The 60948-nt window shown below is 60.6% G+C and overlaps 1 protein-coding gene and 1 long non-coding RNA gene across 5 annotated transcripts; one reads left to right on the top strand and one right to left on the bottom strand.

Moving 5' to 3' along the window:
• Positions 1 to 538: 538 nt before the first annotated feature.
• Positions 539 to 34439, top strand: EXOC3L2 (exocyst complex component 3 like 2). Of its 4 annotated transcripts, XM_084612699.1 has the most exons (13): positions 6211 to 6362; positions 14676 to 15041; positions 16473 to 17161; positions 20145 to 20778; positions 21389 to 21503; positions 21917 to 22027; positions 23483 to 23583; positions 24857 to 24967; positions 25431 to 25566; positions 26706 to 26828; positions 27361 to 27516; positions 28164 to 28285; positions 33331 to 34439. In XM_084612699.1, the coding sequence occupies exons 3-13, from the start codon at positions 16492 to 16494 to the stop codon at positions 33632 to 33634; spliced, it is 2583 nt and encodes an 860-aa protein (XP_084468825.1). In that variant the 5' UTR covers positions 6211 to 6362; positions 14676 to 15041; positions 16473 to 16491; the 3' UTR covers positions 33635 to 34439. The 4 variants fall into 4 exon arrangements, with proteins under 4 accessions (XP_084468824.1, XP_084468823.1, XP_084468825.1 ...); XM_084612698.1 differs by lacking the exons at positions 6211 to 6362; positions 14676 to 15041 and adding an exon at positions 539 to 618; XM_084612697.1 differs by lacking the exon at positions 14676 to 15041 and having other exon boundaries at positions 6207 to 6362.
• Positions 31141 to 32838, bottom strand: LOC311511821. The gene is made up of 2 exons (XR_014709346.1): positions 32065 to 32838; positions 31141 to 31826 (listed from the first exon to the last, which is right to left on the bottom strand). It is a non-coding gene; the product is annotated as an uncharacterized lncRNA (long non-coding RNA).
• Positions 34440 to 60948: the final 26509 nt, after the last annotated feature.

The following is a 60948-nucleotide window of genomic DNA, read 5'->3' as shown; positions in this document are numbered from 1 at the left end:
GACTCGAACTGATCTGAGGATGGAGCTGGAGAGGTGGCTGTGGCGAGGGGAGCCGGAGAACCGGGGGGAGCTGCAGGTCTGTGTCTGGAAGCACCATAAAGAATGCCCTGGGGTTGCTCCAGCCCTCCCCTGGTGCCCAAGGCAGCTCCTTTGGGCCTCGTTCTCTGGCACCCAGGAGTGACGCACCCCAAGCCCGACGGCAGCTCTTTGGGCCCAGCCTGAGCCGGCACCGGTGGCTGCACTTGGGACCAGGCCCCTGGGAGCCCGACTGGCCTCTCCCCAGATCCGCAGTCCCCCGTTGATGCCAGCCCCCCAGCAGCGCCCCCTAGAGCTAACCCTGTGCTGATGCTCCCCTGGGGCATGGGGGGGGCAGCCGCTCTCCAGACAGACACCGGTGCAGTCTCCCGAGCCCAGAAAAACCGGTGATTACCCTGCTGCGGCGTGGGAGGCTTCCAGCCAGGGCCACAGGGAAGGGCTTCCTCTCAGGAAACCAGCCCCCCCGCTCCGACACCCTCCATCTCCTCCAGGCGTCCAGCTCACTGCGGAGCCACTGGCCAGTGCGGCTGTGTCCCGGCAAGCAGGAGATGGAGTGAGCCCCAGAGTCACCTTCAGAGCACGGTAAGGGGGGTGTGCGGGACTCCTGCTCCCATGAGCCGCCATCCCCATTCCCCCGACCCGCTGCCCCTGCCCAGCTCTCACTCCAGCCAGCCAAGGGGCCCAGAGCGCTTCACCAATATCCCCAGATGCCGGGCAGGACCAGTCCCACTGGAGGGAGGAAACTGAGGCACAGGGAGGGGAAGAGAGCTGTCCAGTGTCTCTCAGCAGGTCAGGGACTAAGCCAGGAATCAGAACCCTGGAGTCCTGCAGCTTAACTCCCTGCTTTAACCACTAGACCCCACTTCTCCCCCAGGATTCTGTGTGTCCGTGAGCCTCACATCAGGGTGCCACAGGGCTGGGGCAGGTTGTGTGGTATGTCAGGATCATTAAGCCACTGTCGGGGATGCAGCAGGGTGCAGAGCCGGTGCTGGGTACGTGCCCTGCTGGCTGAGAGAGCCGGAGCCGGTGCTGGGTACGTGTCCAGCTGATCGGAGTTGTTGGTGCCAGGTGAATGGGAATGAGCCAAGTCTCTGCCCAGCTGCTGCCTTCACCATCCTGGCAAGCCCAACGCAGCCTGGTCCTGGTATGGTCCAAGCAGGGCTCCCCTGACGAGGCAGATGGGCACAAGCCCCGGCAGCAGCCAGCCCTGTGGCGGGAGGTCCCTGATCTCAAGCCAGTCCCTGCGGGGTGGGGCTGGCTCCCCAGCCAGGCTGGACCTACTGGCCTCGTCTTGGTGCTGCATCCCTTGGGGGGGCCTAGTGGGACTGGGACCCTGGGAAGGGAAAACAGGTCCTCCCCCGTCCATGTGTCTGCTAGGCCATGTCCCTCTGTGCCTGCCCAGCCCCCCTTGCCCACCCCACATCCCCCGTTCCCCATGGCTGCCCCACCCCCACATCCCTCTTCTCCCTCCTCCCATCTGTCACCCATCCCCCCATCCCTCTGGCTCTTGCCCCCCCACCAACTACCCCTCTCTTTTATCTCTCTGCTCCCCTTCCCCCTTCTCTCTCCCAACTTTGCCCATCCCCATCCAGCACCAAAGTACAGTTTGACCCCGGGGAGCCTGAGGCTCAGGGACTCACCCAGGACCCCACAGCAGGGCAGAGGCAGGAAACCTGGCACCTGCCAATCTCGTGGCCCTAGGAGGCCAGCCAGTGCCAGCGCCCCTTTGTCACAGGGGGAGAAAAGTCTACAGACGCTTTCTCTGCCGCAGAGCCAAGAATAGATCCCAGGAGTCCTTGCTTCCCACTCTAACCACTAGACCCCACTCCCCTCCCAGAGCCAGGGATAGGCTCCTGGACCCCCTGCTCTAACCACTAGAGCCTGCTCCCATCCCAGTGCTGGGTTAGAACCCAGGAGTCCCTGCTCCCAGCCCCCCTGCTCTAACCACTAGACCTCAGTCAATGTTCCTCACCATGCAATGTGGCCAGACTCTGCAGGAGTTTGATCCCTGGACCTTTGGACTTTTGCTCCCATGCTGTGCAGAGGGGAACCGCCGCTCGCCCTGCCTTGGGAGCAGAGCTTCCAGGCACATTGGCTTTGGCTGCTGGTAATTACTGTATTACCCTCCAGATGCACTGTCTGCCCCCCTCTCCCTGGGCACCCTGCAAGGTCTCTGTCCCTGGGCTTGTCCGGGGGCCATCCTGCAGCCCCTGCTTCTGTGCTGGCCTCAGGGGGGCGCCTCCTATCTGTCAGTCCAGAGCAGCCGCTCCTGACAGGGAGGGGTGCAAGGGCGACGGGGGCATGGGTGTGTGTGGGGGGATTGGGGATGGGGTGGGGGGAGCACATTTGTATTACGATCTGTGATGCCATATCACCCAGAAGCCACAAATCAGCCCCCGCCCCCCTGGTGCTAGGTGCTGTACAAACACATGGCAGACAGTTCCTCTCCCGAGGGGCCTCCCCAGTCCTAGCCCACATCTAATCTGCCCCTGTCACTGTCCCCAGAGCCACTCCCATACCCTGTGCCCTGCCCCCGCCCCCGATTGTCGGCTCCGCAGGGCAGGGGTCTCCTTCGTCTCTTGTATGGCTGGAAAGGGGCATCTACTCGCCTGCCAGCCTGATGGCAGGAGCCGGTGCCTCTGCCCCACCGGTGCGGGGTGGCCCAGACTTGCACAGAAAGCTGCCAGCTGGCGTGGCAGTAAGAAGTGAGACAGCTGGGCTCCTTGCAGGCTCTAGGGCGAGGAATACCCCCTCGGCCCCCAGCCAGGGGCTCTCAGCCCCCAGCAGGCCCAACAACCCAAGCCCTGCCAGGCACTTTTCAGCAGAGGCGCCAGGGTGCCCCGAGGGAGCAGGTCTGGAGAATTAACTCCTGTCCCTGATGCAGAGAGGGGCAGGCAGAGGGTCACTGCAGATTGCAAAGCAAGGCAAATGGGGGGTGTGTGTGGGGGGAAGACCCAGGAGTCCTGTCCCTGTCCCCTGCTCTAAGCCACCATGATAGGTCTAAGTGGCAAAGAACAAACGCTGCAGCCGTGAGTCTCAGACCCCACTCTACAGACCCCGGCTCACGGGGCTCAGACTGTGAGGACAAGAACAGCAGTGTAGTCTGAATCCCAGCGAGATGGGTGGGGCTCAGAGTCTACACGACTATTTTTAGCCCCATAGCCCGAGTCAATTGACCTGGGCGCTGGGACTCATTGCTGCGAGGTTATTTTTGCAGCGTAGGCATACGCTAGACCCCACTCCTCTCCCAGAGCTGAGGGTAGAACCCAGGAGTCCTGGCTCCCACGCCCCTGCTCTGACCACTAGACCCCACTCCCCTCCCAGAGCTGAAGATGGAACCCAGGAGTCCTGGCTCCCCAGCTCTTTCTAGAGCTGCGAGACCCCAGTCCTTCCTCCTGCGGACTTGAGCCCTGTGTGCTGCGGTCCGCTGCCCCCTCCCCGGCTCCTGCCCGGGCTGCCAGCTCAGCGCAGAGGGAGCCAGCCCCGTTTCCTGCCGTCTGCAGCCCTCCGGCCTGGGGGTCATTTCCTGGTCTCAGTCGGCGCCTCCGGAGCTTGGGGATGTGACTCACGGGCTCCCTGCCCCCCAGGGTCCCAGTGCCATGCCAGCAGGGCTCCTGTCCTGCTGCTGGGGGACAGCCTCTGGGCAGGGCTCCTAGCCTCAGGACCTGTGTGGCACTGGGCACAACACGTGCTCTGCCCATTGCTGGCCTGGGCACAGCTGGCGTCTGAGCCAGGCAGGAAGCTGCAGAGGGGCGACCTGGTTTCCCCTTTGTCTAGAGGCCTCTATGGGGCACCCCAAGGTGTTGAGCCCCACGGGGCTGTGGTATGTGTGTGTGTGTGTGGGGGGGCTGCAATTGTGCCTGTTAGACACAAACAGGGGGAGACATGGCAGAGTTTTCGCCGTTCGATCCCCGGGTGTGTGCTGGAAAACGGGTTCGCTCCGTGTCGTTCCCCCACCCCCCCCACACACACACTTGGTGTTTCCCCGGAGAGCTTTGCTGGCCTCTGGGCGAGTCCGAACAAGGAGAGTTCCTGCCCCACAGGCTTGGCTGGGAGCTCTGGCAGGCCTTGGGGGGAAGCAGAGCCTGGAGTGCTGCCTGCCCCGATCGCAGGGCGCAGACGTGAGGCCTACGCTGCCTACGTTATGGTATGGCCGCGGCAGCGCTGTGATGTGGGCAGTGTCCTCACGCTCCATTGCTGGGGGCGAGCTCTCCCGGCGATCAAAAATAATCACCCCGAACGAGGGGGGGGGGTCGCTGTATCGCCATAAAGCGCTGTCCATGTCGCATGCTTTTTCACACCCCCGAACGACTAAAGTTTTAGTGCCGAAAGTGGCCGTGTGGACACAGCCTTAGCTCCAGGGACGGGCAAGAAGGGGCTGGGAAGGGCTTGTCCTTCCCTAGGCTCCTCGCTGTTCACCAGCTGGGTTTTCTAAGTGCTCTAAAATCCACCGGCTGACTTGATGGCTGTGATCTATGGGTGCAGGCCGGTCCCTACCCAGCTCTGGCGGGGGAGTGGGGTCTAGTGGTTAGAGTTGGCAGAGACCTGGAGTCAGGACAACCGGGTTCCTTTCTTGGCTTAGGGAAGTGGGGGCAATTGGTTAAAGGAGGAGGGCTCAAAGCCAGGACTCCTGGGTTCTGGCCCCAGCTCTGAGAGCGGCGTGGGGTCTGGTGGTTAGAGTGGGGGGCTGGGAGCTCCAGCTCTGAGAGGGGAGTGGTCCCAATCTGGGGTTCTTGGAGCCAAGCGTTCCCAAGAGATGGCGCCTTGTGGCAAAACAGAAAGGACACCAGGGTTCTGCAGATCTTATCACGCCTGTGTGCACACCCAGGGCTCAGACTCTGGCTCCGACCCTCCCCTGTGAGGAATTCAGGCCTCGTCCAGACTGCCCCTGGGACGCTCTCCGGATATGGGCACCCGAATGTGCGGAGATGACCCTGCAGCGCGGCCCCACTGGAAATCAGCCAAGGTCCCAGTCACCTGCACCCCAAATTGAGGGCCCCTTTGGATCTGGGGGCAGCTGAGGCTGGCTCAGCTGGGGGCTGTGCTGGGGTCAGTGAGGCTTCTCCCCTCCAGGGCATGTAGGGAATTCCCATTTGTGGGGCTCAGGTACCAGTGATGGGCCCTACGCTCCCCGCCCCCCACCAACAAACACCCACACAAGGGGGAGGTGAGAGCAGCTGGAGACAGCTTGGCTGAGGGGTGGGGGATTGGGAGCACCCAGGGACTCGCAGCAACTGTAGCCGACCCCTGACGGGGGGGCGTGTCTGGGCGCAGATGTGCGTACATGAGCGTGTGGCATGTTTGTGCTTGTGCCCTGGGCATGTCCACATGAGCATAAACCACGCATCTCCGCACCTGTCCTGCCCCATAGCCCGGCATGGCTCAGTGCGGGCATCTCCGCACCCGTCCTGCCCCATAGCCCGGCATGGCTCAGTGCGGGAAGCTCCACACCCGTCCTGCCCCATAGCCTGGCATGGCTCAGTGCGGGCATCTCCGCACCCGTCCTGCCCCATAGCCCGGCATGGCTCAGTGCGGGCATCTCCGCACCCGTCCTGCCACATAGCCCGGCATGGCTCAGTGCGGGCATCTCCGCACCCGTCCTGCCCCATAGCCCGGCATGGCTCAGTGCGGGAAGCTCCACACCTGTCCTGCCCCATAGCCCGGCATGGCTCAGTGCGGGCATCTCCGCACCCGTCCTGCCCCATAGCCCGGCATGGCTCAGTGCGGGCATCTCCGCACCCGTCCTGCCCCATAGCCCGGCATGGCTCAGTGCAGGCATCTCCGCACCCGTCCTGCCCCATAGCCCGGCATGGCTCAGTGCGGGCAGCTCCACACCTGTCCTGCCCCATAGCCCGGCATGGCTCAGTGCGGGCATCTCCGCACCCGTCCTGCCCCATAGCCTGGCATGGCTCAGTGCGGGCTGCTACCTGCCCATAGCTCAGGTGGCTCAGTGCTGGCTGCTCTCTGCCCCTGTCCTGCCCCATAACCCAGGTGGCTTAGTGAGGGCTACTTCCCCCCCCCATCCTGCCCCATAGCCCAGACAGCTCAGTGCCCACAGCACCCTGCCCCCTAGCCCCAGGCGGCTCCGTGGGGGTGGCTCCCTGCCCCATAACCCCAGGCGGCTCAGCGCTGGCTGCTCCCCGCCCCTGTCCTGCCCCAAGGGAGGGCGGGGCCGGCTCGCTGCCCAGGAGTTCCCGGAGCTGCTCGCCCAGCCCCAGCGGTCAAAGGGACGGTGGCGACCGGTGGCGCCGGGTGGCCACCTGCCGAGCCGGACGCGGGGGGCCCCGGCCGTAGGGGCCGCTCTCAGAGGCGCGATGCAGACCCAGGTACCGGCTCCACACTGCTCGGGGCGAGGGTTGGGGCAGCGGGGACCGTCGCAGGGCCACACCCGCGATGGGCTCCCGAGGGGCCGGGCCGGGCCGGGCCGGGCCGGGGGGTTGCAGCCGCTCGGGGTGCCCGGGAGCTCCCCACCCCGTGCCGCTGCTGCAGCCTGGGGTCACGGTGTCAGGGGCTGGGGGCTCCCCGGGGGGCGCTGACGGCGGGGGCTCTGTGCCGGCTTGGGGGGGATCAGGGGGGCTCTGTGCAGGCCTGGACCTGTGTGTGTGGGCTCTGTTTTGGTCGGGGTTGAGAGGGGTTCAGGGGGGGCTGTGTTCTGGCTGGAGGGGGTGCGGGAGGGGGATTCGGGGGGGCTGTGTGCTGGCTGGAGGGGGTGCGGGAGGGGGATTCGGGGGGGCTGTGTGCTGGCTGGAGGGGGTGCGGGAGGGGGATTCGGGGGGGCTGTGTGCTGGCTGGGGGTGCGGGAAGGGGGCTCAGGGGGGCTGTGTGCAGGACTAGGGGAGAGGAGGATGGGGCTCTGTGCTGGCCTGAGCTGTGGGGGGGCTCTGTTTTGGTCTGGGTTGAGAAGGGCTGTGTGCTGGCTGGGTGGTGCGGGAGGGAGTTCAGGGGGGCTGTGTGCTGGTCTGAGGGTGAGGGGGCGTTCAGGGGGCTGTGTGCTGGCTGGGGGGCAGGGGAGGGGTTCAGGGGCTCTGGGCTGGCCTGGCAGCCCCAGGGGCATAGGGGGCTGAGCTGTCGGAAGCTCCAGGTGTCTCCTCCTGAGTTCAGAGGTTTGTTGCTGACCCTGATGGGACCAGCTCCCGGGGGGAGGGGTTTGGGGGTGGGAAGTCCGGGATTAGCTGGATGCAGTTTTATCTCCATGCGGGCGCCCTCCACCCCCGGGGCAGGGCTTAGCAGGCCAGTGCCAAGCACAAGGAGTCGGGTCCATTGATGCCTTCCCCTCGCACGGCCACGTACACCAGTGCCCACTCTCCTGCCTGGGATTCTTCCCGGGGCAAGTGGCTTCAGAAGGTGAGGGCCAGGAGCGTGGCTGGGCTGATGCAGAGCCGTGGCCAGTTGGGCTGTGGCTTGGCATGCGGCCAGGCTGTGCCAGTTGGCAACACCATAAATTAGCCTGTGCTGGATCCTGTCGCAGTCAGTGCCCAGAAAAGCCTCCTCCCGCCACTCCTCCCCTGCAGGGCTGGGCTCTGCTCTCGGCCCGGGCAGAGGCAGGTGCCCAAGGCCACTGCGGAGCCTGCGGGCAGAGCAGGGCAAAGTCCTGTGCTCAGGCCTGGCGCTCGGGCATCAATCTGCTGTCTTCAGTATAGATGGGCACCGGCTCACAGAAGCCCTTTGTCCCCTGCGTGGCTGGGGCCCCCAGGGTGTTTGCTCTGCTCCCAGGGAGTGGCAGTTTCGCTTTTGTCTTGGCTGCCTATAGAGTGGGGAAGGGGGGCATTTCTCCCTTGGAAATGGAGGCAGAACTCAGCTCCCCCCAGCGTTCCCCGGCCCAGTCGCCCAGTGCTTGTCAGCCTCCCCCAGCAGGCCGAGCTCGCCAGGCACCGCCCTGGGCATGGCTGGCATCCCATCTGCCTCTCCCCAACAGCCCTGGCAGAACTGGGGGTAAGGGGGAGATCAGCCCCCATGGAATCTGGTTCTCTTTGCCACTGGGCCTTGCTCAGCCCCCCAACCCTGGGCAAGCAACTCCCCCTCTGGGCCTCCATCTGGCCCTGGGCGAAAGAGGGGAGCTCCTGCCCAGGCGAGGAGCTTGGAGATTGAGGGTTGAGAAGCCCCGTACTAGGGTTATTAGAACCGCTGTTGTCTGAAAGTTCACCCAGACCTTGGGGGTGGGGTTGGGGGGCTCAGCCTCCCGGTTGTGCATTTGAGGTGCACGGGGAGGCTGCAGCTGTGCTGGGTCCGGTGGTGATGAGCATCTGTGAAAGGGGTTGGAAGAATCCACGTTCCCGGTAGGGCAGCTCTAGCTCCCAATCTGAGTCCGGCCTGTGTATCTCTGCGGGCTGGAGGTGTGGGGGTGTGCGTGTGCAGAGAGAAGGGTGTGGAAAGGGGGCTGGCGGTGCAGAGAGGTGTGTGGGGCGGGGCAGTGTCAGAGACAGACTTAGTTTGTCTCTCGCACTCCAGTACAAAGAATTCTTGTGACCTGCTCTCCCCCTGCCAGTGTTTGCAGCAGATCTTTGCTGTTCAGCTGAATGGACCCCTTGGGCCTTTGCTTTGTCTCCCAGAAATTCCCTTCCCATGTGGCTGATCCTTGTCTACCTGGGAGAGTCTGACCAGTTCTACAGGTGTAACTAGGCCCTGCCTAGCCAGGGAAATGACCTAGAATGGCCCTTGCGGAGTCCGTCCCCTCCTCCCTGCCCCCCACCCCCGCCCCACACAGGAGCACCTGGGTTTGGTTTATCTCAACCTCCTTCCCCAGGGATATGAGCTCAGGGCTTGTCTACACCAGAAACTCGTCCCAGTGTAGTGAAAGCCGTCCAGCCCTGTGAGGATGAGGGCAGTTATACTGGGATAATGTGCTGGGCCTGGCAGAGTTGTTGCCATGCTGGATGGGGAGGGAGTTCTCCCTTTGTCCCAGTGTCGGGATGTGCCCGACTAAGTTGGTGAAAATCAGCCCTGAACCCATGTGGTTGCACTGGGACAGACACTGCATGTGGAGCAGGGATACACTGAGACGGTGTCCTCAGCGTAGCCTCATCGATAGACTCATTCCTGTTCCTGGCTCTGCCACTGGCCTGCTGTGTTACCCAGGGCAAGTCACTTTGCCCCTCGGTGCCTCAGTTTCCCCACCTGGGGATAATGACACCGACCTACTTTGGGTAGCACGTTGAAACCAACTGTTGACGAGCTGTATGGGTGCGAAGAGCGTCCCCAGGGATGGCACCGTCTGAGTGGGTCACTTTAAATTCACACCTGCAGCAAACACTTCCCACGTAGCCCAGGCTTGAGCTACAGGGTGGGGGCTCCTGAAATGTGGGCAGTTCCCAGGCTGGGCTCACACCACCACCGGACACTGCACTGGGAACCCCTGGGCCCAGGCTTACCCCTCTGCCAGCGTCTCATCTCCCCTGGGAGCACCACACAGGGCAGGAGCCCCCTCCTTGGGGGTGAGGAAGAGAGACAGCTGGGTTGGGTGCCCTGGCCCGCCTGTGTACCCAGCACTTCTCCCCTCAGAGATAACAGCTAGTCCTGACATGCCAGTGCCCGCAGTCTGGGTGATGGTGCTGAGGGGCCAGGGTTCGAACCCAACCACAAGACGGGGGCGGGGGACAGATGCACATACAGGATTTTGTTTTTACCTCTGTCTTTTCAAAGCCAAACCCAGTCCTCGGAAATGGAAGGGAGGGGACCAGGAGGCTGATGCCAGGAGGAGACCCAGAGGCTGGTGGGGGTAGGGAGTGGAACAGGACGATGAGGTTGATGGTGGGGGGCGGAATGGGATCATGAGGCTGAGGGGAGGGGACAAAGAGGTGGAAGCGAGGGGAGGGGAACCATGAGGCGGGTGGGGGGCGGGGACCAGGAGATTGATGCGGGAGGGGACCAGGAGGCTGATGGTGGCTGAAGGGACTAGGAGGCTGATGGGGGGCGGGCGGGGGGAGGAGGAGACCATGAGGCAGCCTGCAATGGCATGTGGCCCAGCCTTGTCTGCTCTTAGGTAATATCCCCAATGGCTGGACATGGGGCGCTAGACGGGGAGGGCTCTGAGCTACTACAGAGAATCCTTTCCCAGCTGTCCAGCTGGTGGGTCTGAGTGCCAGAGGTGGGGTCAGGAAGGAATTCCCCCCCCCTCCCCAGGTCAGATGGGCAGAGGCCCTGGGGGGGGTTTCCTCTTCTCCTGCAGCCTGGGACATGGGTCACTTGCAGGTTTGAACTCGTGCCAATGGTGGATCTGCTGAGACGTGATTCATTTTGGGAGCCAAGGACATCAGTGACTCCACCTGAGGTTCTGGGGTACCGTGGGCGGGGGGGGGGGGGGGGGGAGAGGATCTGTGGCCGGATAGACGAGAAGCTCTGGCTGTGGAGGAGGCAAAGTCAACTTAGGGAAGCCTGACTGACAGTTTCCTGGGCAATCCCCCCGCCATTGTGCATACAGAGAGCGTGGTCTTTTAAGAAAAAGGCCCCAGAGCAGGAACTGAAAAATCGGTTAATTGCCAGTAGGGTGACCAGATAGCGAGTGTGAAAAATCAGGACAGGGTGGGGGGTAATAGGCCTCTATATAAGAAAAAGCCCCAAATATCGGGACGGTGCCTGTAAAATCGAGACATCTGGTCACCCTGATTGCCAATGATAAGGAAGCAGACCCAGCGAAAATGCTTGCAGTGAACTTGAACAAAAGAACTTGAACAAAAGCAAAAAATAGCTGATATGGAAGGAGAAGCTGCTGAAAGAGAACGCCGGTGTTTTGAACGTGAACAAAGAATGGCATATATTCGACTGCAGGAACTAGAAGCTAAGGCAGAAATGGACAGACTTAAGCTCCAAATCAAAAGAATAAAGGACCAACAGGAACCGACTGTATCATCCTGGAAAGCCAGCTCCTCTCAACAACAGAGATGGGGATAGAATCTATCCAGTTGGTACATTGTTTGACTCTAAGCAGTGGTCTGGGTGTAACCCAATTTACCCCAACACTGCCACCTTTTATGTAAATGCTTTTACTGTGAGCTCAGGTGAAGGTAACCCCATAACTTGTGCAGAGAATGTAAAAGTCAATGGTAAAGCTGTTTAGGGCAAATTACAGCTTCTAACGTCACTCTTGTTAAAGCGGATCTTGTCAAAGAGGAGGATTATTTACCAAATCAGAGTGTGAATAGTGTAATCCCCTATGAGTTTGCTGTAAGTGTGCCTTTAGCCAGAATCTATCTTGAATGGAATGGCATTACACATGAAGTTATAGCTGGTGTAAGGAAGTTATTGCCTAAGGATCGGGGATGATATTAAAGCTTTGTTCAGTCAAGTTGACATAAATCAGTCACAGCAAAGAAATAATCCTGAACCTGTCTACACTACGGGCAAGGATTTGCCTACAGAGGGTTTCTCCAAATGTTTTGTCTGAGGAAGATGGCTGTTTGTCTGTGCAAAGAAGCAGTGTATATGTGGAAAACATTTCTGAGTGTCTGTCTGGTATCTCAGAAGTGAATCTGGCATTAGATAAGGCTCAGGGAAATGTTTCTCTAGAGCAAATTAAAGCTGGTGATCAGGTTAAAGCCCAAACTGAGGAAGGAAGGGGGACAGTCTTGGTGAGTGATACACTGTTGGCTAGCAAAGCTTGGGAAAGTAAGCCTGGCCCAGGTAAAAGTGATGTGCTTAAAGTAGCTCCGTGTAGTAAGACAGTAGTTGTGAAAACAGCAGCTCATCTGTTAAAGGAGGGGACGGCAAAGAGAGTTTAGATGAGCCTAGGCAGCCTTCTGAGCTGGTGGCTTTGTCTAGCTAGTCAGGTGAGGTTAGTGGAATATGAGCATCCCTACACCTTACCTGTTACCTGGGTGGAGAATTGTGATAGTGAAGGAAACGTTCCTGTGTCTGTCAGGGGTATTGACTTGCCTATGGAGGGAGCTACCCTGGTCTCCAAGCAGTTGTCTGTGAACAGCCCTGTGTGCTGGGACAAGGGAATCATAGAATATCAGGGTTGGAAGGGACCTCAGGAGGTCATCTAGTCCAACCCCCTGCTCAAAGCAGGACCGATCCCCAATTAAATCATCCCAGCCAGGGCTTTGTCAAGCCTGAAATGAGATCCCAAGCTGTTTGGCTGTTAAAGGGGAATGTTTCTCCAGCTCTTTTCTGTTTGTAGAGCAGACAGAAAAAGCCTGTCAGCCTATGATGGTTGAAAATGTATCCGTTGACCCAGAGTTGATTCTGGATACAACTGAAGCCCAGGAAGGAAGTGGTCCTGAATTTGTGTAGGTACTGTGCACAGCAGGGTATATTGGTGAGGGGGGCTGCCTAGAGTGGGACAGGAGTGTGGCATGGCATGGGGTGGGGGCACATGGGATGGGTGTGCATGGAGGATCATATGGGGTACACAGTGTGATCGGTATGGCGGGCGTGGGATGGGCGTACATGGTGTGTGATGCGGCATATCGTGTGGGTTGAGGGTATGCTGGGTGATTGGGGGTACAGGGCAAGTGCAGTGGGGTACAGGGCATGTGTGGTATAGGGTGTGCAATGGGGTACAAGGCATGTGTGATACAGGGTACAAGGTGTGCGATGGGGTATAGCGTTTGTGGGGTACAGGACGTGTGACGGTACAGGGTATGTGAGATACAGGGTACAGGACGTGCGATGGAGTACAGGGTACAAGGCATGTGCGATACCGGGTACAGAGCGTGCGATGGGGTACAGGGTACGTACAGGCTAATGCGAGGGGGAAAGGAGTCCAGGGGAGCTGGCTGTATTTTAAAGAAGCCTGATTGATGGCACAGGAACAAACCATTCTGAAGTGCAGAAAGAATAGCAAATATGGCAGGCGACCAGCTTGGCTTAACAGAGAAATCTTCGGTGAGCTTAAACACAAAAAGGAAGCTTACAAGAAGTGGAAACTTGGACAGATGACGAGGGAGGAGTATAAAAATATTGCTCAAGCGTGCAGGAGTGAAATCAGGAAGGCCAAAGTACAATTGGAGCTGCAGCTAGCAAGGGATGTGAAGGGTAACAAGAAGGGTTTCTACAGGTATGTTCGCAACAAGAAGGTGGTCAGGGAAAGTGTGGGACCCTTACTGAATGGGGGAGGCAACCTAGTGACACATGATGTGGAAAAAGCTGAAGTACTTAAAAATATATATATGTAATTTGGAATGCCAAAAAAGAATTGGAAGAACAGCTAGCCAAAGACAAAAAAAAATTTTGCTATTACTTTTTGAAACTACATCAGAAGCAGGAAGTCTGCTAAACAACCAGTGAGGCCACTGGACGATCGAGATGCTAAAGGAGCACTCAAGGATGATAAAGCCATTGCAGAGAAACTAAATGAATTCTTTGCATCCGTCTTTATGGCTGAGGATGTGAGGGAGATTCCCAAATCTGAGCCATTCTTTTTAGGTGACAAATCTGAGGAACTGTCCCAGATTGAGGTGTCACTAGAGGAGGTTTTGGAACAAATTGATAAACTAAACAATAATAAGTCACCAGGGCCAGATGGTATCACCCAAGAGTTCTGATGGAACTCAAATGTGAAATTGCAGGACTACTAACTGTCATCTGTAACTTATCATTTAAATCAGCTTCTGTACCTAATGACTGGAGGATAGTTAATGTGACACCAATTTTTAAAAAGGGCTCCAGAGGTAACCCCAGCAATTACAGGCCAGTAAGCCTCATTTCAGTATCGGGCAAACTGGTTGAAACTATAGTAAAGAACAAAATTGTCAGACATATAGATGAACATAATTTGTTGGGGAAGAGTCAGCATGGTTTTTATAAAAGTAAATCATGCCTCACCAATCTCCTAGAATTCTCTGGTCAACAACCATGTGGACAAGGGGGATACAGTGGATATAGTGGATTTAGATGTTCTCTGAAAACATCCACTCAGCGTGCAGCGGCAGTCAAAAAAGCCAACAGAATGTTGGGAATCATTAAGAAAGGGATAGATAATAAGACAGAAAATATCATATTGCCTCTATATAAATCCATGGTACGCCCACATCTTGAATACTGCATACAGATGTGGTTGCCCCATCTCACAAAAGATATATTAGAATTGGAAAAGGTTCAGAAAAGGGCAACAAAAATGATTAGGGGTATGGAACAGCTGTTGTATAAGGAGAGCTTAATAAGACTGGGACTTTTCAGTTTGGAAAAGAGACAACTAAGGCGGGATATGATAGAGGTCTATAAAATCATGACTGGTGTAGAGAAAGTAAATAAGGAAGTTTTGTTTACTCTGTCTCATAACACAAAAGCTAGGGGCCACCAAACGAAATTAATAGGCAGCAGGTTTTAAAACAAACAAAAGGAAATATTTTTTCACATAACGCACAGTCAACTTGTGGAACTCCTTGCCAAAGGATGTTGTGAAGGCCAAGACTATAATAGGGTTAAAAAAAGATCTAGATAAATTCATGGAGGATAGGTCCATCAATGGCTATTAGCCAGGATGGGCAGGGATGGTGTCCCTAGCCTCTGTTTGCCAGAAGCTGGGAATGGGTGATGGGATGTATCACTTGATTATTACCTGTCCTGTTCATTCCCTCAGGGGCACGTGGCATTGACCATTGTTGGAAGACAGGATGCTGGGCGAGATGGACCTTTGGTCTGACCCAGTGTGGCCATTCTTATGTTCTTACTCAATGCTTTTTTTGCCTCCATCTTTACAGACAAGGTCAGCTCCCAGACAGCTGCCCTAGGCAGCACAGTATGGGGAGGAGGTGAGGAGCCCTCAGTGGTGAAAGAACAGGTTAAGGACTATCTAGAAAAGCTGGATATGCACAAGTCCATGGGGCCGGACGCAATGCATCCGAGGGTGCTGAGGGAGTTGGCTGATGTGACTGCAGAGAAACACCTGGCGATCGGGGGAGGTCCTGGACGATTGGAAAAAGGCAAATATAGTGCCCATCTTTAAAAAAGGGAAGAAGGAGAATCAGTCACTGGAAAAATCATGGAGCAGGTTCTCAAGGAATCCATTTTGAACCACTTGGAGGAGAGGAAGGTGTTGACTGTTCCTGATCGTGGATTCACTAAGGGCAAGTCATGCCTGACCAACCTGATTGCCTTCTATGATGAGATAACTGGCTCTGGATATGGGAAAAGTGGTGGTCGTGATATATCTTGACTTTGGCAAAGCTTTTGATACGGTCTCCCAGAGTATTCTTGCCAGCAAGTTAAAGAAGTATGGGCTGGATGAATGGACTAAAGGTGGCTAGAAAGCTGGCTAGATCGTCAGGCTCAACAGGTAGTGATGAATGACTCCATGTCTAGTTGGCAGCCGGTATCAAGCGGAGTGCCCCAGGGATCGGTCCTGGGGCCGGTTTTGTTCAACATCTTCATTAATTATATGGATGATGGGATGGATTGCTTCCTCAGCAAGTTCGCAGATGACACTAAGCTGGGGGGAGAGGTGGATATGCTGGAGGGTAGGGATAAGGTCCAGAGTGACCTAGACAAATTGGAGGATTGGTGCAAAAGAACTCTGCTGAGGTTCAACAAGGACAAGTGCAGAGTCCTGCACTTAGGATGGAAGAATCCCAGGCACTGCTACAGGCTGGGGACCGATTGGCTAAGCGGCAGTTCTGCAGAAAAGGACTTGGGGATTACAGTGGACGAGAAGCTGGATATGAGTCAGTAGTGTGCCCTTGTTGCCAAGAAGGCTAACGGCATATTGGGCTGCATTAGTAGGAGCATTGCCAGCAGATCGAGGGAAGTGATTATTCCCCTCTATTCGGCACTGGTGAGGCCTCATCTGGAGTACTGTGTCCAGTTTTGGGCCCCCCACTACAGAAAAGATGTGGACAAATTGGAGAGAGTCAAGTGGAGGGCAACAAAAATGATCAGGGGGCTGGAGCACATGACTTACGAGGAGAGGCTGAGGGAACTGGGCTTGTTTAGTCTGCAGAAGAGAAGAGTGAGGGGGGATTTGATAGCAGCCTTCAACTACCTGAAGGTGGGTTCCAAAGAGGATGGAGCTTGGCTGTTCTCAGTGGTGGCAGGTGACAGAACAAGGAGCAATGGTCTCAAGTTGCAGTGAGGGAGATGTAGATTGGATATGAGGAAACACTATTTCACTAGGAGGGTGGTGAAGCACTGGAATGGGTTACCTCAGGAGGTTGTGGAATCTCCATCCTTCGAGGTTTTTAAGGTCAGACTTGACAAAGCCCTGGCTGGGATGATTTAGTTGGAGTTGGTCCTGCTTCGAGCAGAGGGTTGGACTAGATGACCTCCTGAGGTCCCTTCCAACCTTATCTTCTCTGTTTCTATGATATGGGATACAGGGTGTGCAATGGAGTACAGGGCATGGGGTACAGGGTATGTGCGATACAGGGGACAGGGCATGCCATGGTGGTATATGTCGCTAGGCAGTGGTTGGGTGTTCCGTGTCCCCAGCTGCTTCTCCTCCCGTGGCACTGGGATCCCCGCGTCCCGCACTCGGGGCCTGACCCTGTCTCCTGTGTTGCCAGGTCCCAGGCAGTGGCGGCCATGCCGGTCCTTAAGAACCCCTACAAATTGAAGATGGCCAAGACCAACAGGGCGCCAGGCGGCACTGGGGAGCTGATCCTGGCCCAGGAGAGCAGCACCAACCCCTTCGAGGAGGACTTGGAGGAGAACTCGGGGGACTCCATCCTGGGGGACCAGAACCCCTTCCTGGAGGAGGCAGAGGAGCAGAGCGGTGGCTTTGAACGCAACCTCTTCAATGGCAGCCTGGACCGGCGCCGGGCAACACTAGAGAGGCTGGTGGGCCTTTCCCCCTTCCGGCTGGGCAAAGGCAAGAAAGGGGCGGGCAAGGAGAAGGCTCCCGCCGGGGACAAGGGGCCTGACCGGCGCTCCTTCCTGGGCCGCCTGCTGGAGGGGGAGCTGGGCCCTGGGGCCCCGGAGAAGCGGAAGGCGCGGCGCAGCTCCGAGGACTTCAGCCTCCTGCAGCGCTTGAACGGGCGACGCAAGGACAGCCCGGGCGGGCCGGAGAGCTGCCCGGCCGAGCGCGAGGGCGCCCCTGATGCCGGGAAGCGCATGACCTTCCTCAAGCTGGGCCTGGGGGGCCGGGCGCACCGGGCCTCGCTGGTGGACAAGACCAGCCCCCCCGAGGCCCCGGAGCCGGCGCGCGCCGCCCAGGAGGTGGAGACCACCGCCAAGGCCCAGGAGCCTCTGTCAGGTGAGCCGGCGCGCGGCCGGGGGAACCGGGCCCTCCGTGCCGGGTGGGGAGCTGCAGCTGGGGGGCCCTGCCGCGAGGGGGGATGTGGGGAAGCGTGTGCCCAGGTACGTCCCGGGGAGGCAGCCTGCCCGACGGAGCTGCTGAAGGGCCGAGTCATGTCCCCAGGGCACCCCCTCCCCTGGACTGTGAGGAGCTGGGGGGGGGAGCCATAGATCTGCCCCCTGTCTGTGCCCCTGCTTCTCGCAGGCACTCCCCTGAGCCCCTGCAGCTACCCCCTCCCAAGAGCCTCAGCCCACGGGGGAGCCCTCCGGAGCTCCTCCCCCCCCCAGCCTTGCTTCTTTCTGTCGTCGTCGTCGTCCCCCCCCCCCACTCCCCCGCAATGCGCCCTGCCCGTGGGTGACAGGTCGGTCCCACTTCCCGGCTGGCCCCGGTGCTGAGAGGAGCTGCCGTGGTGAGGGCCCGTCGCAGGGCATCCTGTGCGCAGAGTGGGACCCTGGTGCCGGCCGTGACATGCTCCCAGCTGAGATGTGTGTGGGTTCTAGTCCTGGCTCTGGGAGGGAGTCTAGTGGTTAGAGCAGGGGGCTAGGAGCCAGGACCCTGGGTTCTGTCCCTGGCTCTTGTGGCCTTGTGTATGTCCATTTGCCTCTCTGCCTCGGTTTCCCTATCTGCACAGTGGGCTCTTCCCAGGGCCCGGCTCGCTGTAGGGCATCGCTCTGCATGGGGTAAGTCTCGTCCCTGGGAGTGGGGTTCCCAGACGGGGCAGCCATGCTGTGACTAATGGTCCTTGGCAAAGCCTCTAAAACCACAGAGGTGCTGTGAGTGACACAGGACACAGCTGCATGGGATGGGCCCGGCAATGCCCTGGCTGGTGCCTGACCTGGGGCTCTGCCCGGGGGGAGCCCAGCCCCACTCCCAGGGTTGTGGGGAATGAGGCCCAGTGGGGAACTGGAAGATAACACGGCACCAGGGCCTGGAACAGCCAGTTCTGAGCAGATCCCTTATCACCCCATGGAGCCACCCTGTCTGCCCCCGGCTCCAGAGAGGCCCCATTGTCCCACCCTAGGGCACCAAACCCAGTGGATAGAGAGCAAACACCTACCAATTAGGGATCCTTTGAGATGCAAATCCCCCCCTCCTCCACCCCCCCCCCCCGCCCGCCCTCTTGCATGTCTCTGCTTTAAAGCCAGCCGGTTCCTGGTTGCGGTCCCTGGGGGGATCCTTTGGCCATGAGACCCCGGTGCGACCCAGCACCCGGGGTGGAGGTGCTGGGACGCTGGTCTGAGGAGGGGGGGGGTAGGGACCGATACAGATGCAGGGGGTTAGATCTCTACCTGTGGGTGGGGGGCTGCGGGAACAATTCTGAGGCTCCCCCTCCAAAAACCCTTGGAAAATTCAGAGTCAGGTGCTATGGATAATCTGAGATGGGCCGAGGAACCCTGCCCTTGGTGGCCATGCTGAAGGCCGCTTTGCCCCCTGGCGTCTGCGTCTCTCGGTCTCCCTGGGCCACGTTCCCAGCTGCCCTCTGCAGGGCTGGGTGTGGGATGTTTCTGTCCGAATGCCAGTGGAGCTTCCCCTGGCACGGTGCCGGGAGGGGTGTGGAATGAAGTCCTGCTGTGCCCCCGGGGCGGGCATCCCACAGAGCTCAGCGTGTGCCGCCCCATGGGAGGATCTGTCCCGCTGGGGGCGAGGTTTGGTGGGTGCAGGAGCTAGACCGGTGGGGAGCCAGTGAATCGGACGTGTTCTCGGAGCAGGCGGGCTCTGGGGGAAGCAGGAGATGACCCTGGTGTTCTGCTTTGCCAGGGCCTCATGGCGCTCGGTGTCCCTTTCCCTGCTGCAGGGCAAGGGCAGGTGGGGGGGTCACTTACAGGTCACAGAAGGGGGTCAGAGGTCACCCGAGAGCACCCCCTACCCCCCCCATGACTCTCCCATCCCTGTTCTCTGCTGCTGGCCGAGCGCCCCTTCCTGGCAGGGGAGGAGAAGCGAGGGTGCTGTCTGCTCCCCCGGCAGGCCCAGCACCCCATGTCACCAGCCCACCTGGGCTGGCTGTGGGTCCCAAGGGCTGGGCAGAGCTGTGCCCCCCAGGTGTTGGGCCGTGTGCTGTGTCCCTCACCCCAGCCAGGGGCCTTGCCTGCCCCCAACACTGTGTGGGTGCTCTGCCCCAGAGCCAGGTGGCTGGACACCATGAGGGCACAGTGGCCAGCCCCTGGCTGGGTTGGGGCTCGGCGTGGGGCGGCTCATGGCCACGTTTGTGGTCGTCCCCTGTCCAGCCCAGCCCAGCCAAGCTGTTGTTTGACTTATTGTTTCTGCTCCTGGCCTTCCCGGACACTGATCCAGCAGCCAGTGGGCCCCGGCAGATGGAGTGTCCTGCCCCACTGGGCCCATGGGACACAGAGGTGGGCAGTTCCCAGCCAGCGTGTGGGGCAGGGACCCATATGGGGGACGGAGTGTCCCTGCCAGCTGGGCACAGGGCCTGCCCTTCCTGCCTGTTCTACCCACCCCACTGGGCTGGGGTTGCTGGCTGCTGGCTCTTCAGCTGACCTCGAGGGCAGAGGGGCAGCCCTAGCAGGGGGAGGGGGGCAGCAAGGGGCACGTCTGGCTCCTACCCAGAGTCCAGGTTCTCCAGAAGGGCTGGGGCCAACGTAGAGCCAAGCTGGGGTTCTGCCTCCCGGCTCCGCTTCCCCCGCCGGGCGGAGTTTGCTCTGGGCAGATGGCCAGAGCTGGAGTGTGTGTGGGATTAGCGCTCCTGACCCACACCTCTTCTGTGTCCCCCCTACCACAGCTCTGCCAGTGCCCCTCACTCCTGACCCACAGCTCCCTGCTGTGCCAGCCCGGGGCCGACGCCCCTCACTCCCAACCCCGCCTGCCCCAGCCCTGGGCTTTCTGCCGGTGCCCCTCTCTCCTGACCTGCAGTCCCCGGCTGTGCCCGCCCGGGGCTCCCCTTCCCCCGGGGTCCGGGCTGACCTCTCTGCTCCGCTGCCCGCAGTGCTGGAGATCCTGAACCTGATCCAGCAGCGGGACCTGCTGGCAGCAGACCAGCACATCATCGAGCTGGAGGCGGAGTGCGGGCGGGAGGGCCCCCCGAGCGGCGAGGCCGGGGAGGGGGCCAAGGCCGGCAGCCGCAAGGCCAAGGACGTGGCGCTGCTCTACGAGGCCCTGCTGCAGCAGCTGTGGGCCGTGCTGGCCGAGGCCCTGGCGGCCCGGGGCACCTACCCGTCCCTGGAGCTGGTGGTGTGCGTGATCGAGCAGGAGGAGGCCGCGGACCGGCGGTGTCCGGAGGCGCAGGGGGGCGGCCCCGGGCCCCGGCCCCGGGCCATGCGCCGCAGGTGGGCCGAGGCGGTGAAGCGGGCGGTGGGCGAGCGGCTGGGCCAGTGCGCCGAGGACAGTGGCGGCCCCCTGGCGGGGCACGTGGAGCGCCTGACCCGCTGCCTGGTGGAGGACCTGAGCGCCTTCAGGAGCCACCTGCTGCCGGCGTATCCCCCCGAGTACCAGGCCCTGGGCGTCTACGCCCGCAGCTACCATGAGGGGCTGGCCCAGCTGCTGGGCAGCATCGCCCAGAGGAGCCTGTCCATCGCCGAGCTCTACTTCCTCTTGGACTGGCACAGCAACACCTACCCCAGGTGAGGGGGCGGGGCTGGCTCCCGGGGCGGGGCGGGGGGACGGGACGGCTCTGGGGTCAGTACCTGGCCTGGGGTGGGCCGGTACCTGGCACTGGGGGGTGGGGGGTAGGGGCGGGGCTGGTACCTGGCACTGGGGGCGGGGGGGCTGTACCTGGCAGGGGGGTGGGGGGTAGGGGCGGGGCTGGTACCTGGCACTGGGGGTGGGGGGTAGGGGCGGGGCTGGTACCTGGCACTGGGGGCGAGGGGGGGTGGGGGGTAGGGGCGGGGCTGGTACCTGGCACTGGGGGCGGGGGGGCTGTACCTGGCACTGGGGGGTGGGGGGTAGGGGCGGGGCTGGTACCTGGCACTGGGGGTGGGGGGGCTGTACCTGGCGGGGGGGTGGGGGGTAGGGGCGGGGCTGGTACCTGGCACTGGGGGGGCCAGTACCTGGCGGGGGGGTGGGGGCGGGGCTGGTACCTGGCATGGAGGGGGGGCTGTACCTGGCACGGGGGGGTGGGGGGAGGAGAGGGGCCGGTACCTGGCCCTGGCGCCCTGTGAGCTGTCACTGGGAAGGGGGCCACGCAGGGAGGCTGCGGGGGGGCCCTGCCCTCATGGCTGTCTCTGCCCCCAGGGCGGTGCTGGGGCGGCTGGACATTGCCCCGCTGCTCAGCGCCCACGAGCAAGAGCCCCTGCTGCCCCCCGAGACCCAGCGCCGCTTGGAGGAGGCCTGCGCCACAGCAGTGAAGGTAACGGTGGGGCCTGGTGCCCACCCCCCAAGGCACACCCCTCTCCCCCCCCCCCCCCCGCCCTGCCTCCCCGCAGCAGCCCCAGGGCCTTCCCCTCCCCTCTGGCGCCTCCCCACATCTGCCCCACCCTCTCCCCATGGCACCTACCCACCCCCTTCCCCTTCCCCTTCCCGTGGTGCCTCTGAGCTGGGAGTGGGTGATTTCCTCCCCCCACAAATAGTCCAGGGGGTTGGGGGTGTCAGTCCTTTAATGAGCCGGTCGTGGGGGGAGGAGTTTACATTCCTGCCGAGCTGCAGGGCCTGTCTGGGAGCCGGCTGGCTGGATGCCAGGCCATAGGGCAGGTGGTGCTGGGGCAGCCCATGCACCCCCCACGGAGCTCCCCCCCACCTGTGACAGCTTCTATTCCCACCTAGACCAAGATTGCGGCGGACATGAGCCGGGAGCTGCGAGAGGAGGAGCAGCGCTGGGCACAGGAGCCTGGACGGGACCACGGCCACCTGGAGCTGTCCAGCCGGGTGATCTCGGTGCGTCCAGGGCAGGGCCGTTTGCCGCTACCCGGCTCCACCTGGGCACGCTCCTTCCCCGCCGTGCCTGGCCCCTGGACCACCTACAACCCTCCTGCTGTGCCTGGCCCCTTACACCCCCTCCTGCTGTGCCTTGGCCCCCCAGGCCCCTTCCCCGCCGTGCCTGGCCCCCCTGGGCCTCCCAATCCCCCTCCCGCCGTGCCTGGCCCTCGGGGCCTCCATGCCCCTTTCCCACCGTGCCTGGACCCCCACCCCATGAAGTGTCTGGCCCTCTAGCCACCCACACCCCTTCCCCACTGTGCCTGGCCCCCGGAGCCTCCCATGGTCATTCCCCATCGAATCTGGAACCCCTTGTGCCTGGCCTCTGGGCCTCCCTGGCTCCCTTCTCCCCGGCCTTCCCTGCCACACACATACCCTCCCCACCGCCCATGCAATCAGCTGTTCACCCTCCGGGTGCTGGTGGTCTCAGGCCTGTCATGCTGGCTGAGTGGGGCCAGAAGTTGCCCCATTGGGCCCAGGAGTGTCTGGTATGGCCAGGGCAGCCCATGGCCCAGCCGAAGGAGGGAGTCCGTGGGAGCCTCTGAGCTGGTCTGGGGCCTGATCCGGGCTCCCCCACCCTCCCCGAGGTGGCCAGGTCCAGCCTTCCCCTCCTCCGGAGCCAGCTCCCTTTGGACCCTGGGTGTGGAGTGGGCCCATGTGCCCATCCCCCTAGAGCCAGGGCAAGGCTTACCCCCAGGCTCACCCATCCTGGACCCCAATCCCTGTCAAGACACGGCTGTCCCAGGGGGACGCCGGCCCCCCACTGGCTGCCCCCAGAGCTCTTCACTTGCTGGCCCCTGTGCGGGCGCCCGGCCCTGGGGGTGCTGTCTGGGGCTCGTGCTGATCAGCTCCGGCTCCAGCTTCCAGCTGGCAGAGGGCACAGGTGGGCTCTACCAGTCTTGCCTCCCCCCCGCCCCCTCCCCCAGGCTGTAGGGGCCACAGGGGAAAGCTGCCAACAGCAGATGGCAGCTCCGACCCCAGTACCCCCGGGGCAGGTCCCCTGGGCCAGAGAGTTAGTCCTCTGCCCCCCGTGAGCTCTGCAATGGGCCCCATGCGGGGCTCCCCTCTGCCAGGCAGCCAGCGCCACCCCCCAGGCTGCCCACTGGCCAGCCCCCTGAGCGCCGTGCCCCATGGGAGCAGACAGCTGCTGAGCCAGGCCTGGGCTGTGCTGGGTGCCTGGGGCCTGGCTGGACCTGCCTTGGGTTGGCAGCTCGCAGCCCCTCCCCAGGCGGTGCTGGGTGCAGCTGATGGTGCCTGGGGCTCGGCCAGGGCCTGCTGGGGTCTCCCCTTTGTTGCAGTTGGGGTGAGTCAGTCGTGCCCGCTGGAGGTTTGGGGCCAGTCCGTGCGCCCGGCGGCAGGGGGAGAGGAGGCTCCCCACTCCCCCAGCAGTTCAGTGGCCTGCTTCTCTCCCTGCAGGTACTGAAGGCCCATGTGGACAGAGCCCCCCAGATCACACCGGAGTTTGGGGAGCAGATAGTGCTCTGCTGCCTGGCTGGTCTGGCCGAGTTCCTGCAGAGGTACAGGGGAGAGAGAGAGGCTACACCAGGGGCCTGCTTTGGGGTGACCGTGCAGAACTCATGGGGAGGACAGCAGATGGGGGCGGGGGGGCTTCCCTGTGGGGGGAATCGCGGAGGGCTCCCAGCCACACACCCCCACCCAGCGCGGCCAGCCCCCCTGGGCTGGGAGACCCATGGGCTGCGTGGAGAGATCGGCCCTGTTAATAATATTGTGTTACTTGCCAGTCGGTCAGAGGGTTCCTAGGCTCTGGCTCCAGCATCAGGCTCTGCCGGGCTCAAACCCAGGAGCTGTCTCTTGGCGAGAGCCTGGGGTGCGGGACCAGGGCGCTCACGCTGAGCACGCAGCAAAGCCCGGGGGACTTTCACTGGGCTCGGCGAAGAAGCCAGGAGGGCTCCAAGCCATGTGACCCGGTCGGAGCCCCCAGCCCAGCCCTCAGCACCAGCTGGGGTGTTGCCCTGGGCCGAAGCGCTTCCTGGGCGGCCTGGCGGTGAGAGGCAGCAGCCGGCCCCATCTTGGGCGTGCCAATGGCTCTGATGGGCCCAGCGGGTTGCAGGGTCAGATGGGGGACGCCCAGCTAATCACTGAAGACCCTGCTCCGCATGGTGGTTTCCCTGTTAGTGATAGTCAGGCTAGTGCCCAAATCCAGCCGTTTCCCCGGCATAGGAGGGAGGTGCCCTTTTCCTGCAGGGTAACAGATTCATCCCTGTCCTCATCCCTGTCCAGGCCCGTTCAGCTCAGCCCCGGCACGTCTTGCTCGGCCGATGGACAGTCGTTACTCCCCTGTCCCTGCGGTGGCATCTCCCACTGAGCAGGCTCCTCCGCCGCGTTCCCCAAACCTCGGGGCAGCCGTCAGGCCGTCTGTCCAGCCTCCCTGGCCTGAGCTGTGCTCAGGCTGCCTGCCTAGGCTAGCATCTCCCAGGCCTCCAGATTTCCTGCCTTACGGCTGAAGACAAGGAAGGCCAAGCCAGCCCTGTGGGCTACAGCCCTTGGCTCGGGTTTCTCTCCCCTCCCCATGCTGGGTGAGGTTTGGTCTGGGGGAGGAAGGGGTCTGGAAGGTAGCAGCTGAGCGGGGTGGAGGGTGCAGGTCCCTCCCCTGGGGTCCGTCAGAGAGGATCACTGTGGGACGTGTGCCTGGTGGTACAAGGATGCCCTTCCTGGGCAGGGAGGGGCAGGGATCCCCCCCGCCAGGGCTGTCCCTGGTATGGGGGGGTGGGGATCCCCCTGGAGCCTCAGGACACCCCTTCAGCATGGGCCATCTCTCCCCTTTTGCAGCTTTCAGAGCAAGGTGGAGCAGTTTCACCAGAGGCCAGGCGAGAGCGGCCCCCCAACCGACAGCTATGTGGGCAGGACCATCACACTCGTCAACTGCTGCCCCCCCTTCAGGTGAGGGGCCCCCATACCTTTTGCCTGCCCAGGGCTGGGGTGAGCCAGCCCATTCCCCCCACCCAGGTCCAGGGGCCTACGGAGCCTGTAGCAGGCACCCTGCGTCCCCCCATTAGGTCCCTTGTGGCCAACCCCCCTCCTTTCCCCCCCCCCCCGCACCTCCTGCTGGTTACCCTCCATGGCTGTGCTGTGCCCTCCCCAGGCTCCCCACTGGGCTCCCTCCCTAGTCAGGCCACCAAGGACCCCTGCTGGACTCCCACCCAGCTGGACTCCCCTGAGGTCCCCTCTTCCCCTCAGCCATATCCAAGGTCCCCTGGGTGAAGAGCATGGCACGATCTGTCCCCTGGGCCCCTGCCAGGGTGCCGGGGGCAGGGTTGGATTTCGGGGCCTGGGGCCCATGCCTGGAGGGGGCGTTGCTGCAGTGCATTGTGGGCCGGCTTGCTGACAGGCACCGTTTCCCCAGGGAGTACGTGGAGAAGCTGGTGCAGTTTGGCCACCCGGAGAGCAATGTCCCCCAGCGCCAGGCCAACGCCGCCCTGGACAAAGTGACCCGTCTCTGCAACCGTGTCCTGGCCCAGCAGCTCTTCGAGGAGCTCCGGGTATGTGGGGGGCAGGCCGGGGCACTTGCGGGACCTGGCCTGGGTCTGTCTGTGGGGGTAAGGTGGATCTGTCAGATAATGAGAGAGTCAATATACTGCCCCTCTATCAGTCCATGTACGCCCACACCTGGCAGACTGTGCACGGGGCTGGTCGCCCCAGCTCAAATCTGAGAGGTTAGAATTGGGAAAGGTGCAGAGAAGAGGGTGGAACCGCTTCAGCGAGTGAAGAGATTAGAAAGACGGGGACTGCTCAGTTTGGAAAAGAGACGACTAAGGGGGATATGACGGAGGTCTATAAAATCATGCCTGGTCTAGAGAAAGTGACTAGGGAAGTGTTATTTACCCCTTCACATCACACAAGAACCAGGAAATTAATAGGTAGCAACAAACAGAAGGAAGGAAGTCTTCGCACAACAGAGTGAACCTGTGGAACTCACTACCAGGGGATGTTGTGAAGGCCAAAACTGTAGCTGGGTTTAAAAATGCTCCTGGAGGACAGGTCCATCAGTGGTTATTAGCCAACAGGGCAGGGACTCAGCCCCATGCTCTGGGTGTCCCTAGCCTCTGCTTGCCAGAAGCTGGGACTGGATGACAGCCTGGGGGTGGATCACTCGAAAATAGCCCTGCTCTGTTCGTTCCCTCTGAAGCACCTGGCACCAGCAACGGTCAGAGACAGGATACTGGGCTAGCGGGGCCATTGGTCTGACCCAGCCTGGCCGCTCTTATGTTCCTAGCTGGGGGACAGGTAGGCCTGTCTGAGCCGGGGGCAGGGCGAGGTGGCAGAGGCCCCCATTCATCCCAGCAGATGTCAGTGCTGCCAGCATAGGAAGGGGGCAGAGGGCCGGGCGCTGTGGGGGGTCATGGCAGCTTGCCCCTTTCCTGCACGGAGACCTGGGGCTTGTCCTCCTTTGCCCCCCACTGCCCAGCCCTCTGGATCCAAACAGAGGGGAGCTGTGAGCGGGGTGAGGCCAGCAGCCTGGCCAAGGCACTGTCCAGCCCGTCAGAGGGGGCGCTGCTGAGATCTGGCCCACTCCTGGCCTGCCTGCAGCAGCAGACGGGAGGGGACCTGGCCTGGTCCCCATGTGCCCCCTGGGGGTGCCCGTCTCTGCTCTGGTGCTGAGGCTGGCCTCTCCTTTCAGCCCTACTTCCACAAGCTGATGAAGAGGAAGTGGCTGACCAGCTCGGAGAGCTTCGACGCCATCGTCGTGCTGCTCACGGACTACGCCCAGAAGCTGCGGACGATGCAGCCGGAGCCATACAAGGTGGGTGCTGCTGAGGGTGTGGGGAGAAGCCACATGGGACGGGGCCTGGGCAGAAGGGAGAGCAGCCATTGCTTTCCGGACGCCCCCACTGCCTCCTGCCCCGCCACGGCCCTGTTGCCTCTCATCAGGCTCTGCCCCTCTATCCAGCCCCCCACCACCACAGCCCTCGTGCCTCTCCAGGCCACGCCCCTCTGCCATGGCCCTGGACCCAGCCCCGACCCCCTGCCATGGTGCTGGCGTCTCTTCCCAGGGACCTCCCAGTTGCTGAGCTGGACGCCGTGGGACAACTTCCAGGGGAGGTTTCTCCCTGAGATTCTGCATCTGAAGGCACTGGGGGGCAGGGAATAACCACAGTGCAATGCGCTCTGCCCAGGCCCCTGATCCGCCCTCCATGGGCCCTGTGGGCAGGGAATAGCCACAGTGCAGTGTGTGGCAGCATCCCTGGGGGCTCCCCCCACCGCGGTGGGCTAGCTGGGGGGAGTCTGCCCCTCCCCTACAGGCTGCGTGGCTGAGCCTGTCGTGTGCCCCACAGGCGCTGGTGAACGAGGTGCACCGGCGGGTGCTGGTCGAGTACGTCCGGCCCCTACTGCAGGTCCGGCTCGTCTGCAGCTCGAACAAGATGAGAGGCAAGGTGGCGGCCCGGCTGGAGGACGAAGGCCGCCAGCTGCAGGAGCTCTTCGGCCAGCTGGTGAGCGGGGAGGAGGCTGGGAGGTGTGGGGGGCCACGCTGTAGCTGCACTGTGGGGCAGGGTGGGCTGCCCTGTGAGGACCCCCCCATGGGGCTGAATCTCCAAGATTGCTAAACTGGGGTGGTGGATCGGGAGAGGGGAGGGCGTCTGAGCTGCAGGCTGCCCAGAGGGGGGTTTCTGGGCAGCGCCAGGCACAGAGGAAAGGGCAGGTGCAGCCCTCCTGGCGGAGGGGAGAGCCTGGGAGAGCCAGCTGGGCCCGGCTTAGGGTAAAACAGTGAAGGTGGAGCGGGGGTGCCCCGCACATCCTGTTGCCATGTGTCAGGGTTGTGCCGAGATCGGGACACGGAGCCCTGCCCACTGGAGTTCCCACGTCTGCTCACGCAGGGGTGGAAGAGGAAACTGAGGCACGGCGCAGGGCAGCGATGGGCCTAGCCTCCCACAGCGGGGCGGTGAAGGAGCCAGGATTAGCACCAGCCTCCAGCCCTGCCTGCTGGGCCATGCTGCCCTGGGTGCTGGGGGTTCTCCTGGAGGACTGGGGGGAGCTGAGCTCCAGTTTGTCCCCTCAGTCTCACTGGTGGCATGGCTGGGCGGGGTTGGGGGGGAATCTCCTTAGCCCCTGCCCTGTCCTGACTGGCCCCTCCCCACAGAAGTCGACCTCATCTTGGCTGAATGCAGCGGTGCCTCACCTGGCCGAGATCCTGCGGCTGGAGGACACGCCCTCTATCCAGATGGAGGTGGGGGTGCTGGTGCGGGACTTCCCTGACGTCCGGTGAGTGGGGGGCACTGCAGGGGGCACCATGGGACCTGTGCACAGCCTCCAACCTGCACCTCCCCCGGCAAGGTTCCCCCAAATCCTCCCTCTGGGGGATCCCCCAGTGTCGCTCCATCCTCGGCCCACAGGGGGCTGCTGTGGGGCTGGAGGGAACAGGTTCATCCCTTGAAGCGTCAGTGAGGGGGCCAGCACCTTGGCACCCCCCCTGGACTCCTGCTCCCAGCGCATTGGGGGCCATGCTGCTGTCTGGCCTCCCCACGTCAGCAGGGGTGCAGTGGGTGGTTGGATGGGAGATCTGGGTGCCCCTGTGCTCTTGAGGCTGTTAAAAGTCTCGGCTGAGCTGGAGCTCAGCTAATGAATCCCCCCCCCCCCCCCCGCCGCAGTCCTGCCCTATCCCTGGGGCGTGTTAAACAGCTGCCCTGGCTGCACTGCAGTGCTGGGGAGACCCTTCTGGGGTTGCAACTGGGCTGCCCTCTCCGCTCCCCCTCTCGCTCCTTGTGCCCCGGCTGAGTGTCACAGAGCCAGGCGGGCTGAGGGCCGGGCAGAGCCCTGAGCTCCGTGGCACAGGGCCGTGGCTGCTGTCTGGGTCCATAACAGAAGAACAAACACCCCAGTGCTCAGAGCTTGTCACGGGAGGGCCCCGGGCTGGCTTGAGCAGTGGCCACTGCGTGGCCCCAGGCAAAGCCCCGGGGGAGCCAGACGAGTGCTGCCACTGAAGGGGGGCCACCCATCACTTGACTGCACTTTGCCCTGAGGCAGCACGGGTGGCTCCCAGCTCCCCTGGGTCCGCACAGACCCCAAGCCCCCCGCACTGGGACCTCTCCTGTAGGGGGCGCTGGGCCATGCTCTGCCAGACAGCCGGCAAGCTCCGAGCAGCGCGCGAGCCCAGTATATGGTGCTCTTAGGGACGGTGAGCTCCCATAATGCACCTGGCCAGGGGTGCGATGCAGGTCCACGGTCCTTCCCCCTCCCCCACTGGGGGTTGGCTCCTGGCCCTGAAATCAGCCAGCTCTTGGGAAGGCCGGGCCTAGCATGTGCCCACACGCCTCCTGTGGCAGAGAGTACCACAGGTCACCCCGGCTGAGACAGAAGATTGACCAGGGTCAGATGGCTCCAGAGCGGACGCAAGTGTGAACTTGCTGCTCTGACCAGGTGGGAAAAGGGCAAATGGCTTTGCCAGCACCACTGCTTGGGACAGGGGCGAACGCTCCACATGCAGCCCCGGGAGATGCCCTCTGGGGCGACACCCCCCAGCTGCTTCCCGTGCGCCAGCAGAGCTGAATGCTGGCAGCCCCCCGCAGGGATCCCCCAGCTGCTTGGCCCCACAGGGGTCGGATTCCAGTCCCGATTCTGCAGTGGCTGTTGCATTTGATCCTGACACACCTGCCCTCTCCAGCAGGGGGCACCAGTGACACACACTGGCTGCCCGGTGGGTGCAGGTGGTGCTGACGTGCCCGTGCCCATGCCCTGCTCAGCCAGCCCTCCCCCTGGCACCAGGCGCAGGCAGGCCAGGCCTTTGGCAATGTGCTTTCCAGGGGCCCCAGCTGGCCTCCCTCTGCTTCCCCCCCCATCCCTGCCATGCTCCAGGGACTCTGCCTGCTGCCCTCGGTCGCTGCTCCCACCACGTAGGGAAGGCTAGGGGCTGCCCCCACGTGGCACACGCTGGTGCCAAGGAGCAGGATACCAGTGAATTGGCCTTGGTGTGCTCTGCTGGGGTGGGGGCGAGACCCTGTCTGGCACATAGGGACAGCATGGACCTGCACGGGCCCCAGCCTGACAGGCGCCGCATGGGTGCATAACCAGGGACAGTCCCAGCCGCAGAGCGCTCGCCAGCCGGGAGCCAGGCCCTGATCCGGGGCAACGGCACCCGCAGCGCGTCCTTGCCAGCTCACAGGCTGATCCCAGCAGCGGTCAGAACGCGCCCCCACCCCCAGCTTGGCCCCCGGCGCTGCGGCCGGCATTAGAAGGTTGATCGAGCTAAGCAGGCCATTGGGCGTGGGACCCTGTAATGATGCTGGTTCTGGCGGGACCCAACGGAGAGTGCCAATACAGGACACATTGCTTCAAGCAGGGCAGTTACAGCCCCAGCCTGGGGTTTCTATGCACACCGAGGCAAACCAAACCAGCCAGCCAGCGAGGACTTTGGTCTCACCCCACTGGCTCACCACAAGTCACACAAGCAATTCCCTGAGACGCTCCAGTTTCCCAGGATCCCCAACAGTACCACTTGTTATGGGGAAAAATGGTTATGAAAACCAAGACCCCAGTAAAAGAAAAAAGGTTCTCTCGATCCCACAGCACCAAGCCCCAGACCCAGGTCAATATGCAAATCAGATCTTACCCACAAATCATGCTGTTGCCAATCCTTTAGAATCCAAAATCTAAAGGTTTGTTCATAAAAGGAAAAAGCTATAGATGAGAGCTAGAATTGGTGAAATGGAATCAATGACATACAGTCATGGCCAAGTTCTTGGTTCAGGCTTGCGGCAGCGATCGAATATACTGCAGGTTCAAATCAAGTCTCTGGAGAACATCCCCAGCTGGGATGGGTCATTCAGTCCTTGGTTCAAAGCTTCAGTGTAGCAAAGTCCCTCCAGAGGGAGGAAGCAGGACTGAAGACCAGATGGAGGAGCTGCAGCAGCTTTTAATATTCTCTTGTCATGTGGTCTTTCTTTCTTTGTCCCAAAGACAAGCTGTGGCCTGGAAAAACCTCCGAGTTCTGTCCATAGGCAGGTCCCTGCACACCTTGCTGAGTCCTAAGGTGTCTGCCTTCTCTCAATGGGTTGATTGTTTTCAGAGTAACTGCTGTGTTAGTCTGTATTCGCAAAAAGAAAAGGAGGACTTGTGGCACCTTAGAGACGAACCAATTTATTTGAGCATAAGCTTTTGTGAGCTACAGCTCACTCCATCATTGATTGTGTAGCTGATGGTCCTTAATGGGCCATCAAGCAGGCTAGGCAGAGCTGACACCAGCTTGTCTGGAGTGCTCCCCAGAAGCATAGCACAAGTTTGAAATACAGACAGTATAGAGCCAATATTCATAACTTTAACTACAAAAATGATACACACATATAGACAGCATAATCATAATCAGCAAACCATAACCTTGTCTTAGACACCTCATTTGACCCCCTTTATACAAGATTTGGTGCCACTACAGGACTTTGATTGCAACAATGATCTATACGGTCCCAGCATATGTTGATAACGTCACAAGACACCTCCCCTTCCTCCATGCTCCCAGCAGCACTTTCCTGAACCCGGAGTCACAACCCGCTTCCCAGGATGGGGATGGGGGGAGATAGAAATGCCCACGTCCGTAGCTCTGCCTGGCGCTGGACTTTGCCACGGCCGCCTGCATCACTCTTGAGGCGAAGGGGGGTTATCACGCTCCTGGCGCGGCTCTTCTTTCCATCTTCCGCTGATGGCATCCGGGCTCAGGGCTGGGAGGCGACGGATCGCCTGTGAAGTGTGGCTGCGAGCTGTTTCCTGCAGCCGGCCAGGGCGGGGCAACCAGCAGGAGTGGCTGAAGACAGGGCTGGAGGAGAAAAACAAGCGGCTCAGACAGGAAGGGGCCCGGGAGTGACTTCCCCTGGCTGCCACCATGGAGCAATTTGTGGTTGTGGCCACCAGGGAAGTGGAGACCTGTGGAAAAGGGGCTAGGGGTGGAAGGCTGCTCCGCAAGAGACCTTCGGTGGAGGGCGACGGGGTGTCAGACATATATAACCCCGCCACCCTCCACCACATCCCCTCCCAGCATCACACAACACACCCACCTGCTGGCCTGGCATTGCCAGGGGCTGGACTGCTCTGCCCCTGTCGGGACTGGCCTGGCGCTGCCCTGGGAATGGATCTGGGACACCTGCCTCTGGAAAGATCCCCCTAAGCCAGCCCCCGTCAGCTGGCTGCATTTTCCCAGCAGTGGGATTCACAGGTCCCGGCCCCCAGGCTCAGCGCCGTGGCAGGAGCCTCCAAGGAAGGAAGTGTTGCAATTGTGCCGGGCGCATCTTCCCGCCTGGAGCTGGGCCGTGCTCTGGGACAGCTGCCAGCTCACGGCAGGGCCCTGGAGCAGTTGTGGGGCCCAGAGCTGACACCAGCGGTGCTGTTCCCCAGAACCAACTCCGGGTCGGGCACCAGCAGAAGCACCAGGCTGCCCCCCACCTCCCTCTCCGCTGCAGGAGCTGCCCGGGAGCAGCGTGTGCCTGGAGCGGGGGCCGGGGCTGTGCTGATTACATGGGCGCTTAGCCAACATCCTGAAAATGCCGGCAGGAGCTTTAAATAAACTCCTGCCCTGCAGTGCAGCCAGCCGCCCTCACACAGCGTGTGTGTGTGTCCCAGCGGGCACTGGGCTGGAACTGTTAGGGGGAGTTGATGGCGGGGGCCTGCCAGGCACCATGCTGACCGTCAGGGGGTGCTGATGGAAGGGACCCGGCGGGCACTAGGCTGACACCGCTGGGGTGTGCTGAGGTGGGGGTCCTGCTAGGCACCAGGCTGATCGCCAGGGGCTGCTGACGGGGCAGCTCCCAGTGGGCACAGGCTGACACTGCCAGGGGGGGTGAGTCCACTTATCTATGGTGAATGCCCCCCCCACTTGCTCTGCGGCTCCCCTCAGTAAGTGCCTCTGCCCAGGTGGGGCACAGCTGCCAAGGGAGGGGTGCTCCCTTCATTGCCCCATGGCAGGAGGCAGCTGCATCCCCAGCCCCACTCACATTGGGTCCTTCCCCGTGACCTTGGCTGGGCTAGGGAGAGATTGCGCCCCCTCGAGGCCAGTCTGAGGAGTTGCCCCCTCTCTGGGCTGCGTCAAGAGCTTGTTCCCGGGTTTCTGCAAGGAGCTGGCCTGGCCTCTCCCGTCTCCGGCTCTCTGGGTGGTGCCCTGGCTGCTGGCTCTGGGCACAGCTTTGCCCCTGTGGGCATGTGCCCAGTGGCATGGGTGGGCATGGCAATGGCCCCAGCAATGGCATGGCTCTGCTCCGTGGGCATGTGCCCAATACCATGGGGGGCTGTTCTGAGCAGCACCCCTCACCCTCTCCTTGTCTCTGCAGGAGGAAGCATGTGGCGGCCCTGCTGGACGTGCGGGGCCTGCGGGGCCAGGCGCAGCGCCAGGAGATCTTGGCTGTGGTGAAGGACCTGGAGCTGAGCGAGGGCGAGGTTCCGCTGTGCCGGGAGCGGGCCTTCTTCTCGGACATCCCTGCCACCCGTGAGGTGCGCTGCTTCGCCAGGGCCCTGCCACGCCTGTCGCCCGCACACCTGCCCTGCCTGGGCCGGCTGCCCTGGGGGTGCCTGGGCCCTGAGCCTGATGCGTGCCAGCCACAGACCAGTGAGCACAAGACAGAGACCCAGGTGTGAGCTGAGCCCCTCCAGCAGAACCCAGCCCCCGAGCTGCACCAGGCCAGGTGCCTTGAGCCAGCGAGCAGGTCCCTGCATCCTGCTGGCCCAAGGCCATGCCACCCAGCCTGCACCCAAAGACACCGGACCTCAGTCCCAGCAGCCTGGTGGGTGAGGCCAGGACACAGGCATCCAGCCCTGCTGCCTGTGAGCCCCCCTCAGGCCCCAATGCTTCAGTCCTGAACTCACCCTGGTGCCCAGCTTGGTGCCCAGCGCTGCCCTGAGCAAGGAGTTTGGGATGTTCATTTATGGCAGCCCTCCCCAGATATGCACCCTGGCCCCACGCATGGCGCTGCAGCTGGTGGGGCAAGGCCAGACCTGTGGGTGGGACATGCTGGGGGGGTGTTTGACCCTTTGTGCCCCTTGGCCACCTTCCTCTGGGGCTGGCAGCCCGCTGCCCCTCAAGCTGCCCTGCTCCCCTTCGGCTGCCTACCTCCCAGTGCCCACCAGCAGGGTAATGCCATACCCCCCAGGCTCCTCCTGGCTGTGACTTGCCAGCCCCGCCAAGGAGCCAGCCAGCCACCTCTGACCCCCTGAGCGCTGGGCAGCAGTTGCAACTGGGTCTATGCCAGAGCCCTGGGCGCTGGAGCCAGTTGCGGTGCCCACCCCTATGCCCCCCAGCAGAGTCCCAAGGCAGGAAGGGTGCTCATTTCACCTGGGGGGCCCTCCCCCCCCCCCAGGCTGCCCAGTCATGCGGTCTGGCTCGCCTGGGGTTCGAGTTCAGTCTGTAACTGTATGATAAGGAATAAACATTAATTTAAAGGCCGCTCTCAGGTGTGTGGGTCCATCTGCACCGATTGGGGCCTTGCCCAGCCAGGCTCCCTAGGGGCTGCAGGGGGGAAGGCTGGGCTGAGTGGGGTGGGAGGGCTCTTTCCCTCCCCACTTCCCAAGCACTGACCCCTTTGCCTCATCTCTCGGGCTGTTGTCGCTTCGAGGCAGCTCATTCTCCAGGCCAGAGACAGGCACAAAAGTTGGCCCCGAGGGACACGGAGCCAAGGCTGGTGCCAGGGCAGCGGGTTTCCTGGCGGTGCCTGGGGCAGCGCCTGGCACCGCTGGGTTTGTCTCCCCCCCACTGTCCCTGCCCAGCTCCGGCTCACACGCACTGTGTGACCCTTTGTCCCAGCCCTGCCCCGCCGGAACCCCTCCACCATGCGGCGCATCCTGGCCAAGCTGGCTGTGTTTTCCAGGAACAACCCGTCCCTGGCCACACCGATGTACACCGTGGCAGCAGGGAAAGCGGCTCGGCTCTTCCCACTGCCCGGGGGCAACATGGATCCCCCCCCCCACCAAGGCGCCTCCTCCTCCACCCTGCAGGGCCCCCCTGCCCCAGCCCCCCCACCCCTCACCCCTGGCTCACTCCAGGGAAGCCGGCAGGGGGCTTGGAGGAAGGAAATTCCTGCGTGTGAGGGGAGTGAAGCTGGGAAAGTCATCAGGACGCTGCTGCCAGCCCTGCCTGGGGGGGCCGGCGGCGGGACTTGGGGGGCTGGGGCCAATCTGGGGTGGAAGTGGGGAAGGGGACAACAGTACTCTTACCACCTGGCCTTTGCCAGTGTCCAGGGGGGGCAGGGCTCTGGGGAGCCCCAGTAGGAGGGGGCAGCAGTGGGGCCCTAGGGCAGGCCCAGGCATGGGGAGCCCGAGGCAGGAGTGGGGGCCGCAGGGGGCAGGACCCAGGAGAGGGGGCCCCTGAGGTCCAGGTGTGGGGGAGGGGTGGCAGGCCAGGGCTTGTTATTCTCAGTCACCCCCCAGGCCCCTCCCATCGCCCCACTGCCAGGACCTCAGACCAACCCCGTAGCCTCTTCTGAGCTCCCCAGGCCCTGCTGCTCCCAGCCCCCCAGTTCTGCCGGTGCCCCTCAATCCTGACCCACAGCCCCCTCCTTCCCCCAGCGCCCCCAGCTCTGCTGGTGCCCCTCAATCCTGACCCACAGCCCCCCGCTGCTCCCAGCCTCCCCTCCCCCAGCTCTGCTGGTGCCCCTTATTCCAGACCTGCAGTCTGCTGCTAGTCCAGCCCTAGGCTCCCCCACACAGTGCCCCTCAATCCCATAAGGCAGCCCCCTGGCCTCCCAGGAATCCCAAACCAGGTGTGTCCCTGTCCAGGCCGCTGGCTGCCCTCTGCCCTTGTGCCCTGGCAACAGTTCACCATGGGGGCGGCGCTGGCCTGACGTATGCAGCTGCTGAGATCCAGCCAGAAACACAAACATCCATCCCAGCCGCCAGCCCCTGGCCGCCCCAACCCCATGGAAACAGGGCGAGGGCAGGAGGCCATTTATCTTGCCAGATGTAAACTGTGCTGATGGCAGAAGAATAGCAAGGGAGCAAGCCAGGTTCCCCCCCCACCTACACACACACACTGCTCCTGGCCAGGTCTCTCCCCCCGGCCGCTCCTGGCCAGGTCCCCCAACACACACACACACTGCTCCTGGCCGGTTCCTCCCCCCCGCCACACACACACACTCTGCTCCCGGCCAGGTCCCCCCCACCCCCCCCCACACACATTGCTCCTGGCCAGGTTCCTCCCACACTCTGCTCCCAGCCAGGTTCCTGTTCCCCCCCCCCACACACACACACACACTGCTCCTGGCCAGGTCTCTCCCCCCGGCCGCTCCCGGCCAGGTCCCCCAACACACACACACACTGCTCCTGGCCGGTTCCTCCCCCCCGCCACACACACACACTCTGCTCCCGGCCAGGTCCCCCCCACCCCCCCCCACACACATTGCTCCTGGCCAGGTTCCTCCCCCACCCCCCCACACTCTGCTCCCGGCCAGGTCCCCCCCCCAACACTCTGCTCCCAGCCAGGTTCCTGTTCCCCCCCCCACACACACACACACTGCTCCTGGCCAGGTCATCCCCGCAACCAACATACACTGCTCCCAGCCAGGTTCCTGTTCCCCCCCACACACACTCTGCTCCCGGCCAGGTCCCCCAATGCACACACACACTGCTCCCGGCCAGCGCCCCCGCCCCCACTCTGCTCCTGGCCAGGTCTCCCCGCCACACACACACTGATCCTGGCCAGGTTCCTCCCCCCCCCCCCACACTCTGCTCCCGGCAAGGTCCCCCAGTGCACACCCTCACTGTTCCTGGCCAGCGCCCCCCGTCCCCCTGCTCCCAGGCAGGTTCCCCCCCCCACACACACACACTCTGCTCCGGGCCAGCGCCCCCCCACCCCCACTGCTCCCAGCCAGGTTCCCCTTCCCCACCTCCTCCTGGCCAGGTCCCCTCCCACCAGCTGCCAGTGGCAGGTCGGGGGCCCTGACCCTGTACCGTATTTCCTAGAACCTAGCCCGGGGCTGAGCCCCACAGAGCCCGAGCCCCGACACGTGCCCAGCGGTGTGCCCAGGGGGCTGCGCGGCATCAGGCTGGCCAGCAGCAGCTCAGAAGCGCAGGTCCCAACCTCAGGCCAGCTGGGCATTAGCCTCACGCTGGCTGTAAGCGCCATGCTTCGTTTGCGCCAATGGTTTATGAAGTGTGAACTCCCCAGGCAGGCCCTGTAACAGCCAATGGACAGCATCAGAGCCAGGCCCCTTGGCTGGCCCCGTACACCGAGAATCGCAGTGGCAATCAGGGGCCTCCCTGTTCCACAGGGCCAGTCCCGGGCCCCTGAGCGCTCACCCCAAAGCCCCCGCTGGCCCAGCCTAGCTGTTGTGTGTTAACTCGGGAAAGGAACCGAGCGCAAGGGACAGGTTAAAGCAGGGACCGGCCCCACCCTACGGCTGCAAAGGCAGATGCTGCTATAACTAGCAAGCTCTGGCTGGCCTTTGGGGCTGGCCCAGGCCAGGCACCTCCTTGTTCAGGCACTTTCCTCCTTCTCCCTTTTGCTTTGAGTTGCAACCTCCACTGGTGGGAGGAATCCAGCTGCCCCCTCCTCTTCACGGGAGTGGGGCGCAAGCCGTGAAGGCTTTGCTCCTTCCATGGGCACAGCGGCTACTCTGGGATCTCCTGGTGGAAACGTGGGTGCAGCTGTGAGCCTTGAGCGCACTGACTCACAAGTCTAATCCCGCAGCCCGGGAGCCCAGAGCTACCAGCCCGGTGAGCTGGGTCTGTCGGAGCTTCCCTGCGGCGCGGGGACCTTTGCAGGAGACGGCACCTGCCTGGCAGCGACACAGGAGGGCTGGCTGGGTGGGGGTGGAGGATCAGAGGCTCAGGCGGGGCGGGGTGGGGGAAATGAATGGCCCAAGCAGCCCCTGGCTGGAAGATTCTGTGGCGAGTGGGGCCTGAGGTGCTAATGGGGCCGTGGGGCGCCCCTTTCCTGGTGGGACCATCCACAGGTGTGGCTGGCCTGTTCAGTTCTCTGGGGTTCATCTCCCCCATTTGACTCTGACACCTAATAAATGATCTGGAGAGGGTCCCCAAACCATCACTTGTGGGCAGGGCTGGCAGTGGCCGACCCAGAGCCCCCCCAGCCCAGGAAGGTGCAGGGAGACATCACTGAGCCCCCAACCCTTCCTGGCCCCAGATGCCCAGGCTGCCCCAGCGTCCTTCAAGCCCAGGGGCGGACGTGGGTTCCAGGGAGAGGGGGCTGTAGCTGGTGACCTGCACCTCGGCTGGGCCCCCCGGCTCCCCCACACACAGTGCTGGGTCCACCCCAGCCCCAGAGGCCTCCCTGAACCCCTCCTCCCTGTGTGGGATCAGAACCCCCCCCTCACACTGGGCCAGACCGTCCCTCCAGAACCGCCCCCCGCAATGGCCCAGACCGTCCCTCCAGAAGCCCCCGCCCCCCCCCGAACATCCCTTCAGAAACCCCACACACACACTGGGCGAGGCTGTCCCTCCAGAACCCCCCCCCCTGCAATGGCCCAGACCATCCCTCCAGAACCCCCCCTGCACCGGGCCAGACCGTCCCCCTGCAATGAAGCATTGTGCCTGGGCTCGCTGCACAGGCTGCCCCGCTGTGCAGGGCCAGGGCTGGGGAGGGGCTAGGCGTCTCGGTCCGAAAGGGCGGGCGGGCGATCAGCCGCGGGACGCCCCGGGCGGAAGGAGAGGTTGGCGGGCGCTATAAATACCTGCCCCCTGCGCGGCCCAGTTGGGGCAGCTCCCCTGGGGCCTGGGGCTGGAGCTCGGGGTCACGGGGGGTCCCCTTTCGCGGAGCGGAAATGCGGAGCCTTCCCGCGCCTGCCCTCCCCCCCCAGGTCAGGGAATGTTTGTCCTCGGGGCAGCGCAGGAAAAGCTGCTTCTCCGGCCGCGTTTCCTCCCAAACAACTCAGCGGCGTGGGAGGGGCCCAGCCCGGCCCAGCTCCGCCAGCCCTGGCCTCTGCCAGCAGGGAGCGCTGTGGGGCGCAGGGCAGAGGGTACTGGCTGGTGCCGGGAGCATGGGGCAGTGAGTGCTGGCTGGGGACAGGGGATGCTGTGGGGCACAGGGCAGGGGGCGCTGTGGGGCACAGGGCAGGGGGCACTGTGGGGTAGGGGGTACTGGCTGGGGGCAGGGGACACCGTGGGGAACAAGGCAGGGGGCATGGGGCAGGGGCAGGGGATGCTGTGGGGCATGGGGTAGGGGGTACTGGCTGTGGGTGGGGGGCTCTGTGCGGCATGGGGCAGGGGGCGGGGGTTGCTGTGGGACACAGGGCAGGTGGGCTGGGGCCAGGGGGTTAGGGGCAGTGGATGCTGTGGGGCATGGGGTGGGGGGTACTGGCTGGGGATGGGGGGCGCTGTGGGGCACAGGGCAGTGGGCGCTGGCTGGGGGCTCGGGCTCGGGGGCATGGGGCAGGGGGTACTGGCTGGGGGCGCTGTGGGGCAGGGGACATGGGGCAGGGGCAGTGGATGCTCTGGGGCATGGGGTAGGGGGTACTGGCTGGGGTGGGGGGGCACTGTGGGGCACAGGGCAGTGGGCGCTGGCTGGGGGCGCTGTGGGGTGCAGGGCACTGAACTGACGCGCTGGGTGTTGAGGGGGTGAGGCTGCAATGAGCCCCCACTGGAGCTGCACAGTATGACAGTGCTCGGCGAGCCGGGCTCCTTTGGGGGGACTGAGGGCTGTTGTGACCTCTCCCTCCAGCTCCCCTTCCCACTCTGAACACCCCTTCCCCAGGCTCCCTCCTCCGCTCCCCGGGGACTCCGGCCACAGGGAATGCAGTTTGAGAGAGAGACCCCCCTCACCAAGCCATGCTTCCTGAGCCTGCAGAGAGCCTGAGCCAATTGCTCTGTGCGGGAGGGGGTAGCTGCCCCAGTCATCACAGGTGGGTGTTGACTCTGGAACCTAACAACAACCCCAGCATCAGCATCGTTAACTATTTCCTTACTGACCATTTAGCAGCAACATCCAGGGAACAAGCTTCTCCCACAGTCTTGGCACCCCCCCGCCTAGTCCCCCGTCAGTACCTGCAGCTAACCCGGTGCGGTCCTGTGGCATCTGCACAGCCCACCGTGAGGTGAGAGGCGACCCCGTGGGGACAGCACAGTCCTCGTCGTGAAAGCCATGTCCCAGCAGTGCCCCCAGGGCCGCAGTGCTGAGGGGCTCATTCGGGCAGCACTCATCCCCGTTCTGCGCAGGGGATGCTCCCCATGGCAGGCAGCGTCTGGGCAAAGAGACAGTGACAAAAGCACCCGGCTCTGCTGGGCCGATCGCTTGTTCTTGGTCTTCCTCACGGGGATGAAAAGCATCACCTGGTCCCCGGTAGCATAGGAGCCGGCACGTGCTGAGCGGTTGTACCAGACCTTCTGCTTCCTCTGTGCCCTGACCAGGTTTCCCCTGGCCAAGCCCATGAGCTCTGCGAGCTTTTCCCGGAAGGTCAGGACATACTCCACCACTGATTCTCCATCGGGAGAGGCCTTCCCCTCCCATTCGTCCCTCATCAAGTCCAGGGGTCCCCTCGCTCTCTCCCACACAGCAACTCGAATGGGGAATACCCTGTGGTTCCTGGGGCACTTCCCTGTATGCGAACAGCAGGTGGGTAAATACTTGTCCCAGTCCTGGGGTGCTGGTCCATAAATGTTTTCAGCATCATCTTTAGGGTCCCATTGAACCTCTCCACCAGCCCGTTGGACTGAGGGTGATACACCGAGGCCCAGGTGTGCCAGACCCCACACGTCTTCCACAAGCACTGGAGCAGGACCAACATGAAGGTGGACCCCTGGTCTGTAAGGACCTCCTTGGGGACCCCACTCTGCTGAAAATGGTCAGCGCCACGTCTGCCAGGGTGTCTGCCTCAATAGAGGACAAGGCCACCGCCTTGGGGTAGCGTGTAGTGAAATTACCACCAGGATGTATTTCTTCCCCGACTGGGTCGCCCTGCTGAGGGGCCCCACTATGTCCATAGCCACCTTCTGGAAAGGCTCCTCTATGATGGACATAGGCCTCAGAGCTGCTTTACACTTATCCCGGGCCTTCCCCCCCATCTGGCAGGAGTCACAGGACCTGCAATGCTGCTGGACAGCGTCAAAGACCCCGGGCCAGGAAAAGATCTGCAGCAGCCTCTGCCTGGTGCCGGGTGCCCGGATGCCCGGAAAGGGGGATATCATGGGCCAAATACAACAGTCTGTGGCGGTACCTCAGGGGGACCAACTGCCTCCTGGCCTTCCAAGGTTCAGTTTGCCCCAAAGCAGCCCATTCTCAGTACAGGAATTCCTTCTCCCACAGGCATCTCTCCTGGTGGTCCTCCCTCTGGGATCCTGCACCGCTGTGGCCAGCAAGGGCTCTCAGCTTCTCCAAGGAAGGATCCTCCTGCAGCTCTGTCAGGAATTCAGCTGCTGGGTTTGAGGATACAGCCCTGGTTGGCGGTGCCTCAGTTTCCCCACCTTGGGATGGAGGCTCTGGTCCAGCCAGGTCAAGCCCTACCCTCGGTGCTTCGGTTCCCCCCTTCAGGAGGTCCCGCGTCTCCCACTGGCTCTGGCTCCGGGTAAGGACCAGGGCGCTCTGAGTGCCATCCGGGCAGTCCTCAAAGTCATTACCCATTAGCACCTCAGTAGGCAGGTGATCATGCCCCCTGACCTCTTTGGGTCCCTCCTTAGCCCTCCCATCTGTTGTCCACAAACTCATCTGGTGCACTGGTGCAGACCTTTCAGCTTCCAGTCCATTAACCACATGTTAAGGTCTGGAGGGCAGATGTCAAACAGCTGCTCCAACCCCATCAGCTTATACATGTCCTCGAGGTAGTGGTCCCTGTGCCCTTCCCCCACTTGTGGAGATATTCCCCCAGCAGGTTGGTGACCTCCTTGTAAGTGACACCTGAGGTCTTGCGTACACCTCAGAATTGTTTCCTGTTCGCCTCAGGGGTCAGTTCAAACTTCAGCAGCAAAGCCTGTTTGAAAAGGTCATAGTCCCCCATTTCAATACCATCCGTTTGGCTGACCACCTCAATGGCCCTGGGACCCAGCAGGGGGGTCAGACAGCGGAGCCTGTCTGCTGGGTCAATCTGGTTCAGCTCACAAGCCCTCTCAAAGGCTGTGAGATAGTCATCAATACCCCCCCGCCCCGTCCTTAAACTGGGGCAGCAGTTTGGTGTCTAGATTCCCCTCAGAACCGGCTTCTGCCCTCTTGGCCCGCTGCTCCTCCAACTCCAACTTGTGTTTTCGATGTTCTGCACCATCTGCCAGCCTCCGCTCCTCCGGTTCCAGCTCCAGGTCCTTCACTTTCAGCTCCAGTCTCTGCAGCTCCTCCAGGGAGTTGGGTCAGCTCTCTGGGCATCCCGGGAGCCCCCCTAGGATCTGGAGCCTGTTCCTCAGACCGGTCCTTCTCTACCAGCCGGGCAATCAGCTGCTCCTGGGTGAGCCTCCCCACACTCAGCCCTCTCTCCTTGCACAGACATACCAGGTCCTTCTTACGGAGCTGGTTCTAGGCCATTTCCACGCTGGTTCCCTCAATTCCCTCGTTTTATCGCTGGCAGCCACTCCCTGCGCTCACAGCCAACTATCTACAGGGTGCATCCGCCAACCATTCTCTGCTACCATGTTGTCACGGACTCACAGGTCGTGCCCACTCTTGGCCCCGTGCAGTCCTTGGAGGGAACCCCCTTCAGTGTGACAGCCCTTCTCGCGGGTCCACTCTCTCTCAGGGGTAAAGCCCCTTTGCCTCCTGGAACCACACCTCTCTGAGCCTTAGCACGCCTGTCTCTCGCCGTGGGCCCCCTCAGGGAGTCCACTCGCTCTGGACCGCCGGGACCCCCACGCCCAGAGGGAATAATGCCACTCTGTTCTCTAGACCGGAGCGACTCTCAGCCAGCGTAAAACAGGAGGGTTTATTGAGCGTCTGAATCCAGCACAGGAAACTCTCAGGGCCTCAGGCCTGGCCTCCCACAGCCCAGCACATCCAAGTCTCCCCTGCATCCAAGTGGGCTCTGCCTGCTCTCTCCCTCCAGCCCCAAGCCTTGCCTCTGTCTTTTGTCTCTGTCCAGGTAAACAGGGTCACCTGAGCCTCCTCTCCTCTCAGCTGTCCTTTGTTCCCCACTGGCTGAACCTGGCTGGGCAGGACACCGGGGGTCCTCTCTCCGCAGCCCATTGTCCTCCCACTGGCCAGAACTGGCTGTGGTGTCTGTGCCGGGCCACCTGGTCAGTGGGGTCTCCATTCTCCCAGCCATTGGCTTGAGTCCCAAGTTCTCTCGCTGGCCCTCTGTACCAACAAACTCCCTCTCCCATCACCTCGCTAAACCAGTAACACCCAGGGAAACTGAGTCCCAGCTGCTCGGCTTGCAAACTATTGAAAAAAACACAAACATCCCCCACTTTGTCACACTGAAGTCATGGCCCCGTCGTCCTGGGATGTGTGGCCCTGAAAGATGCTGGGATCTGTCCAAGGTCACCCAGGGCCCAGGCAGCAGAGCCAGGATTTCCCCCCCCCCCCCCCCACAGCCTGCCGCTGAGCCATGAGGTCGCCCTTCCCCTGCCAGGTGTTATTTTTAACCTGCCAGGGCAGCGCCCCATGCGCATCCCCAGGGGCCTGCCATGCTCGGGTGAATCAGACACAGGCCTGTCTCCTAGCGACGTCGGGCGGGACGAGGAGACAGGGCAAGCGGCAGGCAGGGAAACGAGAGAGACAGACAGGAAGCCCGTCACCGGATGTGAGTCTGACGTGGCAGAGTGGGCACCGGCCGTGTCAGGGTACAGGGTGTGGTAGCAAGAGGGGTACAAGGACCCCCCACCCAGCTCTGCAGGTGCCCCTCACGCCTGACCCACAGCCCTGAGCTAAACCCAGTCATGGGACCCCCCAACCTCTGCCGCATGCCCCTCACTCCCGACATGCAACTCTCTGCTAACCCAGCCCTGGGTTTCCCCCCATCTGTGCTGGTGCCTCTCACTCCTGACCTAGGTGTGACGAAGCGGTACTGTTCTTAATGTTTCCTCTGAATAGTGTAGGGGTGCCTCAGTTTCCCCTAGGCAGTTCTTAAGTCTCTAGGTGGTGGGATAAGGGTGTATGATCATTGCAGAGCCCTAGAGGGCAGGTGTGTGCAGGGGTCTGGACACAGAGAATGGCCGACACCCTGTTTCCTGGCAACTGATGGCCTGGGCCCTTCCCCCCTGCAAGGTGAGAGCTAAAGGGTTGGAGAACAAAGGAATCCGGTGACCTCCCGGCCCGGGAAAGGGACAAAGCCCAGAAGAGGAGGAGCTGGAGTGGGTTTCAGTTTGGGGCTGTCTGGAGACATGGAGTGAAGTGCAGACGTGGTTGTCTGGCTCACTGCCCCCCAAAATGGACCCAGCTGAGGGGTCCTGTTCTCTGTACCTACAAGCTCTGTGTTAGACCATGTTCCTGTCGTCTAATAAACCTTCTGTTTTACTGGCTGGCTGAGAGTCACGTCTGACTGTGGAATTGGGGGGCAGGACCCTCTGGCTTCCCCAGGACCCCACCTTAGCGGACTCGCTGTGGGAAGCGCACGGAGGGGCAGAGGAGGCTGAATGCTCCGAGGTCAGACCCAGGAAGGTGGAAGCCATGTAAGCTGTGTGTCCTGCAGACAGGCTGCTCACAGAAAGGAGACTTCCCCAGAGTCCTGACTGGCTTCGTGGGGAGCAGTTCCAGAGCATTGCCCGGGGACTCCGTGACACTAGGTGCTCAGACCCCCAAGCAGGAGTCATGCAACCCGGTCTCAGGCTGACACCCTGGGGTCTCAGCCAGGGAGTCCCTGGTCCTTGAGATGCTGGAATCTTTGTCCCCTACCTCTGTTCTAAACCTGCGGGTTTAGTGTTGCCTTTGGGAGCCATGGCCAGTATCAGGGAGGGGCAGAAAGGGAGTGGGCCCCAGAGCGGGAATGGGCCATGGGCTGCCCAGCCGGTGTGCGGCCGTCTCGCCGGGCACTGCCCCTGCCCCTGGCCCCAGGGCCAGGCTCCCAACTGGGCAACACCGGCTGCATTGCTGCAGGCACACAGTGGGGCCCTGAGCAGCAAAGGCGGGGATGAGCCTTCGGTATCCTAGCAACAGCAGAGACACGGTCGCTGTGGCAACTGGGGGACCAGCCACCTGGCCAGGGGCCTGTCACAGAGAACCTCAAAACACCCATGGCCAGAGAGCGAGGGAGATGGGCAGGCAGATGGATGGAGCCGGACAGACGGACGGATGCATGGTGGAACGAGGACAGATGGCTGGAGGGAGGGAGCGGGGCAGACAGCTGGAGAGTGAGACCCTCAGCACTGAGCTCTGGGGACAGGGGCAGGACGCCCACCCCACTAGATGCTCCGCGCTGGGCTTGCCCCACGGCCCCTGCCTGGATTGGGTCCCCGGCTCCAGGGTTTGGCGACTGGGGCCAGGCTGGGAAAGCCCCCCCACCACCACACCCTGGCATTGCTGGAGAGGCTGAGCTCTGTCTGGGGCAGACAAGGGCTTGTGCCCTAGGAGGAAGGAGTGAGGGGCTCGCGTGGGGCTGATCTGGGAAGCTGAGGCTGGTTCTGGTCTAAGCAGGAGCGCAGCTGGGACCAGGTGTCCCCTCCTGGATGTCTCCCACGGGCTTCAAACCCCCTCCTGCGCCTGGCCCCCATTCCCGGACCCTGGCTCCCATGCCTGGAACCCGGGCTCATCCCCTTCCCCCACCCGGACCCCCAGCCTGGACCCCGGGTTCATCCCCTCCCCCACTTGGACCCCCAGCACCGGTAGCTCTCCTCCCTCCCCAGTGCTTAGCCCCCCAGCTGCTGTATTTACAAGGAGCAATCACATTCCCTCTCAGCCTTCCCTTTGCCCGGCTAACAACCTTGCGGCCTCTTCTCGGAAGGCAGGCCCTGCCTTCCCCTGAGCAGCCTGCTAGCTTGCCTCAGCACCTGGGCTGGGCTGGATTGGTCTTTCCTAAGCATGGTTGACCAGACTTGTGCACAGGCTCCCAGCAAAGGCCTTGCCCATGCCTGGCACAGTGGCATTAATGCCTCTCTGTCCTAGGATTGCCTCCTGTCGGTGGCTCCAGCCCGCCCTGTGCTCCCGGCCTCTCTGGGCTGAGCTCCGTGGGGTATGTAGGGAGAGAAGCACAATGAGCTGTTCTAGGCACGGAGCCCCTGCCAGCCCGGCTGGGAGCCTTGCCAGGGCCAGGCAGGTGATGTTCATAGAATCATAGAATATCAGGGTTGGAAGAGACCTCAGGAGGTATCTAGTCCAACCCCCTGCTGAAAGCAGGACCAATCCCCAACTAGATCACCCCAGCCAGGGCTTTATCAAGCCGGGCCTTAAAAACCTCTAAGGATGGCGATTCCACCACTGCCCTAGGGAACCCATTCCAGTGTTTCACCACCCTCCTAGAGAAATAGTGTTTCCTAATATCCAACCTAGACCTCCCCCCCTGCAACTTGAGACCATTGCTCCTTGTTCTGTCATATGGTACCACTGAGAACATTCTAGATCCATCCTCTTTGGAACCCCCTTTCAGGTAGTTGAAAGCAGCTATCAAATCCCCCCTCATTCTTCTCTTCTGCAGACTAAATAAGCCCAGTTCCCTCAGCCTCTTCTCATAAGTCACGTGCTCCAGCCCCCTAATAATTTTTGTTGCCCTCCGCTGGACTCTTTCCAATTTTTCCACTTCCTTCTTGTAGTGTGGGGCCCAAAACTGGACACAGTACTCCAGATGAGGCCTCACCAATGCCGAATAGAGGGGAATGATCACGTCCCTTGATCTGCTGGCAATGCTCCTACTAATGCAGCCCAATATGCCGTTAACCTTCTTGGCAACAAGGGCACACTGTTGACTCATATCCAGCTTCTCGTCCACCGTAACCCCTAGGTCATTTTCAGCAGAACTGCTGCCTCGCCGCTCGGTCCCTAGTCTGTAGCGGTGCATGGGTTTCTTCCATCCTAAGTGCAGGACTCTGCACTTGTCCTTGTTGAACCTCATCGGATTTCTTTTGGCCCAATCCTCTAATTTGTCTAGGTCCCACTGTATCCTGTCCCTACCCTCCAGCATATCTACCACTCCTCCCAGTTTAGTGTCAGCTGCAAACTTGCTGAGGGTGCAATCCAAGCCATCTTCCAGGTCATGTTCCACAGGGGTGGGGAATATCTAGCAGTGCCACGCAGAGCAGCTGACGTGGTTGAGCCCAGGCTGGGTGGAGCGGACTGTTGCTCCCTGAACTCACCTGAAACAAGGCCTTTACCCGAGCTGGGCCCCATGGGAAGGGCAGAGGGCTGTGACCTCTGTCTGAGGGAGGGGGCAGAGCTCAGGCACCAGAGCAGTGTGACTGCAAATCTTAGCTCTTTCTTCCCCAGTTTTTGCTGGGCTCTGTCTAACTGTGTTCAGTGCCCTGGCAGGGCCTGGGGCGCTGCTGGGCGACCCGAACGCAGCATTAATAAAGCTTTTAGGCCCTGCATTTCCCTGGTTTTCAGAGGAGGCAGCGGTCGAGAGCGGGGCATGATTGGGGCTTCCTGGGAACCTCCCAGTGCCATTCCACCTCCAGCTCCGCTAGTCGCCAGGCACCAGGATTGGTCTGTCTGTTTTAAAAAGTCTAACGTTTCCTCTGGACCCCTTGGGATGAAGTGTTTTTTTGGTTTTTTGGTTTTTTCAATGGTTTGCATGCTGAGGTGGGTGGGATGCAATTTCCCTGGGTGTTACTGGTTTCACAAGGTGATGGGAAAGGGAATTTGTTGTTCCAGAGGACCAGCGATGGAACTTGGGACCCGAGCCAATGGCCTGGAGAATGGAGACCCCAGCGACCGGTGACCTGGTGACCGGGAAGCCCAGCTTGGACGCCATAGCCAGTTCTGGCCAGTGGGAGGACAATGGGCTGTGAAGAGAGGACCCTGGTGACCTGACCAGCTGGTTCCAGCCAGAGTGGGCTGGAGCACATGAGTTATGAGGAGAGGCTGAAGGAACTGGGATTGTTTAGTCTGCAGAAGAGAAGAGTGTGTGTGTGTGTGTGTGTGGGGGGGGGGGGGGTTGATAGCTGCTTTCAACTACCTGAAAGGGGGTTCCAAAGAGGATGGATCTAGAATGTTTCCAGTGGTGGCAGATGACAGAACAAAGAGTAATGGTGTCAAGTTGCAGTGGGGGAGGTTTAGGTTGGATATTAGGAAAAACTTTTTCACTGGGAGGATGGTGAAACACTGGAATGGGTTACCTAGGGAGGTGGTAGAATCGCCTTCCTTAGAGGTTTTTAAGGTCAGGCTTGACAAAGCCCTGGCTGGGATGATTTAGTTGGGATTGGTCCTGCTTTGAGCAGGGGGTTGGACTAGATACCTCCTGAGGTCCCTTCCAACCCTGATATTCTATGATTCTAAGAACATCTGAGAGCAGAGACTGAGAGGAGAGCAGGCTCAGGTGACTCTGTTTACATGGAGAGAAAACAATGGACAAAGGCAGGGCTTGGGGGCAGGTGATATCAGATGCACAGCTGGGAAGCCGGGGGGCTAGGGATTGGAGAGAGAGAGCAGGCAGACCCCTGGATGCAGGAGGGACTTGGATGTGCTGTGCTGAGGGAGGCCAGGCCTGAGGGCCCGGAGACTTTCCTGTGCTGGGTTCTGATGCTCAATAAACCCTCCTGTGTTATGCTGGCTGAGAGTCTCTCCAGTCTAGAGATCAGGGTGGCATTATTCCCTCTGGGTGTGGGGGTCCCGGGGGTCCAGAGTGAGTGGACTCCCTGAGGGGGCCCATGGTGAGAGACAGGCATGCTAAGGCTCAGAGAGGTGCGGTTCCAGGAGGTGTAGGGGCTTAACCCCAGAGAGAGAGTGGACGCGCGAGAAGGGCTGTCGCACTGAAGGGGGTTCCCCCCAGGGACCTCATGGGGCCAAGAGTGGGCACGACCTGTGAACCCATGACACCCCCTCTTTCCCAGCACTTGGAGGGGGGCCTGGAGCGTGAGCCCTCGGTTTGCGGCGATTGCATGAATTAGTGGTGAAAGCTGCACATTAGTCTGTGTTTATTTGTCGTGACAAATGTACCTTGCTGTTCAGGCTCGGAGCCGAGGCGCGGGAGGGAATATCTTTTATGGGACCAACATCTGTCAGCAGGAGAGACAAGCTCTGGAGCCGCACAGAGAGACATACACAGTGGAAAAGATTGTTTATCATAAGCAAGGCCGTGATGTAGTCACTGAAGTCATGGAACCTGTGACTTCCAAAGACCTCCATGACTTCAGCCAGCGCCAGCCACGAGCTGCAGGGTCCGAGGCAGAGGAAGCCCCCCTCAGCTCCCGGCCGCCATGGGCAGCAGGCAGACCCCCCACAGCTCCTGGCCGCTGCGGGTTCCCTGGAGCTCCCAGCTGCTGCCAGCGGCAGCAGGGACCCCCAGAGCTCCTGGTTGCCATTGGCGGCAAGATGGACTGCCACCGCTCCGGGCCACCCCAGTGGCAAGGAAGATCCCTGCCGCTCCCCGCCACCGCGGGCAGCACAGGGGACTCCTGCCATTCCCTGCCATGGCAGGGGGAACCCCCGCAGCTTGGAGCCACCACAGCTGCTCAGCTGCCCACAGCTGCTCAGGCTCTCCCATTTTGATGTGGGTATTTTTAGTTCAAGTCAGGGACAGGTCACGGGCGCCTGTGAATTTTTCATTTTTCATTATTGCCGTCACCTGCCCCTGACTTGTACTAAAAATACCCCTGACAAAATCTTAGCCTTCAGCGTTTAAGTGGTTAGCCCATTTCAAGGGGAGTGGCCTGTTATGTTCGCGCCTCTGCAGTCAGAGGACAAAAAGGGGGTTAGTGGGTGACAGATTGTTTTAATAAGCCATAAATCCCGGTCCTTATTGAGACCACGATTTTTAGTGTGTAGCAAAGTTATGAATTTGAGGTCCCAGGCTCATCTTTGGACGGTGTTGTGCAGGTTTCCTTGGAGGATGAGGACTGAGAGGTCAGCTATGGAGCGATCATTTGGTGAAAAGTGTTCACCCACAGCCGAGGGTGTTTTTGTCTTTTGTCATTTTCCTGTGTGAGTTCATTCGAGAGCACAGTGACCTTCTGGTTTCACCCGCTGTCACGGAGGCCCCGGGCGATGCTCTGGAACTGCTCCCCATGAAGCCAGTCAGGACTCTGGGGCAGTCGCCTTTCTGGGAGCAGCCTGTCTGCAGGACACACAGCTCACACAGCTTCCACCTTCCTGGGTCTGACCTCGGAGCATTCAGCATCCTCTGCCCCTCCGTGCACTTCCCACAGCGAGTCCGCCCAGGTGGGGTCCTGGGGAAGCCGGAGGGTCCTGCCCCCCAACTCCGCAGTCAGACGTGACTCTCAGCCAGCCAGTAAAACAGAAGGTTTATTAGACGACAGGAACATGGTCTAACACAGAGCTTGTAGGTACAGAGAACCGACCCCTCAGCTGGGTCCATTTTGTGGCCAGTGAGCCAGACAACCACGTCTGCACTTCACTCCATGTCCCCAGCCAGCCCCAAACTGAAACTCCCTCCAGCCCCTCCTCCCCTGGGCTTTGTTCCTTTCCCGGGCCAGCAGGGCACCTGATTCCTTTGTTCTCCAACCCTTTAGTTCTCACCTTGCAGGGGGGAAGGGCCCAGGCCATCAGTTGCCAGGAAACAGGGTGTCAGCCATTCTCTCTGTCCAGACCCCTGCACACACCTGCCCTCTAGGGCTCTGCAATGATCATACACCCTTACCCCACCACCTAGATACTTAAGAACTGCCTAGGGGAAACTGAGGCACCCCCACAATATTCAGAGGAAACATTAAGAATAGTCCCACTTCGTCACACCCGCATAGTAACTGTTCGGGTGTTTAGTGCACTTGCGTAGTATCCATGGATCTGGAAACGTGTGTTGTGGGGATCATTGTAGCGGTGGAAATATGGCTGCAGGTTTTGCATCTGTTGTTTCTGGCAGGGTCTGGCACTGTTTTGAGTTGGTGGGTCAAGCTCTGTGGGGAGCTTGCTTCTGATGATGAGCTTGGAGAGGCTGGGGGGGGGGGTTGTTTGAAGGCCAGAAGGGGGGGTATGGGGAAGATTTCTTTCAGGGTGGGGTCCCCATCGAGTACAGGTTGTAATTATTTAATGATACCCCATATGGGTGCCAGTGTGGGTGAAAACTAGGGGTGTACGGTCAGAGCGGGATTTATTTCTGCCTGCTCCATGGTGTGATTACTTCCCTGGTGGAGTGTCCTTGTTTGATGAAGGTGGTTTTGGGTGTGTTAAGGTGTGTATCCTGAACTCTCTTCACAGCTTTCTTCTTCATTCTGTGGTATCTGAGAGCCTGGCTGTAGCTAACAGATTTCTTGGTGTTTGGGGTTGTTACAGGATCCGTGAAGGTACGTGTGGGGATCCATGGGTTTCCTGTGTAAAGTTGGCTGTAGGGCTCCATTGCTGAAGCGGATTGTGGTGTTCAGGAAGTTGATGCTGGTGCGGGAACATTGTAGAGAGAGTTTAATGGACAGGGATGGGGTGGTGGCTGCTGAAGTTGTGGTGGAAACCTATGAGGGAGTTTAGATTGTCTGTCCAGAGGATGAAACCATCATGGATGTATCGTAGGTATATAACTGGCTTTTGTGGTGCATTTGTCCAGAAATTCTTCTCCATGGTGCCCCATGAAGAGGTTGGCATATTGGAGAACTATCCTAGTGCCCATGGCTGTTCCCATGGTTTGGACAAAGGGTTGGTTGTTGAATGATAACTGTTCTGGGTGAGGATGAAAGGGATGAGGTTGGTGATGTGTTTGGGGTGGGCAGCTAAGGGTTGTCCAGTGTCTTGTAGATATTTGAGCAGTCAGCAATGCCGTCACTGTGAGGGATGTTGGTGTGTCGGGAGGTGACACCCCTGGTGGTGAGGCTGGTGTTCTGTGGGAGATAGCTAATGTCACAGCATTTCTGGAGGAAGTCGGTTTTGTCTTGGAGGAAGCTGGCCCTTTGTGTGCTGAGTGGATTTTGGATGGTTTCTATATTTGGGCTGAGGACAGTACCGGGTGCCACATTAGTCAATGTTGACCTTGCGTCAGTCGTTACAATAGGGCTCTCTATTCTGGGTGCATTTCCTGTTGCTCGGCAACCCCTGTGATCATGCCAACTTTGATGAATCGCAGCTACTTGGTTTTCTTTGATCATATTCAGTCCCGTTGTTCAGGAAATGAGGAAGGAGCACACGGCATAATTACAGCCCCTGAAGGCTTCTGCTTCCTAGAATCTTTCATACCCCCTCTAATTAATGCTGTTTGCCTTGGCCAAACGTGTAATGCAAAATCTGGGGGGTGCTGGAGAGCATTTTGAAATGTCGTCTCTTAATCCAGACGCTTTGCTCTCAGACCAAAACTTCTAGAATGAGCCCCTGCAGAAGAGCGGCAGAGAACAACTAGTGTGCACACCACAGATCCTCAGAGAGCTGTGAAGGGCAGGACTCACACAGTGCCTGTGTGCTGGGCAGGTTCACTGGCCATAGCATGCCACCTTCAGTCACTCACTGACTCTGATGTCAGGCTGCCCACGAACCCTCTGGCTTAGAGCCCCAGTACGGTTGCCAACTTTTAGTGCACTTAGACAAACAGCTGTTAAACAGTAAACTAGTTTCAATCTTACCTATAATAGTGCTACTGTCATGGTCTGTATTAAAACGCACTCCTGTACCAGTGTTCCCATGATTTTAGCCAGGATCAATGTCATATTAACCAGCCTATAGTTACCCTGAACATCCCATTTACACTTTTTAAATACTGGCACAACCATGGCTTTTTTCTGGATCTCTGGAACTTCCCCAAAATTCCAAACTTTGTTAGAAATCAATACTAACAGTTCATAGAGCACCTCGGCCAATTCTTTTAATACTCTTGGATGCAAGTTATCTGGTCCTGCTGATTTAAACATGTTGCACATTAAAATTTAATAGTTGCTAGGTAACATCCTCCTGTCTCCTTGTCACTGTAAGATGGGGATACATCATTCAGCTTCCTTACAAATACAGAACTGAAATGTTTATTGAACACTTCTGCCTTTTCTGCATCATGATTAACAGTTTTTCCACCCTTGCTAGTTCTGGACCTATCCCATTGCTAGCACCACTGGGCATATCCATTGATACCTTTAGCTTCCCTCATCAGTTGTCTGCATATCCTTACTGCTCATTTGAACTCAGTGCTTTCAGCTTCCCCACTTTCCACTTGTGATACATTGTGTTTGTATTTTTGTTGTTGTCCCTTCCACCCCTCCTCTTGATTTTTTAACCAAAGAAATCTTCTTTCATAATTGTGGAACTGTGTACTGTTGGGGCATCTAAAACAATCTCCCAATGATTATTCAGATCTTAAAGTTTACATTTTTACTCCCACGCAGCTTAGATCTCAACTTTTGCAAAGTTGGCCCTTGGGCAGCATCAAGTTTCTGCATCCCTGGTTGGGATGTTATTCTGTTTGCACATGGCCAATGAAACTGGATTGTGATCACGTGTGCTAAACAACCAGGAGAGTTCAGTTCAGTGACTAGTTCCCTTGTATGGGCCAGCGTGAGCCTCACATGGGAACATCTCAGTGTGTGTGTGTGTTTTGGGGGGTGGGGGAGGATATTTTCCAGGCTACTTCAGGTGATGGAGCTCTGCCGATTCCCTCCTCTGCGGATGTGGCCCGCTGCTGTAGGCGGAGTTTCCCCCTGGGTAGGGTGCTGTGTAAGGCAGGGCACGTGGCACCAGGGCAGATCCTGCTGTTCTAGGGTATGACGTGACTGCAGGGGGGGCCTGTTCCCTGCTGCTGACCTCCTTGCGCAGCCACTGACATCAGTGCTGAGCGAGGGCTCTAGGCCTGACTGTAACATGCCCAAGCCCTGCGCTGGCCTTGCTGGCCTTGCCTCACCCCCCGGGCAGCGGCCAGAGGCCCAGGACTTCCTGCCATCCAAACTCACACCCTGGATGGGACCTGAAAGGCTGCAGCTCATGCTTCCTGTTTTGTTTCTTTTCCTTGGAGGGTTCAGGGCGTCGGAGCCAAGGGGGATGGGGGGGGAGGGATCAGACTGGCTGTGCCAGTTAAAGGTCAAACACAGCAGAGAATGTGAAAACATGGGGCCAAATCTGCAGCTGGTGTCAACTGGCCATAGCACCACTGGAGTCCATGGGGCCAGATCCCAACTGGTGTCAATCAGCATCGCCCCAAGGGGTACAACAGCTCTGCTCACTTCAACGTTGCTGCGCCGAGCGACCCCCGCTGAGCCAGGGAGCGTGGCGGCGTCAGGCTGGGGGCTGGGTGCAGCCAGGCTGGAGCTGGTGGTTTTAGCCTGACAGATAAAGCCCCAGCTTCGGGCTGCAAGGCTGGGCCAGGCTGCGCCCATGGCTGGTGCGTGGCACTATCCAGGCTGGGAACAAGCCCCCTATGCTCCGGTCCCGCCGCAGGCAGAGCCAGCCCCACATGGCAGGGCACGAGTGACATCTAGTGCATGATCAGGGTAAGACAGGGCTACACAAAAGGCCCTCAGGGGAGAGCAGCTGCAGGAAAGCAGGGTGGCTTGGTGTAAGGGGACTGTTGCCCCCTTACTAACATTCAGTGGGGGTGTTTTGGTTGGCTAGCTCCCAGTACTAAAAGGGGAAGGGTCGATGGGGAATCAGGACCCTGAGACTGACAGTCCACAGGAACAATGGGGAGAGGCCAATGCTCCAGGTCAGCCTGAATGACAGGGTGGGCAGGCTAATCAGGGAGTCAGGAGGCCTGGGAGGTCCCATTCCCCCGTGTGAGCTGGAGTTGCCTGGGTCAAACAGAGTGGGGACAAGCTAAGGAGAAAGTAGGGGCAGAAGCTGAGCTGGGGAGCAGAGCTGGGCCAGATTCAGAGAGAGCAGGCCCTGTCCTGGGAGCAGAGCTGCAGCCCCAAAGCCCGAGGCACAGCCCAGAGAGAGCAGACTTGCCCTGGGAAGAAAGCTGTAGCAACCAGAGGCAGAGGGGCCAAACAAGCAGCCCAGGAAGCAGGTCAGTGCTGGGAGCAGAGTCACAGAAGCAGCCTGCAGAGCAGACCTGTCCTGGGAGCAGAGCTGCAGCAACCAGAGCCAGAGGGGCCAGAGGAGCAGCCCAGGGAGCTGGAGGCAGATTGCTGAGACCGAGTGGTGCAGCTGGGGCTGGAGCAGTCCGGAGCTGGGTGCGGTGAGCAGCTGGGGAGAGCGAGGGGGACCCTGGGCAGCAGGCCCAGCACAGGGAGACGTCTCAGCCAAGAGGCTCTGCAGGCCAGGCTTGGATCGTAGCCCCAACAGAGTGGGGGCGACACTGGGAAGACGGGTCCTAGCCCTTAGAGCCTGAGAGCATCAGGCCACCACCAGAGCGCGTGTCCGACCCACAGCCTCCCTGCAGCCCAGCCAGGGCCTGAGAAAGGGCCTGGGACTTACAAGGAACAGACTGTGAGCTGCCCGGACGTTCCAGAGACACTGTTTGTGATGTTCCCTGCCACAGAGCGGGGTGATGTGTTTCCTCGAACCTTTCCCATTATTCCTTATTCTTTTTAAAATGAATTGTTGATTAAATAACTTGCATTTGCTTTAACTTGTATGTAATGGTCAGTGGGTCAGAGAAGTGCCCAGTGCAGAGAGAGTACCCCAGAGTGGGGACACCCTAGCCCCTGTCCTACATGACCACAGCAGGGTTGGGGGTTGAGCCCCCCAGGAATCCTGGGCCCAGCCTTGTTGGGGTTACAAGGACACTGCCAGACAGGAGAGTGGAAGGGGAGCCCCCAAGGGCAGGGAGGCCACTGGGTAAAGGAAGTGGGAGCAAGGACTCAGATTCTTTCGCTTGCCCACTTCACCGGGGTAGTGCAGAAGTCACAAAAGTTCCCCACAATAGCAGGACTGTTCCCCTGCTTACATTGGGATGCCCCACGCTCCTCCTCGCTCAGCAACACAGGAGGCTACAAGGAGGAGCAGCTCAACAGAGAGAAGCTTGAGCAAGGGCCTCCTGCCAGCCGGCCTCCCTCTGCAGTAGGGTTGCCAACTTTCTACTCGCACAAAACCCAATACCCTTGCCCCCCCGCCCGTCCCTCTTCTGAGGCCCTGGCTCCGCTCACTCCATTCCCCCCCTGCCCCCGTCGCTCGCTCTCCCCACCCTCACTCACTCATTTTCACTGGGTGGGCTCAGGGGATTGGGATGCTGGAGGGGTTGAGGGCTCCGGCTGGGGGCGCAGGCTCTGCGGTGGGGCCAGAAATGAGGAGTTCAGAATGCAGGAGGGGGCTCCAGGCTGAGGCAGTGGGTTGGGATGCCAGAGTGGGTGAGTGCTCTGGCTGGGGGTGCGGGCTCTGGTGTAAGGACAGGGATGAAGGGTTTGGGGTGCAAGAGGGGGCTCTGGGCTGGGGGTGGAGCTGATGGGTTTGGAGTATGGGAGGGGGCTCCGGGCTGAGGCAGGGGGTTGGGGTATGGAGGGGATATGGGATGGGAGGTGTGGGTTCTGGGATGGGGCCACAAATGAGGGGATCGGAGGGTGGGAGGGGAATCAGGGCTGGGGTAGGGGGTTGGGGCACCAGGGTGGGCCAGGGCTCCGGTTGCAGGTGCAGGCTCTGGGGTGGCTGGGACCGAGGGGTTTGGAGGGCGGGATGGGGATCAGAGCTGGGGCAGGGGGTTGGGGGACCAGGGGGGTGAGGGGTGCAGGCTCCAGGCAGTACTTACCTCAAGCAGCTCCCAGAAGCGGCAGCATGTCCCCCTCCGGCTTCTATGCGGAGGCACATCCAGGTGGCTCTGCTGTATGCTGCCCCATCTGCAGGCGCCGCCCCCACAGCTCCCATTGACCGCAGTTCTTGGCCAATGGGAGCTCCAGAGTCGGCGCTTGGGGCTGGGGCAGAGTGGGGAGACCCCTGGTTGCCCCTATGCCTAGGAGCCGTAAGGGGGCCATGCCGCTGCTTCCGGGAGCCATGGCAGACAGGGAGCCTGCCTTAGCCCCGCTGCGCTGCCGACCAGACTTTTAATGGCCCGGTCAGCACCAGGATCCCTTTTTGACTGGGCGTTCCGGTTGAAAACCGGACACCTGGCAACCCTACTCTGCAGCCTAGAACCACATTGTTAAAGGGATTTAGGCGCCTGAGTTGGCCACGTAAGCACCACTGACATTTCCAAAGCTGCAGCTCAGCTGTTGCCTACCTCCATCAGTGCCTCACTCCCCTAAGCACTGACGTTTTTAAGCCACCTCCGCACTGACCCCTTCCCGTAGCTAACCGGCGGTTCCGAGTCCTAGCATGAGCCCAAGCCCTGGAGCCGGATTCGCACCTGAGGTGGGCGAGCGCCTATCCTGCCAGCAGGGCCCAACCCTCTAGGCGTGCTCTGAGACCTGCCGGAGCCCTCAGCTGCCGGGCTGGGGACAGGCCAGGGATGGTGGGGGCAGCACAACCCCTGTGCGTCCAGCCAAGAGCACAGGGAAAGAGTGAGCGTGAGGGAGGCGCTCAGCAGCAGATCGTGTGTTTGGGCCACTAGGGCAGGGCTAGCGAAGCAGCTAGCGTGGTCTGGGTGCCGGGCTCCAGGAGAGGGTTTGGGGCTGGGGAGGAGGTTCGGCAGAGGGCAGTGCCGGACTCTGGCCCCTCAGTTCAGTGCAGCTGTTTAGGTACCTCAGCCCCTCTCCTCTCCTGGCCTTCTGCTCTGCATTACACCGCCCGCTCAGCTGGCCAGTTCGGAAAACCCCTCTCAGGCACCTGGCTCTCCCCACATATTGTATGGGCAGCCCAGGCCACATGGAGCCGCCTGACGCCAGGCTGAGAATGCCACTAGAAACATAGAATCATAGACTCATAGAATATCAGGGCTGGATGAGACCTCAGGAGGCATCTAGTCCAACCCCCTGCTCAAAGCAGGACCAATCCCCAACTAACTCATCCCAGCCAAGGCTTTGTCAAGCAGGACCTTAAAAACCTCTAGCAGGGGTCTGAAGTAGCTCTCCCCTGCCATCTATTGATGAACGGGGGAACAGACCTCGGGAGCAGACCGTATTTGCATAGGCATGGCTACTCTGCCTAGGGGACCAGCAGGCACTGCCAGGGGATCAGTCTGGGCCGTTTTGGGTTGTAATTCATGTTAGTCTTGGACACGGGGGTAATGAAGTGTTATATGGCTGTTGTATGACTAAGGGGAAGCAGAGCTGTGTTTTATATGCCCTCGCTAAGGGGCATCACCCTAACAGGAACCTCACTCACTGAGCAGGGGTAGTGTTGCCAAAAAATATATATATATATGGATATTTTTCTACCTGAGGGATGTTACTGAGTTGTTCTCACTTTTGAGTGTGGTCTGAGAGCCGTTACCTGGTCTCAGGGATCAGTAGAGCTGAACTTATTGGGCTTGGGGCTGAGCCTTGATGTGGTGTGAGGACAGTGCCATGGTGTAAGACAACCAAGAGGAGGGTGTGACAATGAGGGAGCTGACATCACTAAGGCAGAGGTCCCCAAAATGTGGAGGCTGCAGAGGAAAGTATTTGGGGGGCATTGCTGGGGCCTGGGCCAGCCCCCACCAGCTCTGCTCCTGGCCCCAGCCCCAGTTGCTAGCCCAGGGCCCTGGCTGCCAGGCTCTGCTCCTGGCCCTGGCCCCATCCCCAGCTGTGGCCCCAGCCTCGACCCTTTTACCCCTGTCCATGTCCCCCCTCCTAGAGCTATGGCCCTGGTCCCAGAGCAGCAGAAGTAGCAGAGGCATCATTCAACCTCCCACCCCTCACAAGGGGAGGCAGGTAAACCCACCTGAGACGCACTGCTGGACTCTGGGACTTCGCTGACCTTGGACAAACAGCTGTGAGCCGGGTGTGGAGGAGGGAAAGCGGCGGTGTTAAAAGTCCGTTCCTCTGTCGGACTTTCACACTTCATGATGGGAAACTGAGGCAAAGGACGCTGCCCAAGATACTGTGGCATGGGGCTTGGGGTTTCTCATCGTCTGCTTGCTTTTGAGTCATCATTGTGGTGTTTTACAAAATGAATGCTGTGTTCTCTCTCCTCTTAATAAACATTTTCTTTTGTTAGAGAGGCAAGATGGGGGAGGCAATATCCTTTGTTGGACCAACTTCTAATTGGTGAGGGAGACGAGCTTTCAAGCCGCACAGAGCTCTTCTTCAGGGCTGGGAAAGGTACTCCGAGGGTCACAGCTCAATGCAAGATGGGACGGCTAGGAGTTAACGCCTTGCCAGAGACCATTCCAGGTGAAGTGGATGGGTAACACATCTACAGTCATAGGACAAAGGGGAGTTAATGGGCTATGAAGTTGTTGCTATGGGCCATACATCTGGAGTCTGAATTATGAAGTGAGCTGTAGCTCACGAAAGCTTATGCTCAAATAAATTGGTTAGTCTCTAAGGTGCCATAAGTACTCCTTTTCTTTTTGCGAATACAGACTAACACGGCTGTTACTCTGAAACCTGAATTATGAATGGGAGCGTTATGAATTGAAGGTCCCCGGCTCGTTGTTTGAAGGTGCTGTGGTAGGTTTCCTTAGGGGATGAGGGCTGAGAGGTCGGCTGTGGGTGAAAAGCATTCGCCCGCTGGTGGTGGGGTGCATTTTCCTGTTTAGTTTCCCCAGTTTTCGAGCCAGTTCCGTTTTATGCCTTTAAGAGGGATGTTGAGACATTGAACCGGGCTTGTGTTACTCCTGACACCGTCAGGCAGAAGGGTCACTTTCTGGGGGGCGCGTCTGGCACCCTGGGTCAGTGCCCCTCGCAAGCAGGTTTTGAGTAAACCATTAATTTGGAGAAGCACTTTTGTTCTGTTTTGGAGAAATGGCTGTAAATGTGGCTGTTCACACGTGAGAGGGTTGCTGCAAGGGGATGAACACCTACCCTAAGACCGGCCTGCTAGTGACAGGGATACCTGAGGCGGTCGATGAGGCTCAGCTCAATGGGCGCTTTGTGGGCCAGGGCAGAGTGTGTGGGCGCGTGTTGGCGGGAGGACGGTGCCTCGGTGGCGCTGGGCGAGCGGTCAGGGGCCGTGAGAGAGCAGCGGCGGGCGGCAGGTGGAAGCTGGTAGCCGCTGGAAGCCAGTCCCACCAGCCCCTGCCTCAGACGCGGAGTTGTGCAAGAAAATGTCGGGAAAAGAGGGAAAGACCCTGGCTGATATGCTGGGTTTGTTGGGCCTTGACCCAGCAGCCTCCCCCCATGTGTGGGCAAAGGCACTGGGGCAAGTGCTGGAAAACATTGTGCTGTCCTGTCCCGAGTCAAGCCCCTTCTGTGCGCTAAGGTTATTCTCCGGGGGGGGTGATCCCAATACCTGGGGGGAGGGGCTTGAACCCTGGTGGGAACACCCCACTTTGCCGCTGCAGGAGTGGACCATACCAGACGCGGAGACGCGAAGGAGTCTAGTAGAGAGCCTCAGGCGCCCTGCACGGGGGCGGCGGAGCCTTCCCAAAAGTGAGGGGGCCCTGCTCCTCCTCTTCCCCCCGAGGTCCCGCCCCCAGCGAAGCCAGAGCCAGACTGGGTCCGGAGAGCCCAGGCCTCTCCACGTGCCCGGGCTGGGCTAGCTTGAGAGCACCCCCACCTGTGTCCCCACCCCCCAGGCCCTCCGCCCAGGGCAGGGAGAGGGTCCGCGGATCCATGTGGCTCTTACCCTGACCTGGGTGTGGCTGGGGGGACGGGGCCTCAGAGCCGCAGCCTAGCTGTGGGGAGCCGCAGACCTTCCATCTGCCCTGGGTTGGGGAAATGAGGGGTGGGGACACATGAGGGGGCTGTTCTTGGACCCCCACCCCAGGCAGGTGCTGGGTCCACGGCGTCTCACAGCTGCCAGCCTGGCTGGGGGGTGGGGCCCCAGGGGGAAGAGGAGGGGCAGGGGTGGGGCCTGTGGCAAAAAGAAGACGGGCCAGACCCATCCACTTTCAAAACGTGGGAGGGCCCTGGCCCCCCTGTTCCGGCGCCCCCTGGCCCAGCATTAGACGTGATTCGCACCCCAAAGTGCTGTGTGAAGCACGCCGAGACCCTTGGTGGGCGCAGAGGGCTCGGACGACATTCAGTGTACAATGCTCAGTGTCCGTCAGCAAAGGGGTGACCGAGGCTGGAGAAATTGCTCCAGAGGGCTGGGGCGCAGTGACTGCCGAGCAGATGGCCCTGGACAGGCTGGCCCAAGT

This window comes from Lepidochelys olivacea (genome assembly GCF_965140295.1).
Source record: "Lepidochelys olivacea isolate rLepOli2 genome assembly, chromosome: 23".
NCBI lineage: Eukaryota > Metazoa > Chordata > Testudines > Cheloniidae > Lepidochelys > Lepidochelys olivacea.
Note: the sequence above shows the minus strand (reverse complement) of the source record. Positions and strands in the feature narration are given on the sequence as shown.

Bases quoted from the DNA above. Each gene is read 5' to 3' on its own strand.
- EXOC3L2 (XM_084612698.1), top strand. From the start codon at position 16,492: ATGCCGGTCCTTAAGAACCCCTACAAATTGAAGATGGCCAAGACCAAC. The intron at 17,162-20,144 runs GTGAGCCGGCGC...CGCTGCCCGCAG, and splicing joins GGCCCAGGAGCCTCTGTCAG to TGCTGGAGATCCTGAACCTG. The intron at 22,028-23,482 runs GTGCGTCCAGGG...CTCTCCCTGCAG, and splicing joins TGTCCAGCCGGGTGATCTCG to GTACTGAAGGCCCATGTGGA.